At 37.7% G+C, this 66,737-nt stretch overlaps 2 protein-coding genes and 1 long non-coding RNA gene across 4 annotated transcripts; all 3 read left to right on the forward strand.

The window, feature by feature from the left end:
• Positions 1 to 94: 94 nt before the first annotated feature.
• LOC140866909 (uncharacterized) lies at positions 95 to 1,126 on the forward strand. Its single transcript, XM_073271973.1, has 2 exons — positions 95 to 317; positions 398 to 1,126. The coding sequence occupies exons 1-2, from the start codon at positions 195 to 197 to the stop codon at positions 809 to 811; spliced, it is 537 nt and encodes a 178-aa protein (XP_073128074.1). The 5' UTR covers positions 95 to 194; the 3' UTR covers positions 812 to 1,126.
• Positions 1,127 to 9,221: 8,095 nt separating this feature from the next.
• LOC140867683 (protein CELLULOSE SYNTHASE INTERACTIVE 1-like) lies at positions 9,222 to 21,486 on the forward strand. Of its 2 annotated transcripts, none has more exons than XM_073272727.1 (8): positions 9,222 to 9,789; positions 9,981 to 10,192; positions 11,007 to 11,080; positions 12,066 to 15,117; positions 15,971 to 18,515; positions 19,766 to 20,220; positions 20,958 to 21,074; positions 21,178 to 21,486. In XM_073272727.1, the coding sequence occupies exons 4-8, from the start codon at positions 12,079 to 12,081 to the stop codon at positions 21,316 to 21,318; spliced, it is 6,297 nt and encodes a 2,098-aa protein (XP_073128828.1). In that variant the 5' UTR covers positions 9,222 to 9,789; positions 9,981 to 10,192; positions 11,007 to 11,080; positions 12,066 to 12,078; the 3' UTR covers positions 21,319 to 21,486. The 2 variants fall into 2 exon arrangements, with proteins under 2 accessions (XP_073128828.1, XP_073128829.1); XM_073272728.1 differs by having other exon boundaries at positions 10,094 to 10,192.
• A 35,710-nt stretch (positions 21,487 to 57,196) lies between these two features.
• On the forward strand, positions 57,197 to 59,031 carry LOC140894685 (uncharacterized). The gene is made up of 3 exons (XR_012153900.1): positions 57,197 to 57,325; positions 57,871 to 58,048; positions 58,808 to 59,031. It is a non-coding gene; the product is annotated as an uncharacterized lncRNA (long non-coding RNA).
• Positions 59,032 to 66,737: the final 7,706 nt, after the last annotated feature.

The raw sequence follows: 66,737 nt of genomic DNA on the forward strand, positions 1-66,737 counted from the left end.
TAAAGTCCAGCCCAATTAAATTTCAAAACTTTTACATTAGATTAACAGACTCATTTAAGTCCAGCCCAATTGAGTATTAGCCAGAAAGGCCCAAGTCCAGAGGACAGCAATCGGCGAAGCAATAATCCGCCATTACTGCGACTTCGAGCTCCATCAAACCTAATCGAATATTTTCTGAAACCCTAGGAAGGAAAATGGGAAGCAGATTGGGCAGAAGAGTGGTGAACTTTGCCAACATACCCATAAAACTCCTCATGCCTTCGTCTTTCTCTAACATTTCCGAAATTGCTCTCAAAACCATCCCCTCTGTTTCCAAGGTCAGCTCACGATTGGGAAGGTAAAATGGAGGAATTGCTGTTAATTTCGTTCTAATTCCTTGTGTGTTTTGGGTTTGCAGATCGAGATTAAGAGGGTTTTGGAATCTCTGTACGGATTCGAAGTGGAGAAAGTGGAAACACTTAATATGCTCGGGAAGAAGAAGAAGCGGGGCGGATTTTTGATCGCCAGGCCTGATTACAAGAAAGCTTACGTCACCCTGAAGAACCCGTTATCGATAAGTCCGGATCTTTTCCCGATCAAGGTTATCGAGGAGGAGAGAAGGAATATGAGCAAGCAGTCGAAATCGAGCATTCTGGAGGATCCGGAAGCTGTGAAGAAGTCGCATTGGCTCGACGAGAGGAAGGATAATGGGATGTCTAATAGGGGTAGAAATGCAGGGAACCGACGCAGTGGCGGCCGCGATACTCGGCCTGCGGTCGCTAGCTCAGATGCGAAGTTTCCATGGAGTAGCATGAAGCCATTTGGGAGGTAATGCAATGGGTTTCTTGTTTTCGGGGTTCGGGAGATGGATGAATGTGATGATCATGTAGTGTTTTACTGCTGTTCATGTGATGATTTGAAGCAATTACTAGGTTCGAGTTCCTTTTGTTTTGAGTGTGCTCATAGTTTACTGAATCAGTGTCATATGGATGTCTATAGAAGATTGGAAACATCTTCTACTAATAGCTATGAAAGCAATGATGATAAGTGATGAATCTACCATGGTCATTCTTTCATTTAAGATGCTCTGGTGATGGTATTTTGTTTTCGGAAACTCTTCACGGATATAAAATTACATTTATCAGGATATGAGCTACTTATGTGAAAGCTAGATGATGAATGCACAACCAACGGTGTAGCTCAATTTTTCATTATCTTGTAGCACTTCATCTTTCTATTACTATGCTACATAACTTGACACATGCAGCAAGATAATTGTTATGCTCGATAGTTCTCGACTTCTAATCCAAAGGAATCGAACATTTACACTCTGGCTCTGATGCAAATTTCAGAACCGAGCTTTGGTGGTTATATACGATGTAATTCAAATTTTGTGAGAGTAACTTATGTATTATTTGGGTTGCTGAGCTCAAATGGCAATCTTAGTGAATAGTTGGGGTTATCATTGTCCTCCAGTAATGATTTATCATGTTATCTCAGCTTTCATTAGTTCCTTCTAAGTAAGGTTTTAGTTACTTTGAATGCGGCGTACTTAACTACTTATTCTTCATCGTCCTAGTGTCCAACATGCTTTCCATTTGGATATTTAGCCCACCATATTCTTGTTGTAGCTCCGAGTTCTCTCTTTGCAGCTCAGCCGTTGTCTCGTTGTTAGTTTAAGTTCTAGTCTGATGGCTTTGACCTCGTTACATGTACATCGTGAACTGCATCTCTGAGAATACCACCAGCATGCGTCCTCCTTCAGTATTTTCATAACTAGCACGGTGTTGCTTAATCTTCTCCATGCCACTCCAGTAAATTGACTACGATCATTTGTAACAAGATACACAACTTTCTGTGTAAAGAACTAATCAAGTCCTGCGATAATGGTACATTTTCTTGGTTCTTGTGGTACTCGAATTACTGCGACTTGCCAAGGTAAATAACTGTCGGCTTGAAAATTCATTGCAAGTCTCCGCCATGGCTTGACTCGTATGCGTAGACCATCATCAACTGTCTCGAGGTTTGGTGGTTTGAATAAATGTGTTTTCTTGTAATATTTACACTAGTAGTTGCCTCATTGGTATAATCTTGCAGAATATTTTTTTCCAGTATAATTTCTAAATAAAATTCACAACTCAAAAATGGCAAAAACTGTTGTGAAAAAGTAAAAATTTATGGTAAAAAGTAAAAACTCCAAAACTCAAAATATATCAAATTCTACACTTTATAATATTTTTCTCTCAACTCAATTGTATTTTTCATCACAAATGAAGACCTATTTATAGATCCACATTTGAGATTAGTCCAAAAATTAATACATCATCATCTACATCATCACACACTAATTTTCAACATTTTACAACTCAATATTTAACATTCAATATTCAACTATAATAATAATAATAATATATTTTCAACACTCCCCCTTGTGATGATGGCCGTGATAAGATGTCTGTCTTTATTGCGTGTTTTATACTGCCTCGTTAAAAACCTTACCAGGAAAAATCCAGTGGGATAAAAACCATAGTAAGGAAAAAAGAGTGCAGCCACGTAAACTCCCCCTCATGTTAACATGAGTGATTCTTCACATATTCCGCAGATTGTGCATCCCAATGTTGTATATATGCTTTCTGAATATCGTCGTGGGAAGTGCCTTTGTGAAGAGATCTGATGAGTTCTCACTTGATTGAATGTAACAGATATCAATATCTTTATTCTTCTCAAGCTCTTGAGTGTAGGCAAAGAACTTTGGGGGTATATGTTTTGTTCTGTCACTTTTGATGTATCCTTCTTTCATTTGAGCAATGCATGCAGCATTGTCTTCATACAACGTCACAGGCTTCTTGCCTACTGATAATCCACAAGAAGTTTGGATATGTTGTGTCATTGATTTTAGCCAAACACATTTACGGCTTGCTTCATGTAGCGCAATAATCTCAGCGTGATTTGATGAAGTTGTTACGAGTGTTTGTTTCTGTGAACGCCAAGAAATTGCGGTGCCTCCACGAGTAAATACATATCCGGTTTGGGAACGTGCCTTATGTGGATCAGATAAATATCCAGCATCGGCATAACCAATGATACTTTGATTGGTGTTGAGTACAAAAGTCCCAAATCTGTCGTTCCTCGTAGATAACGGAATATATGTTTAATTCCGTTCCAGTGCCTCTTTGTTGGATATGAACTGAATCTTGCCAATAAATTTACAACAAAAGATATATTTGGTCTAGTGCAATTTGCAAGATACATAAGGGCACCAATGGCACTTAGATATGGTACTTCTGGACCAAGAATAACTTCATCATCTTCACATGGACGGAATGGATCCTTTTCTATGTTTAATGATCTTACAACCATTGGTGTACTTAATGAATTTGATTTATCCATATTAAAACGTTTAATGATCTTTTCTGTATAATTTGCCTTGTGAACAAAAAATTTCACATTCTTTTTGTTCTATTTGCAAACCCAGACAATACTTGGTTTTTCCAAGATCCTTCATTTCGAATTTTTCCTTCAAGTATATCATAACCTCTTGAATTTTTTTATTCGTTCCAATGATGTTTAAATCATCAACATATACAACAATAGTTATACATCCGGATGTTGTTTTCTTGATGAAAACACAAGGGCATATTGGATCATTTACATATCCCTTTTTCATCAAGTGCTCACTTAGCCGATTATACCACATTCGGCCGGATTGCTTCAACCCATATAATGATCTTTGCAATTTTACAGAATAAAATTCTTTGGGTTTTGAACTTTGTGCCTTAGACATCTTAAATCCTTCAGGGATTTTCATGTATATATCACTATCAAGTGATCCGTATAAGTAAGCCGTAGCAACATCCATCAAACACATTTCCAAATTTTCAGACACTGCCAAACTAATCAAATATCGAAACGTAATTGCATCCATAACAGGAGAATACGTTTCTTCATAATCAATTCCAGGCCTTTGAGAAAAACCTTGTGCAACAAGTCTAGCTTTATATTTTACTATTTCATTTTTCTCATTTCGCTTTCGAATAAAAACCCATTTGTATCCAACAGGTTTTACACCTTCAGGTGTAAGGACTATAGGTCCAAAAACATTGCGTTTATTTAGCGAATCCAATTCAACCTGAATAGCATCTTTCCATTTTGCCCAATCATGACGAGTTTTACATTCACCAAAGGATTTTGGTTCATGATCCTCGTTTTCATTTATGATGTCACATGCCACATTATAAGAAAATATCTTATCAATATCTTCTATATCTTTTCGGTTCCATATTTTTTCAGTATTAATATAATTGATAGAGATTTCACGATTCTCGTCAGTTTGTGGTTCTGACAGAACATTTTCATCATCAGGTGTTTCTTCTGGAACACCATTATCTATTTTATAATCATCGTGTTTCTCTATGTCTTTTCTTTTTCCGAGAATTTTTATCCTTGGAACCGACTGGCCTTCCACGCTTCAAGCGTTTTATGACATCATGAGTGTCTTCAATATGTTTCTTTGGAATTTCAATTCGAGCAGGGGCATTTACAGCATGTATATATGATTTTGTTACCTCTTTTGTGTCTGCAAATGCATTTGGCATTTGATTTGCAATTCTTTGCAAGTGCACAATTTGCTGTACATCTTTCTCACATTGTTTGATCCTTGGATCCAAATGTAACAATGATGGTACATACCATGTGATTTTTTTTTCGATGTGTTTCTTTTCTCCCCCTAACATTGGGAAGATTTCTTCATTAAAATGACAATCAGCAAAACGTGCTGTAAACACATCGCCTGTCTGAGGCTCAAGATATCGAATGATTGATGGGCTATCATAACCGATATAAATACCGATTTTTCTTTGAGGACCCATTTTTTATCGTTGAGGTGGTGCAGTAGGCACATACACCATACATCCAAAAATTCTCAGATAAGAAATATTTGGTTCTTTACCAAATGCAAGCTGCAATAGAGAGAATTTATGATATGCACTTGGTCTGATGCGAATTAATGCCGCAGCATGTAAAATTGCATGTCCCCATATAGAAATAGGGAGTTTTGTTCTCATAATCATTGGTCTAGCAATCAGTTGTAGACGTTTAATCAATGATTCAGCTAATCCATTCTGTGTATGAACATGAGCAACAAGATGTTCAACAGTAATTCTCATTGACATACAATAGTCATTGAAAGTTTGGGAAGTAAATTCTCCAGCATTATCAAGTCTTATTTTCTTGATTGTATAATCGGGAAATTGATTCCGCAATTTTATTATTTGAGCCATTAGTTTTGCAAATGGCACATTCCGAGTTGACAATAAGCATACATGTGACCATCTGCTGGAGGCATCGATCAATACCATAAAATATCGAAATGGTCCACATGGTGGATGAATTGGCCCACAAATATCACCCTGAATACGTTCAAGAAATATGGGTGATTCTGTTTGGATTTTAGCTGGCGATGGTCTTATAATAAGTTTTCCAAGAGAACATGCTTTACATTGAAACTTATTATTCTGAAAGATCTTCTGGTCTTTCAATGACCATACGTATTTTCAATAATTCTTCGCATCATTATTGAACCAGAATGTCCCAATCGATCATGCCAATTTGTTAATATTTAAGAACTATTAACCACCATATTTGATTCGATTAGACTTATATGTATATAATGCAATCCAGTAGGAAGCATTGATAATTTTTCAACCACATATTTATTTCCTGATTTATATGTGGTAAGACACATATATTTCTGATTTCCATCAGTTATCGTCTCAGTATCATATCCATGAGAATATATGTCATTAAAACTCAACAAATTTCTTTTCGATTGTGGTGAATATAAAGCATCATTTATCAGAAATTTTGCATCATTTGGTAACAAAAATTGTGCTTTACCACAACCTTCAATCAAGTCTACAGGACCTGATATTGTATTCACCATTATTTTTGTTGGTTTTATTTCCAAGAAATATTTTTCATCTCGCAGAATAGTGTGCGTTGTACCACTATCTGGTATGCAAATTTCCATGATATTATTTCCATGTTTGCTCATAGCATTTTCCATATCAAACTTCACAAAAAATGCAATAAAGAAAAATTAAGTACAATACAAATGCAAAATATAACATGCTTTATAATACAAGAATGCATGAAAAATACAAATTTGTTACAATCTAGTCCCACCAATCTTTTAATCAATGTCTTCGAAATCATTCAAAAAATCTGCAGCATTGAAACTAGTTGAACCAATTAAATGGTCACTATCTTCAACAAAATTGGTCTCTTTTCCTTTTCCCTTTGTCGATTCTTTATAAAGCTTACATAGGTGCTTAGGGGTTCGACAAATATGTGACCAATGTCCTGGAGTGCCACATCTATAACAAACACTCTCAGATTTTTTTGAGTGATTTTCATTTTCACTCGTATTTTCATGCTGCCTTTTTGGTGGGTGGTTCGTGACGTTCTTTTGAGATGAGTTATTTAAATAACTATCTCGATTACTTTAATATCCACGGCCACGACCACGACCACGATAATTTTTACGTCCACGCCCACTTCCTCGACCTCGTCTACGACCAAAATCTGGTCTATGCCTTTGATTTTGGTTTTGGTTTTCATTTTTCATTACGACATTTGCTTCAGGAAATGCCGTTGATCCAGTGGGTCGGGATTGATGATTTTTTATTAACAATTCGTTGTTCTTTTCCGTCACAAGAAGACATGCAATGAGTTCAGAATATCTCGTAAAACCACGCACTCTATACTATTGCTGTAGAGTTATATTTGATGCGTGAAAAGTGAAAAATGTTTTCTCAAGCATTTCCATCTCTGTGACTTCAAGTCCACAGAATTTTAATTGCGAGACTATTCGATACATCGCAGAATTATAATCACTGACTTTTTTAAAGTCTTGGAATCTCAACTATTCCATTCATCACGGGCGGTCGGAAGTATCACTTCCCTTATATGCTCAAATCTTTCTTTCAACCATTTTCATAAAATCATTGGGTCTTTTTCTGTGAGATACTCACATTTCAACCCTTCATCAAGATGTCGGCATAAGAAAATCATTGCCTTTGCTTTATCTTGTGAGGTTGATATATTAATTTCTTTGATGATATCACTTAGACCCAATGACTCAAGATGCATCTCTACATCGAGAGTCCATGGCATATAATTCTTTTCAGTGATATCGAGCGCAATGAATTCAATCTTTGCCAAATTTCACATGGTGGTACTAGAAAAATAACAATGCATTTTATTAGTTAATTTCCATTAATATGAAAATACAAAATAATGGAAAAATGAAAATTACAAGTGCGTATACAAATAGATAAAAAGTATGTGGTGGAAAATCGCTGGTGAGTACAAGACTCGTGAGCATGATTATCATAATCGTTATGAAAAATAGCCTTATAAATGCCATCATCTCCATCTTCGAAAAATCGAGTAAAAATATTTTGAGAAAAAAAGTGAATTTTGGTGTGATTGAAAATAAGTTTGAGTGAACATATTTATAGGCCAAAAACTAGCCGTTTGTGACCGTTGAGGGTAAAGAAAAAATCGAGTATATGTTGAATAAAAATTCGTGATAATGATGCAATGCATATAATTATAATCATAATTAAATAATTATGTATATCATATCACATTAATATAAGGTCAGTGTCGTAGACAGCCTTTTATATAATATTGTGAAATTATACCAATATAGTTAGTATAAAGTCAGGTATAGTATATCATATCACATTATTATAAGATCAGTGTCGTAGACAACCTTTTATATAATAACATGAAATTATACAAATATGATTATATTGTTTAAGAACCTTAGAGTCTTTTATACTTGTCGTATCCCTTACCGGGAGTGTGGGATGTCGTCTTAACATCATCCCAGGATTTATAACAAGTTTTGAAAAAAACTTATTTTTTTTTTGCATAACATGATATTATATATTAATATATACAATAAAAATATATAAACAGTAAAATAAAAATTCTTACTTGTTGAATATTTTTGACTTCTTCTTGTATTTTGGAGCGTTGGAAATTATAGAGAACCTTCGAGCGATTGTGCTGATAACGTGTTGTGAAAAAATAAAAATTTATGGTAAAAAGTAAAAACTCCAAAACTCAAAATATATCAAACTCTACACTTTATAATATTTTTCTCTCAACTCAATTGTATTTTTCATCACAAATGAAGACCTATTTATGGATCAACATTTGAGATTAGTCCAAAAATTAATACATCATCATCTACATCATCACACACTAATTTTCAACATTTTACAACTCAATATTCAACATTCAATATTCAACTATAATAATAATAATAATATATTTTCAACAAAAACAAACTTTTTGTAGTTTTGATAACACTGGAGAGAGGAGACAATCAAATGCATAAAAATTTTGTAACAAATACGTACGTTACATTTTGGGGGTACTATAAATATATATATTGAAAAAAAAAAGTGGGGGCTTACATTTTTGGGACTGGGGAAACATGGAAATTGTGGTTCACAAAATAGAGGGTTCCCTAGTGGGAAAAATGACCCAAAGTCGTAGAGATATTGTATTTTAAAACTCTTTATTTTTAAAAATCAGACATAAAACCTCTTGTAAATAAACGAGGTAAAAAACCCTGATTTTTAAGAACTAAGTGTTGGTACAAAACCTTTCATTTAACGAAGAAGATTTTATACTTTATTTTTTAATATTTCAAAAGTGTAATAATCGATAATATAACTTGCCGTAAATGTTAATATGATATATTTTTTTCGTGTAATAAATAAATGATGAAAAGAAATCCCAAAATCTCCTACCATTTTTCTATACATCAAAATTGGAATAATAATACTTATGTCTATATATTAACGATCGAGATAAATTGAAAGATGTTTATGAGGTACAATGTAAATATTTATGAGATTTGAAAGACAGACCGAATTAGATGAATCAAAAAGACAAAATATAGAGATGTTATTTATATTGTTTGTATTAAAATTTATCAAACACGTATCTTGGCGTTTTCAATATATATATTTTTCTTTTATCAAAGTATTGATTTTTTTTTAAATCTATTCACATTACATTGATTTCCATAATTTATTTTATACAATATACCTTGTGCCTAGTGTAAATGTGTGAACCATGTCAACTAGGAATTAGGAAAAAATAAAATAATAAAAATAAAAAATTTACAAAGAAGTGAGTCGACTGAAGCCGACTAACAAAGATCGCCGCCGCCGCCGTAAAATTTGTCGGTGTGGCCCCTCCGGCGTGCCCCAGCTCCTCCTCCATTGTGACACTCGAAACAATTAACAGCACGTTACACAAACACATTTCTTTCTGTGTCTATACATTCATAAATTGTGCATATATCTATCCATCACCGAAGGCGTTTAATCTCCCTCAAGCTACGAATCGATACCATTTCCATATTTACATGAGAGAGAGAGAGTAGCAAACAACCCTTCACAGTGCACACCATTGCCTTCTTCTTCTTCTTCTTCTTCTTCTTCCTCTCTCTCTCTCATTCTCTCTCTGTCGTTAATTACAGTGCAATACCTTCTGCTCAGTAGAGAAATTGGATCGTTCTCCCACGTTCTACAAAGGGATCTCAAGATTCCTCTTTGTGTAGATCCCAAGCATTTTTCACATTGTGCTTTTGCTTTTGTTGGAGTTTGCTGCATCCGTTCTACGTGTGAAGATTTCAATTTTTGCATTTGGGAACACTCTGATCTAGTTTGTTGGGCGTGATTGCGTGGGATTTCAAAAGGGTGTGCTCCTCTAGTCTGTAGGAAGGTAATTGTTTGATTCCAAGGCTAAAGTCAGCTTATTTTCTTCAAGTCAATTACTTCATTAGCATACACCTTGTTTCTACTTTTATATTGGATTCGCGCAAGCGATTGCTGCGAGATTTTTTTAGCTAAATACTTAAATTGAAGTTCTGGATATTTTATATGTGCTCATTCATGGAGACTAGAAATTTTCAGATTCCAGTGGTATCTGGATTTTCGTTTGCTGGACTTGCCTTTGTGCTTGATTGACCCCTCAATCTGAGAGCCGCTGTCATTAGCTTGTTCTTGCGTCTTTCTTGGGTGGACAGATCTGAAGTGAAGATCTCGGGATCACAGCAAAGCTGGCGACGACACTGGCTTGGCGGGTTGCTGCTCCCAATGGCAGCACGCTTTCCCCTAATGACCAGGTAAAAACTATTTTTTTTTGCCGCAACAAGCCTAATGATTTGGGGTAGTGAATTCTGTAGACTGTAATATGCTGGTCCTGGTGATGTAAACTCCAGTTATCGTATGATTTATTTCCAATTTTTTGTGCTGTGGTCGGTTCAAATGCGACGAGTGTGATACATACTCTTATGAGTATCCCTTGTGCGATATCTGCGTAAATGTTTATAATGAAGTCTGGCCATTGTGGTTCTTATATTGAATAAAATGTGACCATATTGATTTTGAAGTGTTAATCTTTGCTTGCTTACTCATCTCTGTAGAATTTTATGATCGTTACAAAATAGTCCATTATTTGGTAGTGTTAAAATTTGTGATTTGTCTTATAAATGTATCATAGCAGTAGAATGATCAAAGAGAGCAGTAATGTTAAAGTTTAATATACCTTGTCATCCTTGTTTTAAAACTATGCTATGGATTTTTGAGACTAGAGTTGAGTAGGTGCTTTTATTTCTTTTCGGAAAACATATACTTCAAAACCTAGCAATTTGAATAATTCCCACCATGTTGTTACTTAGTGTTAGATCAACTTTCCATCTGAAAGATCAACTAATCTGTTTTGCTTATGAACTATCTCGAACTGAATTTATGCGATTTTACCATTTCAATAATTGCATTTTCCTTGAAAACTTGTAGTCTTTTCTAAATATACAAGTAGCAGTCCTTCCATGTTGTTTCCAAATGAATTAGACTGTTTCTCTGCTTCCATTCAATTAGCTGATGCATCTTTGGGAATTTTCTCTTACTATAAGTTTATGATATTCTTTTCTACTGTAGGAGAGAAATGGAGAAGCTAAAATTCATGATTCAGAGCCACAAACTACCCATGCACCCGGGAAGCATAATTCAAGGTGGGTTGGGTTGGTTTGTTTTCATGGCCCCAGAATTCTGTTATATCCAGCTGCTCTCCTGATCTTTTAAACTTATATAGAATCCATATTCATGGTGTAAATTGTGTGTTTGATGAAATTCTTTTATGCAACACTAGCATGACCCTTGAAACAAGATTTTTAGATATTTTTAATGTTGATGGCAAGCGACTGTAATGAGTGAGTCCGAGATAAACTTACTAGAGGTGATAAAAATTGATGCCATTCATGAATGTCTAGCAATTCAACTAATGAAAAATGTAGTGTTTTAATTTGTAAGATATAATATATTTCTGATATAGTTAGGTCGTATTCGATTTTTTTTAGTTATATTTGTTTTTATAAATTTTAGACGTTTAAGCCGATAAAATGGTTTTATTCTTTTTTAACTCATAGATTGCGTGGATATCAATTTCCCCCCCAATTTAATCACTACATTAATCTGTTGTATTACATCTATTAAGAGTTATAATGACCTCACACTCAGATTATATCCTTCATTATTAAGTAACAACATTTAACATTATGGCAATTCTTATTCATCAAATGAGACTGCCATGGTCACTTGAGTGCTAGAAATAATTGACGACCCTAATTTAGATGAGAATTTAGTCAGGCGGCCGATGGCTGGAAGCCTGGAACTATATTGAAGTTAGTGAAAACTCTTAACTTTTGTGAAGTTCTATAGGGAATTGTCACCTAGATTTAGTGCTTTAGCTGTGGGAACTTCAAGATCCTAGTTTAATTTTTTGATTAAATATGTACAGTGTAACTTTACCTTTAATATTGCATGTGTGAGCGCGGTATTACACACAAAGTATCACTTCGGAAAAAAAATTAGTATCATCATCTGTCCTACTCAACTATGAAATTTTTGTTCATGTTTCTGTACGATATTACTAGGTGGATTTTTGTCTGGTTAAATCTAATCGTAATGATAATGCTCCACAATCCTGTTTATCCGCAGGGATAGGAGTAGCATGGATGATTCAGATGGGACATTAGCAACCGTTGCACAATGCATTGAGCAATTGCGCCAGAAGTCCTCATCGCCACAAGAAAAAGAGGATTCCTTGGGGCAGTTACTTGAGCTTATAACTACGCGAGAAAATGCATTTAGTGCTGTGGGATCTCATTCTCAAGCTGTTCCAGTACTTGTCTCTCTACTTCGGTCTGGATCACTTGAGATAAAGATACAGGCAGCTACTGTCTTAGGTTCTCTGTGCCAAGAGAATGAATTAAGGGTCAAAGTATTACTTGGAGGTTGCATTCCACCATTGCTTGGTCTTCTCAAGTCAAACTCCGCAGAAGGCCAAATTGCAGCGGCAAAGACAATATATGCTGTTTCTCAAGGTGATGCCAAGGATCATGTTGGCTCAAAAATATTTTCAACAGAAGGAGTTGTCCCTGTATTGTGGGGGCAGTTAGAAAAGGGGCTCAAGGCTGGTAATGTGGTTGATGATTTACTAACGGGAGCTTTGCGGAATCTTTGTAGCAGTACTGAGGGATTTTGGCCTGCTACAATTCGATCTGGAGGAGTTGATGTCCTAGTGAAATTGCTTACAACAGGCCAATCAAGTACCCAAGCAAATGTATGCTTTCTATTGGCGTGTATGATGATGGAGGATGCATCTGTCTGTTCTAAAGTAATTGCTGCTGAGGCCACCAAACTCCTCTTAAAACTACTTGGACCTGGCAATGAAGCTTCTGTACGAGCAGAAGCTGCAGCTGCTCTGAAATCTCTATCAGCTCAGTGCAAAGAAGCTAAACGGGAGGTTGCCAATGCCAACGGTATACCTGTTCTGATTAATGCAACTATAGCTCCTTCAAAAGAATTCATGCAGGGCGAGTTTGCCCAAGCTTTGCAAGAGAATGCGATGTGTGCACTTGCTAATATATCTGGCGGTTTGTCATATGTCATCTCAAGTCTTGGCCAAAGTCTAGAATCATGTTCCTCTGCAGCACAAGTAGCTGATACGTTAGGAGCTTTAGCTTCTGCTTTGATGATATATGACAGCAAAGCAGAATACACCAGAGCATCAGATCCCCTGGAGGTGGAGACAATATTGGTACAACAGTTCAAGCCACAGTTACCATTTTTAATTCAAGAGCGTATAATAGAAGCTCTTGCTAGTTTATATGGAAATGCAATACTATCTAGCAAACTTTTAAATGCGGATGCTAAAAGACTGCTTGTAGGTTTGATTACGATGGCAGCCAATGACATTCAAGAAGAGTTGATAAAATCCCTTCTCATTCTTTGCAACAATGAAGGTAGTTTATGGCATGCCCTTCAAGGTCGTGATGGAATTCAGCTTTTGATATCTCTTCTTGGTCTTTCATCAGAGCAGCAGCAAGAGTGTGCTGTTGCATTGCTATGCCTTTTATCCAATGAAAATGATGAAAGTAAATGGGCTATTACAGCTGCTGGTGGCATTCCTCCACTTGTTCAAATTCTTGAAACTGGTTCTGCAAAAGCTAAAGAAGACTCTGCAACAATCTTGGGAAACCTCTGTAATCATAGCGAGGATATACGTGCTTGTGTTGAAAGTGCTGATGCTGTGTCAGCTTTATTGTGGCTGCTGAAGAACGGAAGTTCTAATGGGAAGGAAATTGCGGCTAAAACTTTGAATCATTTAATTCACAAATCAGATACTGGAACAATCAGCCAGCTCAGTGCGTTGTTAACCAGTGATTTGCCTGAATCGAAAGTTTATGTCTTGGACGCATTAAAAAGTTTGCTATCCATGGCCCCTCTTAATGAAATATTGCGTGAAGGTAGTGCAGCAAATGATGCAATTGAGACAATGCTAAAAATTTTAAGCTCCCCCAGGGAAGAGACTCGGGCAAATTCTGCACGGGCCCTTGCTGGAATATTTGATTTCCGGAAAGACTTGCGTCAGAGTAGCATTGCAGTTAAGACTCTTTGGTCAGTAATGAAGCTTTTAAATGCTGAATCAGAAAATGTTTTAGTGGAATCTTCCCGCTGCCTTGCTGCTATATTTCTCTCAATTAAAGATAACCGTGATGTGGCCGCTGCTGCCAGAGAAGCTTTGCCCTTGTTGGTGGTGCATGCTAACTCTTCACTGTTGCGAGTTGCGGAGCAAGCAGTGTGTGCTTTGTCAAATCTCTTGAAAGACAGAGAAGCCTCAGAAAAAGCTATATTGGAAGAAATTATTTTGCCTGCAACTAGAGTTTTATGTGAAGGCACAAATGTTGGAAAGACCCATGCAGCAGCCGCAATTGCTCGCTTTCTCCAATCTCGTCAAATTGATGATAATTTGACTGAGTGTGTAAATCGTACTGGAACTGTTCTTGCATTGGTTTCTTTCCTGGAAGCTGCTGACATTGGGTCTGTAACTACTTCAGAGGCATTAGATGCACTTGCTTTTCTCTCAAGGTCTGCTGGATTTGTTGGGCACATCAAACCTGCTTGGGCAGTTCTTGCTGAACACCCAAGTAGCATTACGCCTGTAGTTGCATGTATTGCTGATGTCCCTCCATTGTTGCAGGACAAGGCTATCGAAATTTTATCTCGGCTCTGCCGAGCTCAGCCCTTGTTCCTTGGGAGCACAATTGCGTGTTCCACAGGATGCATTTCATCCATTGTGAGAAGGGTAATTGATTCCTCAATTGCAAGTGTTAAAATTGGTGGAGCTGCACTGCTTGTCTGCACTGCAAAAGTGAATCATCAAAGAGTAGTTGAAGAGTTTAATGAATCTAATTTGTGTGATTCACTCATCAGTTCTCTTGTTGAAATGGTAGCATCTACAGAGTCTCCTGTTGTTGGAGATCTAGACAATAAGGATGTCATAAGCATCTCCAGGATAACTGCTGAAGAAGAAAGTAAAGATGATTCAGAGAAAAGTACTTCAGTCATTAGTGGCTCCAACATCTCCGTGTGGCTTCTTTCAATACTAGCTTGTTATGATGATAAAAGTAAACTCAGGACCATGGAGGCAGGCGCAATTGAAGTTCTCACTGAGAAAATTTCTCAGTTCTTTTCACAGTATTCCCAGGTATGTACCAGAATTTATTTGTAACAAGTGCTATACGAATTCACCCAGTTTTGTTGGGTTTACCTAGTTATTATTTATTATAAATCATACACTGTCCTTGTATTTATTTTAACTTACATAAAACTTAACCTATCGTTTTTCTTAATAACAATAATAAAATATCAATATTAATCATAAAATTAAAAATAAATAAAATAAGAATCATGATGATAATAATAATAATAATAATAATAATAATAATAATAATAAAAGAAATAAGACTAAAATAATAACAACTAAAGTAATCATTTAGTAATAATAAGTAAAGTAAAATAATAATTATGTCACTTAGTGATTGCAATAATCTAATAATAACAATAAAAATAATGGTTAAAAATATCACTAATAATGATAATCACTAAAATAATACATATAATATAATAATGATAATAACTTAATAATATTAGTAACAAATTTATTGAATAATAGTTGTTTAATTTTTTTTTAGTGAAGACTGATTTAGCCATCAAAATTATTTGATTTTCCTTCATACTATTTATTTTAGGTCACCGATCATAAGTTTGAAATTAAGTAAGAAAAATGTATTCAATTAACTCACCATTTCTTACGATACCAACTATAGGAAATGGTATGTATTCATCATTCTATTGGCATCCTCATTCAGTTCCAGTGCTAATTCTATTCCCACCTTATTCGTTTCTTGCATGCCAATCTAGGCTTCGGTGTTATGAAATTATAAAAAAGTTTCATATGCATATTTTGTTACCCTTTTTTATCCACTTGATATTTTAGTCTTGATATTGATTTGATCTTTGTGGGCATGTTTGTTATCAATTTTTCCTCAAATTTACAGGCTGATTTTAAAGAGGATGACAGCATATGGATTTGTGCCTTGTTGTTAGCAGTCTTATTTCAAGATAGAGATGTCATACGGTCTAACGCAACCATGAAAACAATTCCAGTGTTAGCTAATCTGTTGAGGTCTGAAGAACCAGCAAACAGATATTTTGCTGCCCAAGCAGTGGCTAGTCTTGTTTGTAACGGTAGCAGGGGAACTCTTCTATCAATTGCAAATTCAGGGGTGGCAGCAGGACTCATCTCCTTTCTTGGTTGTGCTGATGTTGATATTTACGATCTCCTAGAATTGTCTGAAGAGTTTGCTTTGATTCGTTATCCAGACCAAGTTGCCCTTGAAAGATTGTTTAGAATTGATGACATCAGGGTTGGTGCAACTTCCAGAAAAGCTATACCAGCCCTTGTTGATTTGCTTAAACCTATTCCAGACCGCCCAGGAGCACCGTTTCTTGCGCTTGGTATTCTAATCCAGCTTGCTAAAGATTGTACTCCTAATCAAATTGTTATGGTGGAGTCGGGGGCTTTGGAAGGGTTGACAAAATATCTTTCTCTTGGACCACAGGATACATACGAGGCTGCTGCTGCTGATCTACTTGGTATTCTGTTTAGCACAGCTGAAATAAGGAGACATGAATCTGCATTCGGTGCTGTCAGTCAGCTTGTGGCAGTTTTGCGTTTAGGTGGAAGAGCAGCGAGATACAGTGCAGCTAAAGCGTTAGAGAACTTATTTTCTGCTGATCATGTAAGGAACGCAGATTCTGCCAGGCATGCTGTTAGACCTCTGGTGGAAATTCTTAATACAGGTTTGGAGAAGGAGCAACATGCTGCTATTGCGGCTTTGGTTAGACTGCTGAGAGAGAATCCATCAAAAGCCCTTGCAGTTGCTGATGTTGAGATGAATGCTGTTGATGTACTATGCAGGATTCTTTCGTCGAATTATTCAATGCAGCTGAAGGGGGATGCTGCTGAGTTATGCTGTGTACTTTTTTGCAATACAAGAATAAGATCTACTGTGGCAGCAGCCCGCTGTGTTGAGCCTTTAGTCTCTCTCCTTGTTACTGAGTATAGTCCTGCTCACCTGTCAGTTGTCCGTGCATTAGATAAACTCTTAGATGATGAGCAGCTGGCAGAGCTTGTTGCTGCACATGGTGCAGTTATTCCTCTTGTGAGCCTTCTCTATGGTCAGAACTTTTCTCTTCATGAGGCTGTATCTAGAGCTCTCGTGAAGTTAGGAAAAGATAGGCCTGCGAGTAAGATGGAAATGATGAAAGCTGGAGTCATCGAGAGCTTGCTTGATATACTTCTTGAAGCTCCAGATTTCCTCTGTGCTGCATTTGTTGAACTGCTCAGAATACTCACAAATAATGCTACAATCGCAAAAGGCCCATCAGCATCGAAAGTGGTTGAGCCCCTCTTCCAGTTGCTTACAAGAACAGAATTCGGACCAGACGGACAACATAGTGCGTTGCAGGTTCTTGTTAATATCTTAGAGCATCCAGAGTGTCGTGCTGATTACACTCTCACAGCTCAGCAAGCTATAGAACCTTTACTACCTTTACTTGACTCTCCTGCACCAGCGGTGCAACAGTTGGCAGCAGAACTTCTGTCCCATCTGCTTTTGGAAGAGCATCTTCAGAGAGATCCTCTAACACAGCAGGTGATTGGTCCTCTGGTACGGATTCTAGGTTCTGGTGTACCTGTTTTGCAACAAAGAGCTGTGAGAGCTCTTGTCAGCGTTGCCGTACATTGGCCTAATGAAATCGCAAAAGAGGGTGGTGTAGCTGAGCTGTCTAAAGTCATCCTTCAAGTCGATCCCTTTCTACCCCATGCCTTGTGGGAGTCTGCTGCGTCTGTTTTATCCATTATTCTGCAGTTCAGTTCTGAGTTCTATTTAGAAGTGCCTGTAGCTGTTTTGGTCAGATTGCTTCGTTCAGGCTTGGAGAGCACAATTATTGGTGCACTGAATGCCCTTTTGGTGTTGGAGAGTGATGACTCTACCAGTGCGCAGGCAATGGCTGAAAGTGGGGCAATTGAGGCGCTTCTTGACCTTCTCAGCAGTCATCAATGTGAGGAAACTGCTGCCAGACTGCTTGAAGTACTGTTGAACAATGTGAAGATCAGGGAATCTAAAGTTACCAAATCTGCAATATTACCACTTTCCCAATACCTTTTGGATCCTCAAACCCAAGGTCAGCAAGCGAGGCTGCTTGCAACTCTAGCTCTTGGGGACTTATTCCAGAATGAAGCTCTTGCTCGAACAGCAGATGCTGTTTCAGCTTGCCGAGCCTTAGTGAATATACTGGAGGATCAACCTACTGAAGAAATGAAAGTAGTTGCTATGTGTGCTTTGCAGAACCTTGTTATGTACAGTAGATCAAATAAAAGGGCTGTTGCAGAAGCTGGTGGTGTTCAGGTTGTACTCGATCTGATTGGTTCTAGTGACCCTGAGACATCAGTACAGGCGGCATTGTTTATTAAACTTCTTTTCTCAAACAACACCATTCAAGAATATGCTTCAAGCGAAACTGTCAGAGCTATAACAGGTAAAATTTCTTCATTTCTTGTGCTTGATTAATTCTGGATTTTTGGTGATAATAGTGACATTAGTCTGGCTAGTCTCTTTCTACTTGTTACTTCTTATAACATGTTGCCTTTGCATTTGATGTCTTGCCTTCCATTCTGTCATTTTCTTTTAGATGATTGAGAATAATAGTCGTTGGTATCATCCGCTCTTTACACCATCTATGTGACTAAGGGTTCATTTTGTTTGTTTCACTTACTCTGCCCTTTTGAAGTCAAATTTTGCCTAAATTTTATTTATCAATCTTTTATAACATTTTTTAAAAAGAATTATTACTTAAAAAGCTTGTAATACTTATATTAGTTGAGCATTAGTTTAGTTGATCCAGATCTAACAGCCCTCAATGGGATTTTGATTGCGTTCTGTTCAAAGTTGGTGGAAGAATTTTAAGATAATTCAAAGATCATGGAATTTTAAAATTTAAAGTTGATGAACACATTGAATTGATGTGCAATAATTGTATTAAAACCATGAAAGGGAATAACGATTGCATAGAAAAAAACCATTAAAAAGTATAAATGCGTAATTAACATATTAATAGTTTATTTGAAATGTTAAGTAATGTGAAAGTTGAAATTTTGGCTAATACTGTTTTTTAATGGTGCTTATATTTGAAAGATTCACTTGTGGTTAATTTTCTTCTGAATACACTATTGTTTTATGCATTAGAAGTTTGTATTGTCTTTATCAAGTAATGTAGGTGTATATTAAAATGAAATTTGTCACTAGAACTTGTATGGATTGTTTATAATTCAAAATATAAAATTTGTATGTATTAGAAAGTTAGTTTTTAGGCAAGTATTTCCATTGAAATGAATTTTTTTTTGAAGAAGTGTGTGTGAATTGCTAATTATTCAAAATTAAATTACCTACATTGACTTTCAAAAACATAAATCCAGAACAGGCCTGCAGTAAGGCACATATATCTCAATTCTCAGCTTTCCAAACGCCCTAGAAAACAAGCAACTCTTATTGTCATTTATCTAGTCTTGTTGAAATTCTTAAATTTTTACCTGCAACTCGTCCCTTCTGAAACTCTCACAGGTGATATTGAGATAAACCTTTTTAATTTTTATCATGAACCTTGCTTCATATCTCAGCTACTGTATTTCAGCTTCTGAATGGTAGATTGCAGTTTGTGATGTTTTACGTCTAGTTACAGCTTAATATTTTTGCGAGAATCAATGGATTGGTAATCTGCTGTTCTTGCAGCTGCAATCGAGAAAGACTTGTGGGCCACTGGTGCAGTAAATGATGAGTATCTCAAGGCACTGAATGCACTATTTGGGAACTTCCCCCGTTTGAGAGCCACGGAACCTGCAACATTAAGCATTCCTCATCTGGTTGCGTCTCTTAAGACCGGATCAGAAGCTACTCAAGAAGCTTCCTTAGATGCTCTATTTCTTCTAAGGCAAGCTTGGTCAGCATGTCCAGCAGAAGTGTCTAGAGCGCAATCTATTGCTGCTGCAGATGGAATCCCCTTATTACAGTATTTGATACAATCAGGCCCACCACGATTTCAGGAGAAGGCTGAATTTTTACTGCAGTGTTTGCCAGGGACGCTAACGGTAATCATCAAGAGAGGAAACAATATGAGACAATCAGTTGGGAGTCCGAGTGTATACTGCAAGCTAACCCTTGGAAATACTGCCCCTCGGCAAACCAAGGTACAGAGTTGTACATTTTTTGCTCAAAATTGTTCACTTTAGAATGTTCGTTTGTTTTGGCTCGTGAAATTAGTCCTCTGAGTGCTTTTGCAAATATAAAAGTTGGATCCTGCGGATTCTTAAATGAGGAAATATAGCTTGTATAGGTCGTGGAGGGTTCTGCAAATCATGTCAGCATCTTTTGCTCGCTTCACCACATTTGCTCCCCTCATGGAGTTCACTGATATAAATTTACAAATTTGCTCAACATGATCTTTCAATCTTTAGAAACTTCACAAAAATACATTTTTTATTAAGACAAATCTTTTACACATACATGCATTTGAGTTATGCATTTGCGAAGTCATTTTTCTCTGTGTTCTCTATCAGTTACATGAGTAGAAAAGTACGGCATTCATCTAAAAGCCAAACCAGAAGAATGGGTTATTGATCCGAAAAACAATGTCAAAAAGATTATGAAGCATACCAAGTTTGTTTTGTAGCTTTGTTTGATAGTGGTAAATGTTTCTAATAATGGTACTATGTTGCAAATGCTGTGTGTTCATAACCATTTATATTGAATAAATCTTGATGATGTCGTCATTAAATTTTATTTCTTTATACAAAGTGATATGGTTTTGGTCCTTGGGAATGTTGAATCACGTGGCTGGGAATCTTCACAAAAAATGCTAAATGGATCACGCCATTTGAACTGCCAGTCTGTGTACAGTAATTAACAAAAACGTCGTTGCTCTCAGGTTGTATCAACAGGCCCGAATCCAGAGTGGGATGAAACATTTGCTTGGTCCTTTGAAAGCCCTCCTAAAGGCCAGAAGCTTCATATTTCATGCAAGAACAAAAGTAAAATGGGGAAGGTAAACGAGTCAGAAAAAAAAAAATTTAAATGAATTTTTGGGTCGTCCGATACAAATTATTGTTGCTTCGCTGCATTAATTGTGTCGTTGCTATGTATTGCAGAGCTCATTCGGAAAGGTAACTATTCAAATCGATCGTGTAGTGATGTTAGGTGCCGTTTCCGGGGAGTACACTCTGCTGCCTGAAAGCAAAAGCGGGCCTTCAAGAAATCTGGAAATAGAATTCCAGTGGTCTAACAAGTGAAAAGTCCTGCGAAGGTTTAATCAATTCAACTGCAAAGTGAAGTTGTTCTTGATTCTCAAGTTTATATGTACATTTTTTTCCATAAGATTTGGTTGTGTTATAGTGTGCATATTTTTTGCAATGTTTTGTAATATTCCTCTTTATGTCAAATTGCTATTTCTTTTCTCATGTTTTTGTTTTTGTTTTTGTCAACCTCACACATCTTACTTGAATACGGATTCAGAAAACATCTTATTTATTCTTGTATTCTTCTGTAATTTTGACTTATTTTTTCTTAAAGAAAATGACCGATCATTCCCTGCAATTGTTTGCATATTTAGTCATAGAACGCACTGCACGAGGTATCTATGTTACAAGTTCTAAACGAAGATTTGGACAAAAAAACCAACTCATGAAAAAGGAAGTTGCTTTTAATCGAGGTTCTTAAAATGTTAAACGTGATGAAGTGGCACGATCAAAATTTGAATTTTTACAAATTTAAGTGGGCTTGTTATGAAATTAATCATGAAAAATGTTTTTAGTTTTATTAAAAATATCTCAAATAATTAATAGATCAAATAATACTTAAAATTTTTTAAAAATAAATGCATAATTTTTGAAGTTGCCAAACTCATGAGTCTCAATTTGGGACTCGGGATGTAGGGCGTTTACAAAAAAAAGAAGGAAATTCCAACTTTTTTTATTTATTTTTGTTTTGCATCATTTTGAAGAAGAATAATCTATACTATTATATATCTCTTTATATATATAAAGAATCTCTCCCTTAGACACCATCTTTCATTTGTCGAAATTGTCCTTATGTGATATAAATATTACACTTTTATTTTTATTTGTTTTTTTGTTGTTCATTTGTCGAAATTATCCTTATGTGATATAAATATTACACTTTTATTTTTACTTGTTTTTTTGTTGAAATTTTGATATTTTAAATTTCTATATTTTTCTCAAATAAACATTATAGATAAGATAAATTGATAAATAAATTTTTATATTATTTTATAAATAAAAAAATAAATTTAAATATTATCGAAAAAATAATATTTATACATAGCATATAATATTAAATATATTAAATGATTTTATACACAAGCAACGCGTGTGTGCGATTATGCTAGTTATTATATAAAACATGATCACACTATAATAACTACCTTGAGAACACCAAATTTACTTATTCCAAAATTACCATTTCCTATCAACTACTGCTAAATCTCTTCCACTTCTCCATGTTTTACTTATGTGTATTTTTCGCTATTTTTTTTTTAAAAAATGTACTCGTGACACAATTTATGTGACTCGAATAACACTGTAAACCATGAATGAAAATCTTGTGACTAACATATGACCGGGAATTTTGACCAAGGGTCGATGTAAACATATACTATTTCAGTTTAAGCTTATGTTTATTTTTACACAAATTAAAAAAATGTTTTAAAAAGTAAATTTTGTAAAACAATTTCCTATTTTACCTTTATTTAATAAAGATTTAACATGATAAAATAATTATACGAGTAGTTAATGATATAAATTTAATAGGAATAAACTGGTTAAAAAATAAGAAAAATAACATTAAATGATGAAAACTATACCATATAATTGGTTGTTGAAATAGCTTAAATGATTGGGATCGAGAAAGTGTATGAATTCATAAATGATCTTGGTTCTTATAGCTGAACGCTCCCGAAAGAACGTGTATATCACGTACTTTAAATTATATTAGAGTTTTGTCTTTCTTAGACTTGTTTAAGATTTGATGATATATATTATCTTGTCAAATATGTTATCTTGTCAAATATGTTATCTTATCAAATGTATATTGTAAATTGATGATATTTATCGTAACTGATTTGTTGATGAGATATCTTATCAAATATTTTTTATTTAGGATTTCCAAAAAGGATATTGAAGATCTATTTAAGCGCATGATAAGAGATCATAACGTGCAACGAAGCGAGATCAACACAGAGAAAATAGTTCAGAATATATATGAGAGTTGATCAAGATTTTTTTGAAGAAACTTTATTGTCGATCTTTGCTGAATAACCGTGTTATCGTAAAGTGTTGGAGACACTTGAAAAATCACGCGAGTGAAGTGTTGAATATTCGAAAGTGGTTCCTTGGTTTTTGTTTTTCGACACATTTGTTAAACATCATATTGATTTTTCTATTCTAGTTTTTACTAGTTTTTATGATGTTCTTTATTTTCTCAATTTGTTGAGAAAAGTAGGTTTTTTCATATATGTTCACTAGTTGGTTTTTGTAAACTGGTTTGTTTTTCTAATGATCATTTTGTCATGAGGCACCGTACAAGTATTAATTACTTGTGCATCAATATCTGTGTTATTTATTTTTATTTAATTATTCCGCTGCGTAGTATGTTTTCTTGAAGTGTTGACAACACTGCAAGACGACACTTAACTTTGAAATTTATTTATGGTATTTCTGTAATCCATACTGTCAAAACTCTAACAAGTGGTATCAGAGACATTCACTTGACGATACTAAGTGTGATTCTGGTTTTTGTGTTTTGACAGGATGGATTTATCACTTGATGAATTGACGCAGGATGCCGTTGATGATGAGCTATCTCTTGAAAATGTGCAGAAAATGTATGAAGAACTGTTTGAAGATTGGGTTAGTATGCATGAGTTCTGTGTACTCATAGGTAAGTCACTCCTATTTCATCTGTAATATTGTGCAAAAGAAAACCCTATGGGGTCGTGTAGTAGCTCGTAACCAAAATCAGTGATTAAGGAATTAATCATAATTACTTGGGAAGGGTTCGGAAGCTCCGAAGGCAGGATCGGAAACTTCGAACAAGATCGGAAGCTCCGAAGGAGCGATCGGAAGCTCCGATTGAATTACGTCAGGCATGACGTGTGGCAGGATCGGAAGTTCCGATCACCTCTATCCGAAGTCAACCAGTGAGATTTTGACACGTGGCAGATAAGTGAGATCGGAAGCTCCGATGTCGGGATCGGACGTTCCGATCGAGGAACGGAGGTTCCGATCGTCGTCTATAAATAGGGGGTGCCGAGCTCACATTTGAGTGCACCAATTCCTCTCTTCTCTCTTAATTCCTTAGCCTTCTAACTCAGATCTAGGGAATTCTAGGCATCTCGTGGGGAATCCGGAAGTGGCATAGCGATCCAAGCGTCGTAGCGGAGCTGTGGCCTAGTTTTGAGGCACTCGACATCAAAGGGCTAACGACGAACGAAGGTATAGCTTTTGCTTCCTATAAATATTTAGGAGTATGCAATAACTTAGTTAAGGCTTTTAGAGCACTATAATGATAGTAGTATCATTTGGTAGTGTAGAGCAGACTATAGGTGTGGACCTAGAGTTGGTAGAGCTTACACTGATTTGAGGTACGATAGTACTATTCGAGATATCCTGACTGAGTATGCATGTATTATGTGACTGCATGATTTATATGTCATTGATTTATGCTGCATTCATCTGCATATTGAGCTATCTCCTTCGAGATGTATATTAGTAGGGTTGTACCCTATCATGTTAGTGGATGGACTTCCATTGATTTGGGTCCGGCATATCCACTGGTATATTGGTATGGGAGCCACCTCCTGCACCGACGGCACAACGTGCTACATACCAGGGCCCAGTCTGTCTTTGTATCTGATCCTCGACCTCGAGTTATAGGGAGTTCACTTTGCATGCATGTATACTCATACTTGTACTGAGCGTTTTATGCTCATGTCTCGTACTCTGTGTTTCTGGACACCCTATTCCATGGGGCAGGTTTGCGATTGGACGAGGCGGGTAGATCCAAGTGGGGCTAGGCAGTGGTTGGCCAGCTGGAGCTTCGCCTAGGTTTTATTCTGTGGTTATTGGATTGATACAACTATTCGATTTGGTTGTATTATATTTGGGTATTTACAAATTCCTTTACTTGGGATTGTATAATGTCTATGGTTTCCGCAGCTTAATTCTGATTACTGTTTTGATTAAGTTAATTGCATGCCTAAGTTCTGTTTAGTAGGTGATCCGGGTAAGGGTCACTACATTTATGGTATCAGAGCATGCAAAGTATTCTTGGGATTTAGATTCTACATAAGATAACCGTTAGGTTAATTTTGTAGATGGCAGATCATGACGACCAGAGTTCTCATGCCAGTATTGGTGGGCATTGGGGTGATGCCAACCGGGAGCCTCATCGGGAACGCCGCCATCGTCATCGAGATGAGGACCGTTTCAGTGTACGTCGATTCTTGAAGATGGGGCCTAAGCCCTTGTTTGGAGGTGAGTCTCCGGAGGATGCGGAGAACTGGTTAGACCGCATGGAGACAACTTTTCAGACTTTCCAATGCACCGAGGAGCAGAAGATGGAAACCCTTGGTTATCTTCTGGATGGATGGGCGCGCAGGTGGCGGAGGTTTACTTCTGCACCTTTTGTTGCGGCGAGAGGAGTGGCCACCTGGGCCGAGTTCCGCACAGCTTTTCAGAAGCTATATTTTCCTCCTGCACTCCGTCAGTCGAAGGCGGGCGAGCTACTGAGTCTGCGATAGGGAGCCATGTCTATTGATGAGTATCAGCAGAAGTTCTTTGATCTGCTATCCTATTGCCCCGAGATTGCCGATAGCTCCGAGATGAAGTATAATCTGTTCCTTCAGGGTCTTAACCCTGAGATCCATGACCGTGTGGCGGTTGGTGACGACATGTCCTACGAGGGTTTGGTGAGCCGTTGTCACCAGGCGGAGGATAGCATTCGACAGAACAGGTCTTTCTCTCAGTCAAGACCTGCTAGTTCTTTGGGTCCCCATGCCCAATCTTTCAAGAAGTCTGGATCTACTTCTTCTTCCTCTGACTCTGCTGGTGTTGTCCGTTTCGGAAAAAAGGAAAAGTGTGATCACTGTGGGAAGAACCATCCATCCGACAAGTGCCGTAGAGCTTCTGGAGATTGTTTCCGTTGTGGAGAGACTGGTCATATCCGGAGGGATTGTCCAATATCTGGGGGAGGCGGTTCTGGTTCTGGTTCAGGATCTTGTTCTCAGGCCACCGTTCAGCAGAGGTCGCAGGGACATCCTGCTGGGAGTTCTCATTTGAGGCCACGAGCTTCTGGCTAGGTGTTTTCCCTGAGACATGATCAGACAGTGGAGGAGAATGAGAAAGTCATCGCAGGTACATTTCTGCTTTATGGTATACCTGCTCTTGTACTTATTGACACTGGTGCATCTCATTCCTTCATTTCTGCACGTTTTGTTAAGAGGCATAAGTTACCATGCATTGCACTAGACGTAGTGATGTTTGTTTCTACTCCGATGGGCCAATCTGCTTTGGCTAAGCGTCTAGTGATGGTTTGCCCTTTAGAGTTCGAGGGGAACATTCTGTTAGCGAATCTCATGGTCCTTGCAATGGACGACTTGATTGCATTCTGGGAATAGATATGTTGACTACCTATCTAGCTTCAGTGGACTGCTATCAGAGATTAGTACGCTTTCATCCGGAGGGGAGTGAGAGCTGGTTTTTCTATGGTAAGGGAGCGCGACCCCCGATGCCTTTGGTATCAGCTTTGAGAGCCTGTCGAGCTCTAGAGTCTGGTGGGGAAGGCTACCTTATCTATGCAGTTGATTTGTCCGCTGAGAGTATTGGGATAGAGAGTATTCCGGTTGTGGATGAATTTCCAGATGTATTTCCTGATGGAATTTGTGACCCATTTGCCGGTATTCCCGAGGAACTGTGATGCTATCTGGGTTGTGGTAGACCGACTCACCAAGTCAGCGCATTTCATTTCCTATAGCTGAGAGTACTTTGTGGATCGCATGGCTCGGTTGTACATTCAGGAGATCGTTCGACTTCATGGAGTGCCTGTGAGCATTGTCAGCGATCGGGACCCCAGGTTTAATTCTAGATTCTGGGGGAGTGTTCAGCGTGCGATGGGTACTATTCTCAGTTTGAGTACTGCCTATCATCCGGAGACTGATGGTCAGTCAGAGCGCACTATCCATACTTTGGAGGATATGCTTAGAGCGTGCGTCATGGATTTTGGTTCAGCCTGACAGGATCATTTGTCATTGATCGAGTTCGCGTACAACAACAACTATCATACTAGTATTGGGATGACACCTTTTGAGGCGTTGTACGGGCGACGTTGTCGTACTCCACTCTTCTGGGAAGAAGTGAGGGAGAGACAGGCTGAGAGACCGGAGTTTATTCAGCAGGCAGTATACATTGTTGATCAGATCAAGAAACGGATTAAGACTGCATAGGATCGTCAGGCCAGCTATGCTAACACCAAGCGTAGGCCTTTGCAGTTCGATGTTGGGGAGAAAGTGTTTTTGAGAGTGTCACCTTTCCGCAGGATTCTCAGATTTGGCCTTAAGGGCAAGTTGCCTCCCAGGTTTATCGGTCCGTTTGAGATCTTGGAGAGTATTGGCGATTTGGCTTATCGACTAGCTTTGCCACCGCATCTTTCCAGTATTCACGACGTGTTCCACGTATCTCTGTTGCGACGGTATGTGGCGGATGAGTCTCATATTCTGCAGCGGTCTGAGGTTCAGGTGAGCAAGGATTTGACCTATGTTGAGAAACCTATTCATATACTGGATTATAAGGATAAGGTTTTGCGGAACAAAGTCATTCCTCTGGTTTTAGTTCAGTGGCAGCGCCGAGGCACTGAGGAAGCTACTTGGGAGCTTGAGGACAGGATGCGTGAAGACCATCTTGAGTTGTTTTGATTTCATTCTTAAAGTTGTATTCAGTTGCAAACTCTGTAAACGTTTGATTTGAATAAATAATGTTTCCGATTTCTGTAACGCTCCGTTTTTATCTTAAATGAGTTTATTTGAGTTAATCGGAGATTGCAGAGTTCAAGAGCTGACTTGATTTTGATCAGGGTCCTTTTTGCAAATTTTGGAAATTTCAGGGACTAAAGTGCAAATTTTGAGTTTAATATATTATCTACACTCCATTGACTAGTCTAACCACTCTCTCATCTTCTCCAACTCGATTCCTCTCCATTAAAGCTTGGGAACGCCTCTTTCAAGCTTTGAGATTTCAATCCGAGTTCGATCCGGCCGTTGGAAATTATTTCTAAAGGCAGATTAGTGATCACTGCAGTGAGAGCTCCGTTATACCGTAAGTATTTCTCCGATCGGATATGTTTTGTTTTTCGGAGGTTGTTAGAATTGATTTAGATTCTAGTATGTTGTTCTTGGCGGAGTTCTGATCGTTTATTATCTGTCGGTTTTGAAATAGAGCGACGCTCGAAATTGTTATGATTTTTGGAAACCATTTTCAAAAATGTGGGTTTTGAGATTTGTTGGGATTGCCTTGTTGTTGTTGTATTAGCATTGAATTGAGTTGATATCGGTAATGAACTGCTGTCTGCGTTTCCGGTTTGTTCAGTTTTTAGCCGTTATGCCGTCGGTTTGAGTTTTGGGATTTCGAACCGTTTTTGAGTTGTTGAACTTGGCTTGTAAGTTGATCATGGTTATTGATCTTTGATTTGTATCTGAACAGATTCGTTTGGAGTTTGTCAAGCCCAGGGTTAACAACATTTGTTCGTTTCAGAGATTTGGACGAAGAATGGTATAGAGATTTACCTTGAGCCTTGTTGTTGTTTAGATTGGTTAGACTTTGATACAATCTTTTGTTGTAGCTTCCCAGAAGTTGGAACTACTGCCTTGAAAGGTAAAAGCAGTCATCGATAGCGGGATAGCATACTCGGGACAGTTGGTTCTCGAGTTTCCCTTAAAAACACATACTTGCATCTACACTTGTTCTAGCATGAGGAACTTGTGTCTTGTTGATTTGCTTGAGCTTTTATTATATGGCTATGTTTTATATTCTGTTATGCATTCATCTTGAGCCAACTTTGATTTCAGCGGGCAGAATAGCCCTTTTTGTTTAGACGTTTGGGAACTATAATTGAGTGGCCTAGGTCGTAGTCATTTCGTGTAGTAGCCCGTAACCAAAATCAGTAATTAAGGAATTAATCATAATTACTTGGATAGAGTTCGGAAGCTCCGAAGGTAAGTTCGGATGTTCCGAACAGGATCGGAAGCTCCGATGCAGGATCGGAAGCTCCGATGGTATTACGTCAGGCATGACGTGTGGCAAGATCGGAAGCTCCGATCAGGATCGGAAGCTCCGATCACCCCTATCCGAAGTCAACAAGTGATATTTTGACACGTGGCAGATCAGGATCTTCGGAAGCTCCGATGGCAGGATCGGATGTTTCGATCGAGGTTCGAACGTTCCGATCGAGGATCGGAAGCTCCGATCGTTGTCTATAAATAAAAGGCCGAGAATTCATTTTCAATTGCCAATTTCGGATTTCCTCTCTACTCTAGTCGCATTCGAGTTGTTCTAGCCTTCCTAGGCATGACCCGGGATTCGTCGAGGCGTTCGATAGTCATAGTAGAGTTGTGCCCAAGTTCTGGAGGCATCGACATCAAATGGCTAACGACGGACGAAGGTATAGCTTTTGCTTCCTATAAATATTTAGGAGTATGCAATAGTTTAGTTAAGGCTTTTAGAGTACTTTAATGATAGTAGTATCATTTGGCAGTGTAGAGCAGACTATAGGCGTGGACCTAGAGTTGGTAGAGCTTGCACTGTTTTGAGGTACAAAAGTACTGTTCGAGATATCCTGACTGAGTATGCATGTATTATGTGACTGCATGGTTTATATGTCATTGATTTATGCTGCATTCATTTGCATACTGAGATATCTCCTTCGAGATGTCTGTTAGTAGGGTTTTTCCCTATCCTGTTAGTGGTTGGACTTCCATCGATTTGGGTTCGGCATATCCACTTGTATTATGGTATGGGAGCTACCTCCTGAAACGACGGCACATCGTGCTACATACCAGGGCCCGGTCTGTCTCTGTTATCTGATCCTTGACCTCGAGTTTATAGGGAGTTCACTTTGCATGCATGTATAATCATACTGTCATACTGAGCGTCTTATGCTCACGTCTCGTACTCTGTGTTTCTGGGCACCTTATTCCATGGGGCAGGTTTGCAATTGGACAAGGCGGGTGGATCCAAGAGGGGCTAGTCAGTGGTTGACCAGCTGGAGCTTCGTCTAGGTTTTATTTCTGTTGTTTTGAGGTTGATACAGCTATTCGATTTGGTTGTATATTATTTGGATAAATTACAGATTCCTTTGCTTGGGATTGTTTAATTTTTATGGTTTCCGCAGTTTTATTCTGATATCTGTTTAATTAAGTTAATTGCATGCCTAAGTTCTGTTAGTAGGTGATCTGGGTAAGGGTCACTACATTTATGGTATCAGAGCATGCAAAAGTATTCTTGGGATTTAGTCTTATCATGAGGTATTTTTGTAGATGGCAGATCGTGATGACCAGAGTTTTCATGGCAGTATTGGTGGGCGTTGGGTTGATGCCGACCGAGAGCATCGTCGAGAACGGCGTCATCATCATCATGATGACGAGCGTTTCACTGTGCGTTGATTCTTAGCTATGGTTCCTAAGCCCTTAGTTGGAGGTGAGTCTCCGGAGGATGCGGAGAACTGGTTAGACCGCATGGAGATAACTTTTCAGACTTTCCAATGCACCGAGGAGCAGAATATGGAGACCCTGGGTTATCTTATGGATAGACGTGCACGCAGGTGGTGGAGGTTTACTTCTGCACCTTTTGTTGCGGCGAGAGGAGTGGCCACCTGGGCCGAGTTCCGCGCAGCTTTTCAGAAGCTGTATTTTCCTCCTGCACTCCGCCAGTCGAAGGCAGGCGAGCTACTGAGTCTGCGACAGGGAGCCATGTCTATCGATGAGTATCAGCAAAAGTTCTTTGATCTGCTATCCTATTGCCCCGAGATTGCTGACAGCTCTGGGATGAAGTATAATCTGTTCTTTCAGGGCCTTAACCCTGAGATCCATGACCGTGTGGCGGTTGGCGACGACATGTCCTACGAGAGTTTGGTGAGCCGTTGTCACCAGGAGGAGGACAGCATTCGGCGGAACAGGTCTTTACCTCAGTCGAGGCCTGCTAGTTCTTTGGGTCTCCGTGCCCAAAATTTTAAGAAGTCTAGATCTACTTCTTCCTCTGGTTCTGGAGGTGTTGTCTGTTTCGGTAAGAAGGACAAGTGTGATCACTGTGGAAAGAACCATCCATCCGACAAGTGCCGTAAAGCTTCTGGAGCTTGTTTCCGTTGTGGAGATACTGGTCATATCCAGAGGGATTGTCCATTATTTGGGGGAGGCGGTTCTGGTTCTCATTCAGGATCTGGTTCTCAGGCCACCATTCAGCAGAGGTCGCAGGGACAGCCTGCTGGGAGTTCTCATTTGAGGCCACGAGCTTCTGGCCAGGTGTTTGCCTTGAGGCATGATCAGGCTGTGGAGGAGAATGAGAAAGTCATCGCAGGTACATTTCTGCTTTATGGTATACCTGCTCTTGTACTTATTGACACTGGTGCATCTCATTCCTTCATTTCTGCACGTTTTGTTAAGAGGCATAAGTTACCATGCATTGCACTAGACGTAGTGATGTCTGTTTCTACTCCGACGGGCCAATCTGATTTGGCTAAGCATCTAGTGATGGGTTGCACTTTAGAGTTCGAAGGGAACATTCTGTTAGCGAATCTCATGATCCTGGCGATGGACGACTTTGATTGCATTCTGGGAATAGATATGTTGACTACCTATCGAGCTTCAGTGGACTACTATCAGAGATTAGTACGCTTTCATCCAGAGGGGAGTGAGAGCTGGTTTTTCTATGGTGAGGGAGCGCGACCCCCGATGCCTTTAGTATCAGCTTTGAGAGCCTGTCGAGCTCTAGAGTCAGGCGGGGAAGGCTACCTTATCTATGCAGTTGATTTGTCCGCTGAGAGTATTGGGATAGAGAGCATTCCTGTTGTGGATGAATTTCCAGATATATTTCCTGATGAGATTCCGGGTTTTCCTCCTGTTAGAGAAGTCGAGTTTGGCATAGAGTTGATGCCGGGTACTTCTCCTATTTCTCGAGCACCGTATCATCTGGCCCCGTCAGAGATGCGTGAATTGAAGAATCAGCTACAGGATCTTTTGGACAAGGGGTATATTCGTCCTAGTGTATCTCCTTGGGGAGCTCCTGTTCTCTTTGTAAAGAAGAAGGATGGGTCGATGCGGTTGTGCATTGACTATCGGCAGTTGAATCGAGTCACTGTGAAGAACAAGTATCCGTTGCCTCGTATTGATGACTTGTTTGATCAGTTGCAGGGCACGTCAGTGTACTCCAAGATTGACTTGAGATCTGGGTATCATCAGTTGAGAGTCCGTGATCAGGACGTAGCCAAGACTGCATTCCATACTCGCTATAAGCATTACGAGTTCCTAGTGATGCCATTTGGTTTGACTAATGCGCCGGCTATATTCATGGATCTGATGAACCATGTCTTCAGGGAGTATTTGGACAAGTTTGTCATGGTCTTCATTGACGACATCTTGGTGTATTCGCGTAATACGGAAGAGCATGTTTCTCACTTGCGGTTGGTACTGCAGACTCTTCGAGATGAGCAGTTGTACGCCAAGCTGAGCAAGTGTGAGTTCTGGATGGATAGAGTGGTCTTTCTTGGCCATATCATATCCAGGGAGGGGATTTCTGTTGATCCAAGTAAGATTGAAGCGGTACTTAATTGGTCGCGTTCGATGACAGTTGCTGAGATCCGTAGTTTTTTGGGTCTAGCAGGGTATTATCGTCGCTTCATTCTGAACTTCTCTCAGTTAGCTCGACCTTTGACGCAACTTACCTGCAAGGGTGTTGATTTCGAGTGGTCCTCCGAGTGTGAGGAGAATTTCTGTGAGCTTCGACGGCGGTTGACTTCTGCGCCGGTGTTGGCATTACCGTCAGGATCTGGAGGGTATGTGGTGTACACGGATGCTTCTGTTCAGGAGTTAGGTTGTGTCCTGACTCAGAATGGGCATGTGATCGCATACGCTTCTAGACAGCTGAAGCTTCATGAGGACAACTATCCAGTCCATGATTTGGAGTTAGCAGCCATTGTGTTCGCTTTGAAGATCTGGCGTCATTATCTGTATGGCAAGAAATTTGAGATCTTCACTGACCATAAGAGTCTCAAGTATTTGTTCACTCAGGCGGAGTTGAACATGAGGCAGAGACATTGGATGGACTTGCTTAAGGACTATGATTGCGAGGTAAAGTACCATCCGGGAGCTGCTAATCTCACCGCTGATGCCTTGAGTCGCAAGGTGCGACTATCCGCACTTCAGACTTGTTCGATGCCTAATGCGATTAGTGACTGTTGTACTTCAGGTTATACCTTCAAGCATAAGAAAGGTATGCAGAGTATCCAGATGTTTGCAATATTATCTGAGCCAGCTTTGTATTCGCGGATCCGAGATGCTCAGATGTCTGATTCGAAGACCCAGCGTTTAGCTCGTCTAGCTAACGAGGGTAACTCGTCTGGATTTCATTATCAGTCAGATGGCTTTCTGTGTTTGTTTGGTAGGCTTGTGATTCCGCAGGATGAAGAGTTGCGAGAGGAGATTTTGTCTCAGGCACATCGCACTAAGTTGAGTATTCATCCTGGGAGCAACAAGATGTACAAGGATCTACGTACTCGTTTCTGGTGGAAGGGAATGAAACGCAGTGTTTATCAGTTTGTTTCGAGATGTTTGGTGTGTCAACAGGTCAAGGAAGAGCACCGACGACCTGGAGGATTTCTTCACAGTCTGCCTATTCCTGAATGGAAATGGGAGTTTATCACAATGGACTTTGTGACCCATTTGTTGTTATCCCCGAGGAACTGTGATGCTATCTGGGTTATGGTGGACCGACTCACCAAGTCAGCGCATTTCATTGCCTATAGCCGGGAGTACAATGTGGATCATATGGCTCAGTTGTACATTCAAGAGATCGTTCGACTTCATGGAGTGCCTGTGAGCATTGTCAGCGATCGGGACCCCAGGTTTACTTCTAGATTCTGGGGGAGTGTTCAGCGTGCGATGGGTACTACTCTCAGTTTGAGTACTGCCTATCATCCGGAGACTGATGGTCAGTCGGAGCGCACTATCCGTACTTTGGAGGATATGCTTAGAGCGTGCGTCATGGATTTTGGTTCGGCCTGGCAGGATCATTTGCCATTGATCGAGTTCGCATACAACAACAGCTATCATACTAATATTGGGATGATACCTTTTGAGGCGTTGTACGGGTGACGTTGTTGTACTCCACTCTTCTGGGAAGAAGTGGGGGAGAGACAGGCTGAGGGACCGGAGTTTATCCCGCAGGCGATAGACATTGTTGATCAAATCAAGAAACGGATTAAGACTGCACAGGATCGTCAGGCCAACTATGCTAATACCAAGCGTAGGCCATTGCAGTTCGATGTCGGGGAGAAAGTGTTTCTGAGAGTGTCACCTTTCCGCAAGATTCTCAGATTTGGCCTTAAGGGCAAGTTGTCTCCCAGGTTTATCGGTCCGTTTGAGATCTTGGAGAGCATTGACGATTTGGCTTATCGACTAGCTTTACCACCGCATCTATCCAGTATTCACGACGTGTTCCACGTATCTCTGTTGCGACGGTATGTGGCGGATGAATCTCATATTCTGCAGGCGGTCTGAGGTTCAGGTGAACAAGGATTTGACCTATGCTCAGAAACCCATTCGTATCCTGGATTATAAGGATAAGGTTTTACGGAACAAAGTCATTCCTTTGGTTTTAGTTCAGTGGCAGCGCCGAGGCACTGAGGAAGCTACTTGGGAGCTTGAGGACAGGATGCGTGAAAACCATCATGAGTTGTTTTGATTTCATTCTTAAGTTGTATTCAGTTGCAAACTCTGTAAACGTTTGATTTGAATAAAGAATGTTTCTGATTTCTGTATTACATTCAATACTTAAGATCTGATTTCGAGGACGAAATATCATAAGTGGGGGAGAATGTAGTAGCCCGTAACCAAAATCAGTAATTAATGAATTAATCATAATTACTTGGATAGAGTTCGGAAGCTCCGAAGGTAGGTTCGGAAGTTCCGAACAGGATCAGAAGCTCCGATGGTATTACGTCAGGCATGACGTGTGGCAAGATCGAAAGCTCCGATCACCCCTATCCGAAGTCAACAATTGATATTTTGACACGTGGCAGATCAGGATCTTCGGAAGCTCCGATGGCAGGATCGGACGTTCCGATTGAGGTTCGGACATTCCGATCGAGGATCGGAAGCTCCGATCGTTGTCTATAAATAGAAGGCCGAGAATTCATTTTCAATTGCCAATTTCGGATTTCCTCTCTACTCTAGTCGCATTCGAGTTGTTCTAGCCTTCCTAGGCTTGACCCGGGAGTCATCGAGGCGTTCGATAGTCGTAGCAGAGTTGTGCCCAAATTCTGGAGGCATCGACATCAAAGGGCTAACGACGGACGAAGGTATAGCTTTTGCTTCCTATAAATATTTAGGAGTATGCAATAGCTTAGTTAAGGCTTTTAGAGCACTTTAATGATAGTAGTATCATTTGGCAGTGTAGAGCAGACTATAGGCGTGGACCTAGAGTTGGTAGAGCTTGCACTGTTTTGAGGTACGAAAGTACTGTTCGAGATATCCTGACTGAGTATGCATGTATTATGTGACTGCATGGTTTATATGTCATTAATTTATGCTGCATTCATTTGCATACTGATCTATCTCCTTTGAGATGTCTGTTAGTAGGGTTTTTCCCTATCCTGTTAGTGGTTGGACTTCCATCGATTTGGGTCCGGCATATCCACTTGTATTATGGTATGGGAGCCACCTCCTGAAGCGACGGCACAACGTGCTACATACCAGGGCCCGGTCTATCTCTGTTATCTGATCCTTGACCTCGAGTTTATAGGGAGTTCACTTTGCATGCATGTATACTCATACTCTCATACTGAGCGTCTTATGCTCACGTCTCGTACTCTGTGTTTCTGGGCACCCTATTCCATGGGGCAGGTTTGCGATTGGACGAGGCGGGTGGATCCAAGAGGGGCTAGTAAGTGGTTGACCAGCTGGAGCTTCGTATAAGTTTTATTTCTGTTGTTTTGAGGTTGATACAGCTATTCGATTTGGTTGTATATTATTTGGATAAATTACAGATTCCTTTGCTTGGGATTGTTTAATGTTTATGGTTTCCGCAGTTTTATTCTGATATCTGTTTAATTAAGTTAATTGCATGCCTAAGTTCTGTTAGTAGGTGATCTGGGTAAGGGTCACTACATTTCGCCTAGTGCTAGCATACTCATTATAGTTTCTCAAAGTCTAGAGGAGTGGGATACGTGGCACCACCTCAATTGGGAGAGTAGATGAGTCGTCACGTGATCTCATCCTCGGGATCCCAAAAGCACAACAGCAATCCCTCGTTTATCAGATTTGATATCCCGGTTTAAAGACATGAATTTCATTTCATTGTTATTGATTACGTTGTTGTCTTGAAAGCATGTTTATTGTTGTATTGCTTGATATGTTGCTTTTACTGGGATTATCATTCTCACCGGTTATCCGGCTGTTGCTTTGTTTTGTATGTGTACTTGGCAACAGGTGGGTCAGGAACAAGTCAAAAGAGGCATGGTTAGCTTCGAGGGAAAGATGTAGAAGTGAGACTCGGTTTAGAAGTCGATTTCAACATGTCAATATATTTATGTTAGAACATGTCTAGCTATCGAACTTCATCGTTATATTGTTGTTGCATGTTCCCGACTTTGGTTTGGTTGTTGAACTCCAGAACTCATGTTTTAATTTTAGGAATCAAGTTTGTAACGCATGTTTATGTTTTTGAAATATTGTAGGGCTTGATGTTCTTGATTTTGGCAATTTCTAGCACCGGAGCAGCCAGGGAGGCGCGCCCGCGCATCCTAGCGCGCGCCTGCGTGCCTGCGCCCCTTCCCGGGCAGGGCGTCATGCGCGGTCGCGCCTCGGAAGGGCTTGGCCGCGCATGAGCCAGGGCACCGTGCGCGGCCGCGCCTGATGAGGCGCGGCCGCGCGGGCCCTGTTAGAAAAAAAAATGTGTTGGCTTTTAATGCTTGCTTATTTTTAATTACTCCTTTAATTGATGTTTAGAACCGAGGTCTGACATTAAGTGGTATCAGAGCGTTAAGATTCTTGGTCGAACTAGAGTGAGCGGGGTAGATCGAGTCTGCATGTATTGGCTCCTCGCTTGTGTTGAATTATTTAACGGTGTACTTAATTCCATGCGAGCATGCTTTATTATTGAGAATTATTGAATTACATGGTTATGTGATTTAATTTATAAAGCATGATCTACTTGAGATATAATTGTTTCTGTTATCGACTGGTATCCGGTATTCCAAGCGGTTGTAAGGGCACTGATTGTAGCGATTGAGATATCTCGTGTCCTAACCTTTGATTATCAGATGGGTCCTTGTCGAGTGATAAACAGAAACATACCGCCAGTTATCCCTACAACTGAGCAAGCTAGTACTTAAACGGTTGAGTTGGATGCTACAGCGACGCCTATGGAAACCTTGCTGAAGAGGTTTCAGTCGTTCAATCCGCCGTTGTTGTTGGGTTCAGAAAATCCAGTTGACTGTGAGAGTTGGTTGGATGATATTGATCAGCTGTTCGATTCCATTGATTACACAGATGACCGCAGAATCAGGTTAGTCATTCATCAGCTACGTGGGGTTGCTAAGAGCTGGTGGATCATGACAAAGAAAGCAATGGAGAGTAGAGGTACGGAAGTTACTTGGACTCTTTTTAAATCTGAATTTTATAAGCGATTTTTCACTATCTCGTATCGCAAAGATAAGGGAGCAGAGTTTGCCAATCTGAGGCAAGGGAATCTGAACATCGAAGAGTACGTAGCCAAGTTTGATAGTCTGTTGCGTTTTGCACCGCTAATTGCCGGAGATGAGGAAGCAAAGGCCGATCAGTTTATCAATGGTTTGAACCCCGATGTCTTCACGTTGGTGAACACCAACAGGCCTAACAACTTTGCGGATGCCATGAATCACGCAAAGGGAGCAGAAGCAGGCTGGTGGAGGCAAAGAGGTAATCAAGTGGCACCTCAGCAGCAGAGGCAGTATCAGAATCAACCATCTCAATATCAGAATCAGCCACCTCAGCATCAGAACCAGCAGCAGAGGTATGAAGGTGGAAGCAGTGGGGGAAACAGAAGGGATCAGTTTAAGGCAAGAGGGAAACAGTTTAAGAGGCAGGGGAACAGTTCTTCTAGTTCCAGTGGTTCGAAGCAATTCGATTCAGGATAGAGTTCTGGATCATCATCCTTGTACTACAGCAAGTGTGGGGGAAGACACTCACCGGATCAGTGTGTGGGAGTCTTCGATAATTGTAACACCTGTCAGCAACCGGGACACTTCTCTAAGGTGTGCCCTCAGCGTTTTAGAGATCGAGCTCAGAGTGGGAGTTCATCTCGACCTACAGCTCAGCCTGAGAGATAGTCTTCTGCAGTTCACTCTTTCCAACCCCAGCAGCAGAACAGACAGGGAGGTAACCCTACTGCAAACCAGCCCCCAAGATAGCAGGCACGAGTTTTCGCCTTGATAGAGGATCAGGCTCAGGCAGCACCTGATGATGTTATAGCAGGTAACTGTTCAATTTTTGGTCATTCTGCTCATGTTTTGATAGATACAGGTGCTTTCCATTCCTTTATCTCTGAGAAATTTGTGTTATTGCATGCTTTGCCTACTGAGTTGTTGCCTACAGTAGTAGCTGTTACTTCACCTTTGGGTGGAGGAATTGTTTCTGTCAGATTAGTCAGGAACTGTGAACTGTGTTTTGAAGGAAATATGTTAGAATTCGACTGTATTGTACTTAGACTGTCAGATTTTGATTGTATTGTCGGTATAGATGCTTTAACCAAGTACAGGGCAACCGTCGATTGTTTTCTGAAAGTTGTCAGGTTCAGACCTGAAATGGCAGACGAGTGGAAATTCTTTGGTAAGGGTTCTCGATCTAGAATTCCTTTGATTTCAGTGTTATCTATGACTCGTTTGCTACAGAAAGGTGCAGAAGGATTTTTGGTGTATTCAGTTGATGTACTGAAATCTAGCCCAGCTTTGGTAGATTTACCGGTGGTTAGAGAATTTGCTGATGTGTTCCCGGAAGATGTTCCTGGTTTGCCACCTATTCGAGAAATCGAATTCAGTATTGACTTAGTGCCAGGTACTCAACCTATTTCAAAAGCTCCTTATCGTATGTCACTTATTGAATTGAGAGAGTTGAAGGAGCAGCTTGAGGATTTGATTGCCAAGGGATACATCAAACCTAGTGTATCGCCTTGGGGTGCTCCTGTGCTTTTTGTTCGGAAGAAGGATGGTTCTATGTGGCTCTGTATCGACTACCGCCAATTGAATCAGGCTACAGTTAAGAACATGTATCCTTTACCCCGAATAGATGACCTTTTTGATCAACTGCAGGGTTCTTCTGTCTACTCTAAGATTGATCTGAGGTCAGGTTATCACCAGTTGAGAGTGCGAGAGGAAGACGTTCCTAAGACCGCATTCAGAATGAGGTATGGTCATTTCGAGTTTATAGTCATGCCGTTCGGTTTGACTAACGCTCCAGCGGTTTTTATGGGTTTGATGAACCGTATCTTTCAGCGTTATTTAGATGAGTTCGTCATTATCTTTATCGATGATATTCTTATCTACTCGAAGAACCGTACTGACCATGCAGAGCACTTGAGAACCGTATTGCAGATTTTGCGAGTTTAGCAGTTGTTTGCCAAGCTGTCTAAGTGTGAATTCTGGTTAGATCGAGTTGTCTTTCTCGGTCATATTATTTCTGAAGATGGGATTTCTGTCGATCCCAGCAAGATTGAAGCAGTTATGAATTGGCCTAGACCTACTTCAGTGCCGGATATCCGAAGCTTCATGGGTTTAGCTGGTTATTACCTTCATTTCATCGAGGGTTTCTCGTCTATTGCCAAGCCAATTATCCAACTGACTCAGAAGAACGCGCCTTTTGTTTGGACTCCAGATTGTGAGGCTAGCTTTGTTGATCTGAAGAGGAGACTGACCAGTGCTCCAATTCTTTCTATTCCGAAGGGTACTGAGGGTTTCATAGTCTATTGTGATGCTTCTAACCGAGGCTTGGGTTGTGTTCTTATGCAGCATAAACATGTGATAACGTATGCATCGAGGTAGCTGAAACCGCACGAGACTCGCTATCCGGTTCATGATCTAGAACTAGCTGCGATTGTATTTGCTCTAAAGATCTGGCGTCACTATCTTTATGGTGAGTCTTTTGAGATCTTTTCTGATCATAAGAGTCTTAAGTACTTGTTTTCACAGGCAGAGCTGAATATGAGACAGAGAAGATGGCTGGACTTGTTGAAGGATTTCGACTGCGAAATCAAGTATTATCCGAAAAAGTCGAATGCAGTTGCAGATGCCTTGAGCCGAAAGCTATGTTCTTTATCTCTTTCTACTATTGGTGTTTCTCAGATGATCGATGATTGTTGCACTTCTGGTTTAGAGTTTGAAACAGATAGGGAGGCTATCAGAGTGTTTGCTATTCAAGCCGAGCCAGAGTTGTTTGTTGCAATCAGAGAAGCACAGAAGTCTGAGCCGAGCATTCAGATTTCAGTAGAGAAAGTTAGATCGGGACATCAGTCTGAATTCTAGGTTAGAGATGATGTTTTGTTTGTGAATAACCGTGTTGTTGTGCCTGATATTTCAGAGTTGAGACAGCGTATTCTTCGAGAGGCTCATTGCAGTCGGTTTAGTATTCATCCTGGAGGTCGTAAGATGTACAACGTGTTGGAAAACTGTGTTCAGATCAATTAGAATTGATACCCGGTGCAGCGGAAGTTTAAAAATTTATTTTATTAATATGGAACGATTCCATATCTGGGTATCAAAACTTTTACGATTAAATTGTGTAAGTAAAATAAATAATCACAATTAAATATTTTACCTTAAAATCTCGAAGCGAGATTATGGACACCAACAGAATTTAATCTGCTCTTGTTGTATATCCCCGGAACTGATGAACGAACGTTTCTTCAATCAGGTCCACGAATAGAAAACAAAACCCTCTGATTGACTGCACTAGAAATCAATCAGAAGTTTGCGTAGAGAATAAATAGATATGATCTGTTAATTCAGATTGTAATTTTTCATAAAAATCACAAGCCGAATTTTCTCCGAAAGGGACAGAGGATTTCGAAAATCCCCTTCAAATATTTAGAGTGTAATTTCGAAAATTATAAGACACAATGTGTTTGATTTTCGAACCCAACACCTCTATTTATAGATAATTTCTAGTTATAATTGTATCAGGACTCTAACTCCTTAAAGCCCACAATCCATAACTTAAGCCCAACAAGCCAAGCTCGTTGTTATAGAAATTAATATAAAATTCATCGTGACTCCGATTGATAAACTGATTTCACCAATGTGCACAAAAACCATTTCTGCATCTTTTAGAATCAAGATAATTTTTCTGAATCCGAATTCAGTGATTTCCAAAAATGCCCATCCCTATGTCATTTTAGGAAATCTCACTCCCTTTAGTTAAGAAGTCCAACTTCTCTTTCATTAAATTTAACTCTTTAAATTTAACTATCTCTACGGGGTTTTAGTAATCCATTACTTGTGTAACCCTCAATGGTTCAGGAATACAGCTATCCGTGGGCTCACAACTCCTTGTGACTCGGAACAATAATTTCCGACTTACCCATCGAATAATGGTAAGAGCGCCTAGAAATATCGCCCCATGATTCCCTAGGTATTACTGATAGTGCCTGCAAGAACCAGTATATTTTGGTTAGCGTACAGTACGGTCCCTTCATCCATATATCCCGATCGAATCAACAACCATTGGTATATCGAGAGTCGTTTGAGATTCGATAACTAAGCATAACATCTTGGAGATCTATTAGTGACATCGCATGTGTTACTAGGATAACCCATTAACCTAAAACACATCATGTACTCTGGCCAGAGATTCGTCACACTAATATCTCCTCAGATCGCATAGGATATCCACACTCGCAAGTATGTGGTGAATCCTTGACAATAAAGCATCGACTCCTATATGTGTCGTAACTGTACCCAATCTCGACACCTGATGACCCCAATAGAGTCGGTAAATGAGTCAAAGTACAGTACTAGCATATAGAGTCTCAATGATGTTTCAAGTAATAAGGACTAATGGTGTACAACCAAAACCGCAGACTTTATCCACTCGATAAGTGATAACCACTTGAAAAGTTCGAATAGGGTAGTTCGATCATTCATCATATGAATATCCATTTGCATGCTTTGAACATCTCTATGTTCCATACCAATGAAACGTGGTACTCGGCATCGCAAATGCTAGTCTCAATCTCGAGCGATCCTTATCCCTCTTTTTTTTGCGGACGGCTCAATTGACTAGGAACAGTTTAGAATATACAGTGACCATAAGATGTGTTTCATGATAGCCATCCCCATGTGCTACCACATCATACATACACTATAGTATATTCAAGGTCTTTATCAAAACAACAATATTATATCATAATATAACAATATGAAGAAAGATAAAGTCAATACCATTATAAAAGTGTAAATTATATTAAACAAAAGATTGTTTTACATAGAGTCATAAAAGCCCTTAGCCACAAGTTGGCTAACCGGGCACCCACTCTTTCAATCTCCCACTTGCCCTAAAGCCAACTAGTCATACTACGTAATCCCATTGCTTCGCGATGTTTGTCAAACAATAGTCCTGGCAAGGGCTTAGTAAGCGGATCAGCGATATTGTCTGTAGAGGCCACTCTCTCTACACTGATGTCTCCTCTTTCCACAATCTCCCGGATGATGTGGTATTTTCTCAGTACGTTTTTGGACTTCTGATGAGACCTTGGCTCCTTTGCCTGAGCAACGGCACCCGTGTTGTCACAGTACACCGGGACTGGACCAACAACTTCAGGAATTACACCCAACTCTTGGATGAATTTCCTTATCCAAACCGCCTCTTTAGCAGCAGCTGATGCTGCAATGTATTCTGCCTCAGTGGTGGAATCCGCTGTGGCGTCTTGCTTGGAACTCTTTCAAGAGACAGCACCGCCATTGAGCACGAATACAAATCCAGAGGTTGATTTCGAGTCATCCACGTCACATTGAAAGCTAGAGTCGGTGTAGCCTTCCAACTTCAATTCTCTTCCTCCATAAACCATGAACACATTCTTAGTCCTTCGCAAGTACTTAAGAATATCCTTCACGGCTTTCCAATGCATTTGATCGGGATTGGCTTGATATCTGCTCGTGACGCTCAGAGCATAGGCCACATCCGGTCTGGTAGATATCATCCCATACATGATTCTATCAATGACTGATGCATATGGTATGTGTGTCATCTTCTCTATCTCTTCTTCAGTCTTGGGACACATAGACTTGGATAAAGAAACTCCATGACACATAGGTAGATGTCCTCTCTTGGACCCATCCATTGAAAACCTTTTCAATATGGTTTCGATGTAGGTTGATTGAGTAAGTCCTATCATTCTCTTAGATCTATCTCTATAGATCTGTATCCCAAGAATATAGGAGGCCTCACTCAAATCCTTCATCGAGAATCTACTTGATAACCATATCTTTGTTGACTGCAACATCCCTACGTCATTTCCCATGAGTAGAATGTCATCAACATAAAGTACTAAGAATGTTACCGCATCCTTAACTACTTTCTTGTACACGCATGGTTCCTTCGGGTTTTTGATGAAACCAAAATCCTTTATTGTTTCATCAAATTTCTAGTTCCAACTTCTTGATGCTTGTTTGAGACCATAGATTGATCTCTGAAGCTTGCATACCTTATGCTCGCTTCCCATGGATGTGTATCCCTCAGGCTGCGTCATATAGATCTCTTCCTTAATGTTTCCATTAAGAAATGCAGTCTTTACATCCATTTGCCATATCTCATAGTCATACCATGCTGCTATGGCAATAAGGATTCTTATGGACTTGAACATTGCGACTGGCGAAAAGGTTTCATCATAGTCAACTCCTTGTCTTTGAGTATAACCTTTTGCCACCAATCGTGCCTTGTAGGTCAATACCTTTCCATCAGGCCCAAGCTTTCTCTTGTAGATCCATTTGCACCCAATTGGAACAATTCCATCGGGAGGATCAACTAAAGACCAAACTTGGTTAGAATGCATCGAATCTATTTCCGATTGCATAGCTTCAAGCCATAAATTCGAATCCGCATCAGAAATTGCTTCCTTGAAGTTTCTTGGATCACATCCAATGATGGGTTCACTTTGATCCCCTTCAAGAAGAAGACCATATCTAATAGGAGGCCTAGAAGTCCTCTCGGATCTCCTAGTAATAGGCGTGTCTTGTGATGATTCTTGAGGTGTAGGATCGCTATTTTGTAATTCTTCTCGAATTTCTTCGAGTTCCATCATCTTGCCTTTCTTATCCAATAAGAACTCCTTCTCCAAGAAGGTGGCATTCCTTGAAACAAAAACTTTTGTTTCAGCAGGATGATAGAAATAATATCCGATTGAATTCTTCGGATACCCTACAAAATAACATAAAGTGGATCGACTATCCAATTTATCTCCCACTGTTTGCTTCACGTAAGCAGGACATCCCCAAATCCTCAAGTACGAATACTTAGGAGCTTTGCCATTCCATAACTCATATGGTGTTTTATTTACTGCTTTAGTGTGGACGTTTTTTAACAACAATACCACCGTTTCAAGTGCGTAGCCCCAAAACGAAGGTGGGAGCTCAGTGAAGCTCATCATGGATCGAACCATGTCCAACAAAGTTCGATTGCGACGCTCCGAAACACCATTAAGCTGAGGTGTCATAGGAGGAGTCCACTGAGAGAGAATCTCATTCTCTTTTAGATAGTCCAAAAACTCGGTACTTAAGTATTCTCCACCTCGATCCGATCGAAGTGCCTTAATACTTTTACCTAGTTTGTTTTCTACTTTAGCCTTGAATTCTTTGAACTTTTCAAATGCTTCAGACTTATATTTCATTAAATATAAATACCCATACCTAGAATGATCATCAGTAAAGGTAATGAAGTAGGTGTTGCCACATTTAGTACCAATCCTAAATGGACCGCAAACATCTGTATGTATCAAATCCAACAGATTTTGACTACGCTCAGGTTTTCCTTTGAAAGGAGATTTAGTCATTTTTCTCTTTAGGCAGGACTCACAAGTAGGTAGAGAGTTAATATCAGACGTATCAAACATGCCCTCTCCCACTAGCTTGTTCATCCTCCTTGAGGAAATATGACCTAGCCTAGCATGCCAAAGGTTTGCCGGGTTTTGACTATCGTCCTTCCTTTTAATTGTTGTTACCGGTTTATCAACATAATTAATTGGAACGTCTTTTAATTTTAAGCTATATAGATCGTTTTCAAGTTGTCCATTTTCAATCAAACATTCATTCTTGTAAATATTGCAAATTCCATTTACAAAATTGCAAGAAAAACCATCTCTATCAAGCATAGAAATAGATATAATGTTTTTGACCAAATCCGGAACATATAAAACATCTCTCAAAAATAACTTAAAATTGTTCTGCAAAACTAAATAAATGTCTCCTATAGCTTTGGCTTTGACTCTAGAACCATTCCCGAGCCTTAGCTGGGTCTCACCCATCCTTAGCTTACGAATTCTTGTCATCACCTGCAAATCATTGCAAATGTGAGATCCACATCCGGTATCCAATACCCAAGAAGAAGTATTAAGCGAAACATTTATTTCAATGTAAAACATACCCTTTGCAGTTCGCAACTGTTCGAGGTATTCCTTGCAGTTACGTTTCCAATGACCGGATTTCTTGCAGTAATGGCAAACGTTTTCATCTTTTATTCCAATTGAAGCCTTAGCCTTTCCCTTCTTATTTGGTACAATCTTCTTGGGCGGGGAAGAATGTTTCTTACCCTTTCCACTTGGTCCTTTCTTAGAGTTAGAAAAGGAGCCAACCAAGAGTACCGATTTATCCTTATTTAGTGTGGCTTCATAAGTCACAAGCATATTGACCATCTCTTCAAGGGTGGCCTCTATCTTGTTCATATTGAAGTTCATCACAAAGCCGTCAAACGATGAAGGAAGTGAAAGAAGCAACAAGTCCACATTGAGTTCATGCTCTAATGTCAGTTCGAGTTTTACCAACTTTTCAATGAGCCCAATCATGTGTACCCCATGCTCACGGACCGAAGTCCCATCTCGCATGCGACATGTCATGAGCTCTTTGACAGTCGCAAATTTCTCGGCCCTTGACTGAGCTCCAAAAAGTTCCTTGAGTGCGCTGTGAATGTCAGCAGCATTCACCGCATCCTCAAATCGCCTCTGAAGTTCATCAGACATTGATGCTAGCATATAACTGTTTGCCTTGACATCATGGTCCCACCAATCGTCAAGCTTTTTCAACTCTTCCGGACTAGTGTTAGCCGGGGCTTCCTTCGGAGGACGCTTCTCTAACACGTAGAAAGCCTTCTCCGAATTTAGAATGATTTTTAACTTACGGAACCATTTCGTATAGTTAGTGCCAGTCAACTTGTTTTGATCGAGAATTGAGAGTAGTGGATTACGCGAATTCATAGTAATGAAATACTGAAAAGGAAACAGACAATAATCAGTGATTTGTTTAATTAATTTACTAAGACATAAAATATGGCAAATTTCATTTTATGAATTACACTCCCACTATTTTGACGATTTCACTACCCTCTAGTGAAAACGAGAAACATTTTCTTTAGTGGGAACATGGAGTCCAATTGACAAACTATGGTCCCGAATAATATCATCCAACCATAATTTTCAAAAGGTAGAGCCCAATTGCTTCCAAAGCAACCTCCATGTTTTTACCTCATGTCCAATAAGGGCCCAATAATATGACGCCGTTTATTGTGACATGTCAAGATTACCCATTAATATTAAGTTGTGATGGACGGTCGCCATGTGGATCCCCAATAATATGAGCCAATCCCATGAGAGTTCCACCCAACTTACAACATGTGTCGATCCAATGTACAGCTTTCCGACGAACGGCCCCCCCCCCCCCCCCCCCCCAATAATATGAGCCGGACCGTATCCGCGGATAGTATCACATACATTGATCGTTGATGGAAGGTAGGAATATTTAAACAATATTTAAAATTCCCTTTTGTTTATCTTGATATCAATTTTAAATCATATTTAAAATGAGGGATTTTATTTTTGAAAATTTGTCTCATCATGCAAATATATGTATGCTTGCGGGATTCATACAATTTAGTCTAAACATGCATACATCAATAATATCATATATTATTAAAGGATGATCGATCCCATTAACTATTCGATCCGTGGTTGCCAATCATGAGTCTAAATCCAATCCTAGGTGTTATGCAAGTATGCAATGCAATCCTATTACATTGTGGTTCCAATTTACATTTCTTCGGTCTTCATTGTCTGCTGGGCCCACCATTTCTTCAAATCTTTGTTTCCCACTAAGTCTAATAAATTTACAATAAATTTCGATGACAAATATGGGATACATTTTTAGGAGTGGGAACGGGCCATAAACCAGGCCCACTTTTATTACATATGACAATCATATTAGGCTATAAACCAAGCCCATTAATAAACACCAACAACAATAAGACAAATGTAAATCACCTAACATACACCTAAAACATTGGTCATGGCAATCGATCATTCTTTATCCATTAATTAATTCAATAATTAAATAATTGGATAAACATGCAATGACATCATAATTTAAAAGATAAAATCATATTTTATCTTATCCATCCATAAGATCATATCTTATCATCAATTGTACCAAAATAATTAATTTTATAAAATTTAATTTAACGGATAAAATTTATAAATTTTCCAAAAATTCAAATTTATCCAAAAATCAAATTTAAAAATTTCGGACTCGAACAATTCGATCCGATGCCTCGTGATCTAATCAAAAACAATTTTCGATCGGATCAAACACAAGAATTTCAAAAATTCAAAATTTTTAAAAAATTAAAATTTTAATTTTCCGGGCTGTCCGGGACAATCCCGGGCAGCGCCGTGCGCTGCCCTGCGCAGCGCCCAGCGCTGCGCTGGGCCGCGATCCGATCGCTGCCCGTGTTTTGCTCGTCAAAATTTTGATTTTTTTAAAAATTTGTTTTGTTTCAAAAACGAGGCTTAAAAATTTTGTACAATCGATTAATTTAATCGTTTGATCTGAGCAACCTGGCTCTGATACCACTGTTGAAAAACTGTGTTCAGATCAATTAGAATTGATACCCGGTGCAGCGGAAGTTTAAAAATTTATTTTATTAATATGGAACGATTCCATATCTGGGTATTAAAACTTTTACGATTAAATTGTGTAAGTAAAATAAATAATCACAATTAAATATTTTACCTTAAAATCTCGAAGCGAGATTATGGACACCAACAGAATTTAATCTGCTCTTGTTGTATATCCCCGGAACTGATGAACGAACGTTTCTTCAATCAGGTCCACGAATAGAAAACAAAACCCTCTGATTGACTGCACTAGAAATCAATCAGAAGTTTGCGTAGAGAATAAACAGATATGATCTGTTAATTCAGATTGTAATTTTTCATAAAAATCACAAGCCGAATTTTCTCCGAAAGGGACAGAGGATTTCAAAAATCCCCTTCAAATATTTAGAGTGTAATTTCGAAAATTATAAGACACAATGTGTTTGATTTTCGAACCCAACACCTCTATTTATAGATAATTTCTAGTTATAATTGTATCAGGACTCTAACTCCTTAAAGCCCGCAATCCATAACTTAAGCCCAACAAGCCAAGCCCGTTGTTATAGAAATTAATATAAAATTCATCGTGACTCCGATTGATAAACTGATTTCACCAATGTGCACAGAAACCATTTCTGCATCTTTTAGAGTCAAGATAATTTTTCTGAATCCGAATTCAGTGATTTCCAAAAATGCCCATCCTTATGTCATTTTAGGAAATCTCACTCCCTTTAGTTAAGAAGTCCAACTTCTCTTTCATTAAATTTAACTCTTTAAATTTAACTATCTCTACGGGGTTTTAGTAATCCATTATTTGTGTAACCCTCAATGGTTCAGGAATACAGCTAGCCGTGGGCTCACAACTCCTTGTGACTCGAAACAACAATTTCCGACTTACCCATCGAATCATGGTAAGAGCGCCTAGCAACATCGCCCCATGATTCCCTAGGTATTACTGATAGTGCCTGCAAGAACCAGTATATTTTGGTTAGCGTACAGTACGGTCCCTTCATCCATATAACCCGATCGAATCAACAACCATTGGTATATCGAGAGTCGTTCGAGATTCGATAACTATTCATAACATCTTGGAGATCTATTAGTGACATCGCATGTGTTACTAGGATAACCCATTAACCTAAAACACATCATGTACTCTGGCCAGAGATTCGTCACACTAATATCTCCTCAGATCGCATAGGATATCCACACTCGCAAGTATGTGGTGAATCCTTGACAACAAAGCATCGACTCCTATATGTGTCGTAACTGTACCCAATCCCGACACCTGATGACCCCAATAGAGTCGGTAAACGAGTCAAAGTACAGTACTAGCATATAGAGTCTCAATGATGTTTCAAGTAATAAGGACTAATGGTGTACAACCAAAACCGCGGACTTTATCCACTCGATAAGTGATAACCACTTGGAAAGTCCGAATAGGGTAGTTCGATCATTCATCATATGAATATCCATTTGCATGCTTTGAACATCTCTATGTTTCATACCAATGAAACGTGGTACTCGGCATCTCAAATGCTAGTCTCAATCTCGAGCGATCCTTATCCCTCTTTTTTTTGCGGACGGCTCAATTGACTAGGAACAGTTTAGAATATACAGTGACTATAAGATGTGTTTCATGATAGCCATTACCATGTGCTACCACATCGTACATACACTATAGTATATTCAAGGTCTTTATCAAAACAACAATATTATATCATAATATAACAATATGAAGAAAGATAAAGTCAATACCATTATAAAAGTGTAAATTATATTAAACAAAAGATTGTTTTACATAGAGTCATAAAATCCCTTAGCCACAAGTTGGCTAACCGGGCACCCACTCTTTCACAACGATCTGAAGATTCAGTTTTGGTGGAAGAGAATAAAGAGCGACGTAGCGAGGTTTGTATCTCAGTGTTTGAATTGTCAGCAGGTGAAAGCAGAGCGGAAGCGACCAGGAGGTCTGTTGCACAGTCTATCTGTTCCTGAATGGAAATGGGATCACATTTCTATGTATTTTGTCACGAAGCTACCACGATCCATTCGAGGATGCGATGCTATTTGGGTAGTGATCGACCGATTGACGAAGTCTGCTTGTTTTATTCCGTACAGGATGACGTATCGTCATGATCAGATGGCTGAGTTGTATGTTAGCAATGTTGTGAGATTGCATGGGGTGCCGAAGTCGATCGTTTCAGATAGAGACCCTAGATTCACTTCGCACTTCTGGCACAGTCTTCAAGAGGCACTTGGTACTCGATTGCATCTGAGTACATCTTATCATCCGCAGACAGATGGACAGTCAGAGTGGACTATTCAGACGTTAGAGGATATGCTGCGAGCGGTAGTGCTAGACTTTGGCACTAGTTGGTAGGATTCTTTGCCTCTTGTCGAGTTTTCTTACAACAACAGCTTCCAAGCGAGTATCGGTATGGCGCCTTTTGAGGCATTGTACGGTAAGAAATGCCGATCTCCGCTGTTTTGGGATGATTTGTCCGAGTCACCAGATTTGGGGCCGGATATGCTTCGAGATATGGCAGAGCAGGTTAAGATCATTCAGACCAGAATGAAGTCAGCTCAAGATAGGCAAGCGAAGTATGCGAATGTCAGGCGTAGACCTCTGAGTTTTGATCAGGGAGACTGAGTCTTTCTGAAGATTTCACCTTTCAGAGGCACTGTTAGATTTGGGAAGAGAGGAAAGTTATCTTCGAGATTCATCGGTCCGTATGAGATTCGAGAAGATAGGCGATCTTGCCTATAGACTTGAACTTCCTCCGTCTTTATCTGGTATTCACGACGTTTTTCACGTCTCTATGCTGAGAAAGTATCATCCAGATCCTTCTCATATCTTTCAGCCTGATGAAGCCGAGTTAGACGAGACTCTGAGCTATTTTGAACGACTGATTCAGATCCTTGATCGAAAAGAAAAGCAACTCAGAACCAAGTTGATTCCATTGGTGAAAGTGCAGTGGAGCCGTCACGGAGTCGAGGAAGCGACTTGGGAGATAGAATCTGACATAAGACAGCAATTTTTGGAGTTATTCGGATGACGTGAGTTCTTCTTACTGTCTTTAGTTCTTTATTCTATCTTATGAGTTGTGGTTCTCGTTGATTTCGAGGACGAAATCTCTTCTTAGTGGGGAAGAATTGTAACGCCCCGTTTTTATCTTAAATGAGTTTATTTGAGTTAATCGGAGATTGCAGAGTTCAAGAGACGACTTGATTTTGATCAGGGTCTTTTTTGCAAATTTTGGAAATTTCAGGGACTAAAGTGCAAATTTTGAGTTTAATATATTATCTACACTCCATTGACTAGTCTAACCACTCTCTCATCTTCTCCAACTCGATCCCTCTCCATTAAAGCTTGGGAACGCCTCTTTCAAGTTTTGAGATTTCAATCCGAGTTCGATCCGAATGTTGAAAATTATTTCTGAAGGCAGATTAGTGATCACTGCAGTGAGAGCTCTGTTATACCGTAAGTATTTCTCCGATCAGATATGTTTTATTTTTCCGAGGTTGTTAGAATCGATTTAGATTCTAGTATGTTGTTCTTGGTGGAGTTCTGATCGTTTATTATCTGTCGGTTTTGAAATAGAGCGACGTTCGGAATTGTTATGATTTTTGGAAACCATTTTTGAAAATGTGGGTTTTGAGATTTGTTGGGATTGCCTTGTTGTTGTTGTATTAGCATTGAATTGAGTTGATATCGGTAATGAAATGATGTCTGCGTTTCCGGTTTGTTCAGTTTTTAGCCGTTATGCCGTCGGTTTGAGTTTTGGGATTTCGAACCATTTTTGAGTTGTTGAACTTGGCTTGTAAGTTGATCATGGTTATTGATCTTTGATTTGTATCTGAACAGATTCGTTTGGAATTTGTCAAGCCCAGGGTTAACAACATTTGTTCGTTTCAGAGATTTGGATGAAGAACGGTATAGAGATTTACCTTGAGCCTTGTTGTTGTTTAGATTGGTTAGACTTTGATACAATCTTTTGTTGTAACTTCCCAGAAGTTGGAACTACTGCCTTGAAAGGTAAAAGCAGTCATCGATAGCGGGATAGCATACTCGGGACAGTTGGTTCTCAAGTTTTCCTTAAAAACACATACTTGCATCTACACTTGTTCTAGCATGAGGAACTTGTGTCTTGTTGATTTGCTTGAGCTTTTATTATATGGCTATGTTTTATATTCTGTTATGCATTCATCTTGAGCCAACTTTGATTTCAGCGGGCGGAATAGCCCTTTTTGTTTAGACGTTTGGGAACTATAATTGAGTGGCCTAGGTCGTAGTCATTTCGTCTAGTGCTAGCATACTCATTATAGTTTCTCAAAGTCTAGAGGAGTGGGATACGTGGCACCACCTCGATTGGGAGAGTCGGTGAGTCGTCACGTGATCTCATCCTTGGGATCACAAAAGCACAGCAGCAATCCCTCGTTTATCAGATTTGATATCCCGGTTTAAAGACATGCATTTCATTTCATTGTTATTGATTACGTTGTTGTCTTGAAAGCATGTTTATTGTTGCAGCAGCAGATTCTTAGTTTTCTGCATAGAGCATTCTCGCTCGATCGGTGAACTTCAACCGATCGAGCGAGACAATGTAAATCAGCGGGCAGAAAGTTGCTGAAATTGTGCTCGCTCGATCGGCTAATTTCAACCGATCGAGCGAGGCCTTGTTGTTTAAAAAAAAAAAAATTTTAGCCTTGATTGCTTGTTCTTAATTCATGATGTTGGATTAAATGTTATTATATGATCTTGCATTAATCGTAATGATTTGAGAAATTAGTTCCCTAGTCCTCACAACAGGTGGTATCAGAGCGTAAGTTCTTGGAATAAGATAGAAGTTGAGCGGGGTAGATCGAGTCGCATGCATTTTTAGTATTTCTTGATTTATGCTTTACTTACTTTGATATAATGTATGTGAACATGATTTACTGATTGAAGGAATTATATGCTTATATGCTTACGTGTTTACCTGATTATGTGAATTCACATGAATTTTTTAATTCCTTGTAAGCATGTTTCTTTGAATAGCATGAAGAGTTGTAAGCATGTGTAATATGGCAAAGTATGAGATTATATGTATTTTAATTATTTGAATAGTATAATCTCTGTGTTGCTTATGAATCTTATTTTAAAGTAAATCAGGTTCTTTGGGTGATGTAAGCACCCCAGATTGAATCGAACAGTACTTCGTAAGTGAAGTCAGTACCTTCGATTGAACAGATCAGTATTGTAGTAAACTATCAGAATCGATGGATGCTACACTCACATGGATGGAGGTGCTATATGAACGATTTCAGACGTATAATCCGCCAACTTTGAAAGGTACAGAAGATACCAGTGCTTGTGAAGGTTGGTTAGAAGAGCTTGATCAATTGTTTGAATCTTTAGAATACTCTGATGAACGAAGAATCAAGCTGGTTGTATACCAACTGCAAGATTCAGCAAGAAGCTGGTGGTTTGCGACGAAGCAATGTCTGGAAATCAGAGGTATAGTAATTTCTTGGCAGATATTTAAAACTGAATTTTGTCAATGATTTCTTCCGAAATCTTATAGAGAAGATAGAGCAGGAGAATTTGTTAACTTGCAACAAGGAAATATGACTATAGATGGGTATGTTGCTAAATTCTCCAACTTGCTCCGATTTGTTCCTCAAGTGAATCAGGATGAAGAAGTCCAAACGAATTTGTTTATCAATGGACTGAATCCGGAAATTTATTCTTGGATAGATGCGGGGAGACCGAATAGATTGGCTGATGCTATTGACAGGGCTAAAAGAGCAGAAGCCGGTTTTATGAGACAGAAAGAAAGTTCAATTGTGCCTCAGTATTTCGAACAACCGCAATCTCAGTCACATTTATCATCACAGAGCAAATATGAGGCAGGAGGTAGTATTAGTGGAAGTGAAGAGCGGATACAGTATTTGAGGCAACAGTTCAAGAAGTCTGGGAGTGACTCTTCCAGCTCTAGCAGACCAAAGCAGCTTGGTCTGGGTCAGAAAGCAGAATATGCCGGTGAATATTGTACTCACTGTGGAGGAAAACATGCTAGCGATGAATGCCGAGGAACTTTAGGAAAATGTCATCGTTGCTATCAAGTGGGACATTTTTCGAGAGTGTGTCCTAATCCATGGGGAACAAGGAGAAACCTGAATGAAGATCCAACTCGTAGGCAACAAGCATCTACAGATACCTCGGTTCAAGATGCACCAGATGATGATGTTACAGGTACATTTGAGCTTTAAGAAATTGCCTGCATATTTATGAATCTGGGTGCATTGCATACAGATATAGTTGCATAATTTATTATGTTACATTAACTGTATGTTGAACCTTTATCTGAAGTAGTTGCTATGTGCTAACCTGGGTGAACGGCTATAAAAGATGTTATCAGCAAATGGAGTCTGAAAAGCTGAATTATATTTTGAAAGAAATAAGATTAAATTGAAGTTGATTGTGTTACTTGAAATATAGTACGAGTTCCCAAATTCAGGTTCCGCTTTATTTTGGGTATTGAATAAGTTTATGGATCAATCATGATTATTTGGGAAGAATTTAGAGATCTGATAAGATAATTATGAAAAATCAGTTACAGTTGAGCCTTCTCTTTGATGTTGCTGAATCTATTATACCATAGGATCATGACTCTTGAATTTCTTGATATCGATTATGAGGTTTTGTATTCGACCTCGATTGATTTTGATTGGCTCTTATTTCTTGATAGAGTCTTATTTTATTAACTCGCTTAAAGTCGAGATGCAAGTGAGTTGTTTTCACTTAGCAGATTTTGTTATTCAGAATATTGCTCTTTGGATGACCTTGACTTGAGTGAGTTTCTTTGATTATGAATTTCAAGAGTTATTGATCATTTGGTATATACATTCAGTATATTTTGATGTTGTTGGCTCGTAACTGATAGAAAGTTTGATTCAGAGTATCAGTAAGAGTTTTGAATTGGTTGTATGATTTTTCCAGAACTGGATAATAATGCTTGATCGACTGATTAAAGACTTTGATTTGTATGTGAGTCTCTAGACAAGATAGCAATTCAGAGATAATGGATTTTGAGATGAATATTCGTTTGATTGTGCCAGATAGTCTAGACATGAGAAATCACCTTCTGGAAAAGGCACACTACAACAGATTATATATCCATTCAGTTGTTTGGAAATGTTGTATGAATTACTTGGAAATCAGTATTGGTAAAAGAAAATGGAAGACGATATGAAAGAATTGCGTTTCCAATACCTATGTTTCCAGTATTAGAAGCAGAAAAGAAGAGACTGAGTGATCTATGAATCAGTTTAGCAACTCTAAAGTCGAAACAAGAATAATTTTTTGACAGATTTTAGTTCGAAATTACTTAAATCGTCATGAGTTTGCGATTTGTATTGAAAAAGATTTGTCAGATTCAAGAATATTCTGTATTAGCTGTAATATCGATATGAGTTGCTAGCTGTTAAGAAGTTAGTGATATTATGAAATTACAGGAAATTGTTGAAATTTATTGTCGAGATAGAGATTTGAGATTTAGTTGGTAGATTGTGACATCGATTTTCAGAATTTCTGAGTGTTTGATTGCCTTATGCCACCCTTTGATTGATGGATTGTCTAAGGTGACTATCCAGATTTTAAAAAAAATAAAAAATGCTCAGAACTATAGTATCTGATTCGGTACTAACTGATAGATTTTGCCACTTGCTTATTGCAATTCCTGTAACAGTTACTCGATTGATATAGAAATCGTGTTTTTGATTAAAAAATGAGAAGAAAAGCAGAAGTTTATTTGTGATGAGGCGGTATTGCAAAAGTATCGGTGATCAGATCAGATGTGCTTTGATAAAAGACAGAGAATATGAAGATTGATTCGTACCGAATTTGAACAGAGCAGATTAGATAGAGTAAGAGATTGAAGCTTGAACAACATGTTCAGTGAGAAATGTTCTTTCCGGAGTAATATCTGATTCAGAAAGAAATTTCATTATGATCTAATGAATAATCAATACAGATTTTGGTCAGAAAGAAGAAGAAGATAAGATATCAGAACAGATATCAAAAGCTCTTAGAATTGAAGTAAGAATTACTTCAGTCAGTTTTACAATTTACGCGATTTAGTAGTACGATTGAATGCGATTTCGAGGACGAAATCATTCCTTATAAGGGAGGAATTGTAAGGCCCTGAAAATATGAATATTAATTACGGAATTAGATATTTAAATTTCGTATTTGGAAAATATTCAATTTGGAAATTATGGAAATTAGAGATGTAATTTTCGAGCCGAAAATATTTAATTTGAGAATTTACGGATATTTGAGAATTAAATTCCGGGATTCTTAAATTAAAAGAATAAATATTCTAATTGAATATTTATAGGATTAAGATTGAAATTCCTAGTTTTGGGAATTAAAGAGGATTTAATTTGAAGAAGAAACTCGAGCAGGGATCAATTTGCAAATATTGAGAAGTTCAAGGACTAAAATGCAATTTTAATCCGAGAACATTTAATTTGAGAATATTTGGAGTTTGGAATGAAATTCTCATATTATTAAATTATTTATAATTGAAATTGAATTAAATCGCTTGTCTGGGGAATGATTTGCAATTTTTCCAAAGTTGAGGGCCAAATTGCAATTAGGCATGTGAGTGGGATCACACGTGTGATACATATATGAATTGGTACAACCAATTCATTCCACTCAGCTGAATAAACGAAAGGGAAACAGAAACATTGAAGAAGAAGCTCCCATGGTCGATTCTTGTCTTCCAAAATTCATAGAATTCGATCCGGCCGGTAGAATTTCAAATTGATCGTATATTCACGATCACGGCTTCGAGTGCTACACTCTGACGTAAGTTTGGCTAAATTCTGAGATGTTTTAATTTTGAAGAAATTGTTAGAATTAATATTTGATTGTATAAACGTGTTCTAGTACATACGACGATAGCATATCTAAGTCGAATCGTGAAAAGATCGTCATTCGGGCATGTTTATCAATTTTTGAATATTTTCTGAATTTTTGGAAATATTATGCTGCTGAATTCGTGTATGTTTGATGGGAATTGATATGAATATGTGTTTAGATGATTGAGAAGATGATGTTAATGCTTTTAGAATTTCCGATTCCGGTCCGTTGTGCCGTCGGTAGAAGATTTTGAATTGATATGAAATTCTGAAATTATTGGGATGCTATTTTCGAATTATGGCTTATATATTGAGGTTGATATTAGATTTAGATCAATTTTTAGATGATGTGTAAGCCTTTGGATTTATCGAATTTGAATCGTTACGCCGTCGGTTTAAATTCCGGTCAATCGATCAAGAATTGTAGTTGCTGCTTGATGAATTGTAATGATGTTTTGAAGCTGATGTTGAGTTTTAAACAATGTAATTCAGATTTAAGTTGGAAAGTATCGAAGTCGAGTCGACGAGTCCGGAATTGATTTGAAATGAGCTTCAAGTTGGACACAACTAAAGAAGAATGAACAAGAAGTGAAGTGAGCATAATTTTGAGAAGCTTGTTGTTGTTGTTTAGAAGTTACAAGAGTTTAGAGAAGTAAAGATCAAGATCAAGGTATGATTCGACATTAACCTTGGCAGGTAGAATAAATCGAGAACGTGGTGGTTTTCGAGTTTATTAAATCACATACATGCATGATTAGTTGTTTTACTTAATCTTATATGATCTAAATGAATTACTTGACTTAGTTGATTTGGTTGATATATGAGTTGTTTGATTTAAACATGATTACTTGTTGATATTGATGATTGAATATTTATTTGAGATTGATGAGTTTAGATTATTCTGAATTGTTGAGTTATGGTAGATTGGTTATAGAATTGAGAGTAAACCTCTTGAACCATAATTCTTTCGAAACCTTGAAAACAGAATCGAAAAGAAAATATTGGACGTGGTGAACTTGTATATGAGAGGCTAGATATCTGACTTGATTTCTTTTGCCACAGTTCTCAGTATAGTGTTCACAATCCAGGGAATACGAGATTGACCACCTCGAGCGGGAGCGTAGGTGGGAGGCTTGATTTTTGGCCTTATTATATTCCCGGGATCCCAACGAAATGATTTTTGAAAATATTGATTCTGTGAGACTTGAATCCTTGAACCCTCGACTTGACTTTGAGTCTTTAAATTATTGAATGAATTTTCTTTGAAAGATATTCGACAGATAAGGGTATAAGGAACTTATGATTGTATTTGTAGATTTACTTGTTTAAGTTATATCTACTTGATTTATATAGATGTCTTTCATACTGAGATTTATTCTCACCGGAGTTATCCGGCTGTTGTTTTGCTTGTATGTGTGCATTGCATCAGGTTGAAGAATATACGAGTCAGACTTGACATGGAAGTGAGAGATTGAGAGATTAGAGTGGAGACTCGAGTGTTAGAAGAAGTTTATGTTATGTCAAGCATGTTAGATTAGAATCCAATGTTGATATGTTAAATTCATTGGTTTCATTTATTCTTTCATGTTTTGATGTTTGTATTAAAGGCTTGAGATTAGACTCTAATCTAGATGTTGATGTTGTTGCTACAAGTAAAATTTAGTTGAGTCACTTTAGTATATAAGCTGTCAAACCTTGTATGAAGTTAGTTGTTGGAAGTTTTGATTCAATTTGAATACTTGTATGCAACTTTTGAGTTTGATGTCTTACATTGTAGAAACTTGTGCAAGATAAGGTATGAGTTTGTATGCATGTTCTACCTTGTATCTTGTATTTAGATCATTCTAGCATGAATTGGAGATGCTTAGAATGTTTCAAGCACATTAGATATTGCATAATACAGCAACAGCAGATTCTGAGTTTTCTGCATAGAGCATTCTCTCTCGATCGGTGAACTTCAACCGATCGAGCGAGACAATGTAAATTAGCGGGCAGAAAGTTGCTGAAATTGTGCTCGCTAGATCGGCTAATTTCAACCGATCGAGCGAGGCCTTGTTGTTTAAAAAAAAAAAATTTAGCCTTGATTGCTTGTTCTTAATTCATGATGTTGGATTAAATGTTATTATATGATCTTGCATTAATCGTAATGATTTGAGAGATTAGTTCCCGAGTCCTCACAATAATCAACTTCCAATTTATCTTGTATGTGTGGTAAGAGGATCTTGAATTTATCCGGCCCAAATATTTGGGTTAAATATGTCTCTGAGATTAAACTGTAATCTGACCAGTTGACGAAATAATTATATGGACGTGCTCCGAGTATTTCATAAAATTCGTGGCATTCTATATGATTATATTGAAGCTCTTCTATTGGGAATTGATATCTTCCTCCAACAGCACTATCCATAAATATCCTGTGTCTTGCTGGTTTTATTGAAAACCCTTTTACAGTAGGAATTGTAGAATATACTCTGCAGAGTTGAGTTTTTTGTTTATTAAGGTATGTCGCTTTGTGATATTCATTTAAAACCAATTTAGTTCTATCTCCCAATGATTCCAACTGAGAGATATTACTAAATCTGAAAGCATGGACTACTCCGAAGTCCATTAGACGACCAATAGTCATTTTTGAATGATCATAAATAGATAAATCAAGATCGACTGTTAATAGTCCCATAATTTCGATTTTCTCACTGTTTTCAAAATAATATTCATTGAGATCTTGCCAAATGGAAAGTCCGGGAATAGGACTTGTGGCTGCTGAGGCTATGAAATTTTGGATCTCAATTATATCCAAAAAAAAGCTATCAACGAGTTTATATTTTATAACAGTTTTTAATTCAGGCTCGAAAAGAGTGGATTTAGGGTATCATGGGTTTTTAATATCATTCTGGTTTTTAGATGCTTTTCAGGGATGATTTGTTTTTCATAATTTCCTTGGGCAAGAAGGGAATTATTTTGGGATTTTAAGTATTGGTTCTTTTCATTGAGTTCAGAATATTTTTGGTTCAAATTTTTAAGTTCTTCACTCAATGATTCAATCTCTTTTTCAAGAGTCGATACCTTTTGGGAAGTATCTTGAGTGTGTGATGTGGATGCACAATCTGTGCTGGCTAAAGGATTTTCACAAATTTTTTTTTACATCCTGGCTGGATATAAAAATTTAAACCAATGGTTTTTCTGCAAGCAGCTAATGCTTCGTTGTAAGAATAGTATCCTTTATATAAAGGATTAAGATAATTTTTTATATTTTTGGATATTGCTTTCCATTCATGAAACATTCCTAGAATATTTCCAGAAAAAATCACATAATGGTTGAAATTTATTCTTGGAGGATTGTTACTAATTCCACAATTTTCTCCAATCATAAAATAATTTGTCAAAGCATTACAAACTTGGAGTTTTGCTGTTCTTTGGTTATCCAAATTCCAAATATTATCCAATATATTTTGCTGAAAATGATTTACGTTTTGTCCAAGACGTAAATTAAATTTATTTTGCTGAAAAATAGGTAATCTAATATCGCAGAATTGAATGAAATTACCTCTTCTACCTGGTTGATAAGGTTCGGCAGTTTTCAATGATCTCATAATTCCTTGGAAATGAGCTATGTAAGGTTTTTGCTTTTTTGAAGGAATCCAATTTTTTGGATTGCTGTGCTGGTCTTTCATCTGTGAATCATTTTTCAAATGATCATTGCTGGTTTCAATATTTTTGTTATTTCTAATTACATTAATACTATTTTTATAAATTGAACAAGCTTTAATTAGATTTACATTTCTAAGTTTAGGTTTTTCTAAGAAATCAAAATTTAATTTTTTATGATTAATTTCAAAAGTTATGGAATCATTATTTAATATATACGGGGTAATTAAATTAATAAAAGGTGTTCCTAAGATTACAGTGTGGTGGATATCATTAACAAAAATGAAAGCAGTTTTTATATTAACACCATCTTTTACTATCGAAGCTTCTGTTTTAGAATTTACATTTAATCTTGAATTATTAGCAGTAGATAATTTTTCATGAGTTTTTTCATGAAATTTTTTAGGCACAATTCCTGATTTTATGCAATTTAAATCTGCACCAGTATCAAAAAGAGCTATAGTATCAATTTCAAATTTTTCTGAGAAAACAATTTTTATTTTTAAGAAATATTTTTTAGAAGTTATTTCTCTTAATACAAAAAGAAAATCCTCTGGAAATTTTTCAATGTTTTGAATATCTTGTGTTTCTTCTTCAGTTTCAGAAATATTGTCGGTATTAATATTTTGAAGAATTAATTTAATTGCATCAGTATTTTGAACTTGATTTTCTTTTAATTCTTTTATTTCTAATTTAATTTTTTTTATCTCTCTTTGTATATCTTGTAGAATGACCGCTACAACTAGTAACTCCAATGAACCAACAGATCTTGTTGCCCCTGATACCCCAATATCTAATCTAAGAGTAAATGTTTTAAATAATGAATCTGATATTAGTGAAGCTTTAGAACAATTCCAAAATTCTACAAATGTTAATAAAATAACTTGGGATTTACCCATACAACAACCATTACAAATAATCCTGCTCCAGATCTTGGAATAGTTAAACATTTAGCACAATATCGCTTCAATGCCTCTTCTGTCTATGATTGGAACATAGATGAAATGATCGAGTATAATATCCTTAGTCTTTTACAACAAATGACTATGGCTGCAAATGCTTATAAAACCCAAATTGGGACTCATGATAAAAACATTGCAGAACTCCTCATAGCAGGATTCTCTGGTCAAATAAAAGGATGGTGGGATTATTATCTCACAAACCAACAACAAGAAAAAATTTTAAATTCTATAAAAACAGATGAAGAAGGAATACCAGTTCTTGATGAAAATGGTAATCCTCAACAAGATGCTGTAGCAACTTTAATCTTAACAATTTCTTTACATTTTATTGGTGATCCTACACATTTAAAAGATAAAAATTCAGAATTATTATCAAATTTAAAATGTAAAAAATTAAGTGATTTTCAATGGTATAAAAATACTTTCTTAACAAGAATAATGTTAAGAAAAGACTCTAATCAACCTTTTTGGAAAGAAAAATTTCTTGCAGGATTACTCACTCTCTTAGGAGAAAAAGTAAGAAATAAAATTAGAAAAACTAACAATAACCATATAATATCTTATTAAGATTTTACTTATGGACAATTAATAAGTTTAACTCAACAAGAAGGATTAAAAATCTGTCAAGATTTAAAATTACAAAAACATTTAAAATGGGAAATGAAAAGAACAAAACAAGAGTTAGGAAATTTTTGTAAACAATTCGACATAAATACCAATAAACCATCTTCTTCAAAATGCATAGGAGATTGTCAAGAAACCTTTAAAAACTCAAATAAAAAACCTTTTAAGAAAACCCAAAAGAATTTTGATAAACCAAAAGAAGAATATTATAAAAAAACATATAAAAGAATTTACAGAAAACCTTTCAAAAAACCAGACAATTCTAAACAAAAAACATCCTTTAAAGATATTGAATGCTATAGATGTCATAAAACAGGTCATACAGCAAATTATTGTAGATTAAACAAAAAACTAAATGAATTAAAATTAAGTGAAGAAATTTAGATATAATCTCTAATCTTTTAATAGATTTCTCTGATAAAGATACAGAATTTGAAAATTCTAACCATGATGAATGTTTACAAATTGATGATTTAATCACAACTAGTGAAGAATCAGAAAATCAAATTAATATGCTTTCAAAAGATCAAGTACTTCTTCTAGATGTTTTAAAAAATATTGATGATCCAAATATTCAAAAAGACTATTTAGAAAAAATTCTAAAAACATTAAAAGGTAAAGAAGAAAATAAAATTTTACCAAGTACTATTAAGAAAGCTTACGACTTAACTAATATTTTAGATAAGAAAATAAAAAATAAAAATGTGTCCATTCAAGATATACAAAGAGAGATAAAAGAAATTAAATTAGAAATAAAAGAATTAAAAGAAAATCAAGTTCAAAATACTGATGCAATAAAATTAATTCTTCAAAATATTAATACCGACATTATTTCTGAAACTGAAGAAGAAACACAAGATATTCAAAACATTGAAAAAGTTCCAAAGGATTTTTTTTTTGTATTAAGAGAAATAACTTCTAAAAAATATTTCTTAAAAATAAAAATCGTTTTCTCAGAAAAATTTGAAATTGATACTATAGCTCTTTTTGATACTGGTGCAGATTTAAATTGCATAAAATCAGGAATTGTTCCTAAAAAATTCCATGAAAAAACTCATGAAAAATTATCTACTGCTAATAATTCAAGATTAAATGTAAATTCTAAAACAGAAGCTTCGATAGTAAAAGATGGTGTTAATATAAAAACTGCTTTCATTCTTGTTAATGATATCCACCACACTGTAATCTTAGGAACACCTTTTATTAATTTAATTACCCATATATAGTAAATAATGATTCCATAACTTTTGAAATTAATCATAAAAAATTAAATTTTGATTTCTTAGAAAAACCTAAACTTAGAAATGTAAATCTAATTAAAGCTTGTTCAATTTATAAAAATAGTATTAATGTAATTAGAAATAACAAAAATATTGAAACCAGCAATGATCATTTGAAAAATGATTCACAGATGAAAGACCATCACAACAATCCAAAAAATTGGATTCCTTCAAAAAAGCAAAAACCTTACATAGCTCCTTTCCAAGGAATTATGAGATCATTGGAAACTGCCGAACCTTACCAACCAGATAGAAGAGGTAATTTCATTCAATTCTGCGATATTAGATTATCTATTTTTCAGCAAAATAAATATAATTTACGTCTTGGACAAAACGTAAATCATTTTCAGCAAAATATATTGGATAATATTTGGAATTTGGATAACCAAAGAACAGCAAAACTCCAAGTTTGTAATGCTTTGACAAATTATTTTATGATTGGAGAAAATTGTGGAATTAGTAACAATCCTCCAAGAATAAATTTTAGCCATTATGTGATTTTTTCTGGAAATATTCTAGGAATGTTTTATGAATGGAAAGCAATAGCCAAAAATATAAAAAATTATCCTAATCCTTTATATAAAGGATACTATTCTTACAGCGAAGCATTAGCTGCTTGCAGAAAAACCATTGGTTTAAATTTTTATATCCAGCCATGATGTAAAGAAAAAATTTGTGAAAATCCTTTAGCCAGCACAGATTGTGCATCCACATCACACACTCAAGATACTTCCCAAAAGGTATCGACTCTTGAAAAAGAGATTGAATCATTGAGTGAAGAACTTGAAAATTTGAACCAAAAATATTCTGAACTCAATGAAAAGAACCAATACTTAAAATCCCAAAATAATTCCCTTCTTGCCCAAGGAAATTATGAAAAACAAACATCCCTGAAAAGCATCTAAAAACCAGAATGATATTAAAAACCCATGATACCCTAAATCCACTCTTTTCTTTCGAGCCTGAATTAAAAATGTTATACAATATAAACTCGTTGATAGCTTTTTTTTGGATATAATTGAGATCCAAAATTTCATAGCCTCAGCAGCCACAAGTCTTATTCCCAGACTTTCCATTTGGCAAGATCTCAATGAATATTATTTTGAAAACAGTGAGAAAATCAAAATTATGGGACTATTAACAGTCGATCTTGATTTATCTATTTATGATCATTCAAAAATGACTATTGGTCGTCTAATGGACTTCGGAGTAGTCCATGCTTTCAGATTTAGTAATATCTCTCAGTTGGAATCATTGGGAGATAGAACTAAATTGGTTTTAAATGAATATCACAAAGCGACATACCTTAAAAAACAAAAAACTCAACTCTGCAGAGTATATTCTACAATTCCTACTGTAAAAAGGTTTTCAATAAAACCAGCAAGACAGGATATTTATGGATAGTGCTGTTGGAGGAAGATATCAATTCCCAATAGAAGAGCTGAAATATAATCATATAGAATGCCATGAATTTTATGAAATACTCGGAGCACGTCCATATAATTATTTTGTCAACTGGTCAGATTACAGGTTAATCTTGGAGACATATTTAACCCAAATATTTGGGCCGGATAAATTCAAGATCCTCTTACCACACATACAAGATAAATTGGAAGTTGGTTATTGTAACGCCCGGAATTATTTAATTTTAATCCGAGAATATTTAATTTTTGAATATTTGGAGTTTTGATTTAAATTCTAATATTCTTAAATTGATTATGATTGAAATTGAATAAAATGGAAGATTGAGGACTGAATTGCAAATTTTGAAGACTTGAGGGGCCAAAGTGCAAATAGTAGAAAATTGTTGGAAACTTGTTATTTTGATAAGAAATCACGTGTAGAACATCACATTTCATCAGAAATTCTGAGGAGAACCGAGATAGAAGAACAAAGAACCCCAAGTTTCATTCTTAATCTTCAAATTGCAATAACTTGAGTTTCGGTTATCCGAATTCGATTCCGAAAAAGGTTCTGAACTCCTTGCAAGAAGACCTTCGATTTGATGTAAGTTTTCTTTTAGTTCCTTATGATTTGAGACGTCGAAAATGATAGAGATCAGATGTGATGAGGAATTGATGTTGTTGAGTTTGTATTCGTTGTTCTATCGAGTTCGGGTTGAAGGATGGCTATCGATGTTATTCTTATAGTTCCAGCTGATTATTCGAAAGTATACCTGCTGATATATTGAAGAATTCTTGCTGGTTTTGATGAATATAAGATGTAGATGATTGTTATATTTGATATAGTTGAGTTTCGGATTGCCGAATGATACCGATATGCCGTCGAACTTTTGATTTGAAGTAGTTTTGCTATCTTATGCTTGAGCTGCTATAGAACTGAGTGTGAGCTGATATTTCCTTGGTTTTTATACTATGATTTCAGTGCATAAACAGGGCACGTCAACTCGATAATCTCGACTTTGAATCGGTAGAAGAAAGATCAAGGTTTGAAGTTAGTCTCCAATGGAGTTTGAATGGTTCTAAGTGCAGATTTTGATACAAGTCTTGTGATTGTGTTGTTCAGATTTGGAGAGCTTGAACTCACCTTGGAATCATCTTAAACTTCACATTTGAAAGGTAAAAGTGAACTACTACTTGAATGGGATTATAACTCGAGATGGTTTGTATCGAGTTCCCTAAATCACATACTTATTTGCTTAATTGCTTTTGTATGATCTTTTATGAATTGTTGAATAAGTCTTTGATGGTAATGAATGCTATTTTGATGATATATGTTGCATTCATCTTGCAAGACTTGTTCTTTGATTTTGAAATGAACGGAAACGTTCGATTAGACGATTTGAGGGATTATATATGTATGGCCTAGGTGGTTGAGTTAGCCTAGC

The sequence above is a fragment of the Henckelia pumila genome, chromosome 4 (assembly GCF_033568475.1).
Source record: "Henckelia pumila isolate YLH828 chromosome 4, ASM3356847v2, whole genome shotgun sequence".
Lineage (NCBI taxonomy): Eukaryota > Viridiplantae > Streptophyta > Magnoliopsida > Lamiales > Gesneriaceae > Henckelia > Henckelia pumila.

What these genes read in the sequence shown, in the direction of transcription:
- LOC140866909 (XM_073271973.1), top strand. Translation starts at nt 195, where the DNA reads ATGGGAAGCAGATTGGGCAGAAGAGTGGTGAACTTTGCCAACATACCC. An exon ending in CCATCCCCTCTGTTTCCAAG is followed by an intron (nt 318 to 397) that starts GTCAGCTCACGA and finishes TTGGGTTTGCAG; the next exon opens with ATCGAGATTAAGAGGGTTTT.
- LOC140867683 (XM_073272727.1), top strand. Translation starts at nt 12,079, where the DNA reads ATGGATGATTCAGATGGGACATTAGCAACCGTTGCACAATGCATTGAG. An exon ending in CTGCCCCTCGGCAAACCAAG is followed by an intron (nt 20,221 to 20,957) that starts GTACAGAGTTGT and finishes CGTTGCTCTCAG; the next exon opens with GTTGTATCAACAGGCCCGAA. An exon ending in ACAAAAGTAAAATGGGGAAG is followed by an intron (nt 21,075 to 21,177) that starts GTAAACGAGTCA and finishes TATGTATTGCAG; the next exon opens with AGCTCATTCGGAAAGGTAAC.